The sequence below is a fragment of the Apium graveolens genome, chromosome 1 (genome assembly GCF_009905375.1).
Source record: "Apium graveolens cultivar Ventura chromosome 1, ASM990537v1, whole genome shotgun sequence".
Lineage (NCBI taxonomy): Eukaryota > Viridiplantae > Streptophyta > Magnoliopsida > Apiales > Apiaceae > Apium > Apium graveolens.
Window position 1 is genome coordinate 182,620,029 of NC_133647.1, and position 72,089 is coordinate 182,692,117.

Here is a 72,089-nt window from a genome sequence, read left to right on the forward strand (position 1 = left end):
CTCTCTAAAGATAATAGCCATGTTCCTCCTTTCAACCACATCCATGGTCTCTTTGTGCTTTATGATACTTCCACCCAAAACCTTGTCTTCATCAGGCTTTGGAAGAGGAAAATCCACTTCTTTCATCTGAGCAAGGCTTAGAGGATTCTTTGTAGAGTCCTTATTGGATCTGTTGTTGGGCTTGAGAACCATAGGTTTCATATTCTTGGAAGAAGTCTCTCCAACCTTATTCCTCCTTACTAGCTTGAGCTCCATAATAATTGGTTCCACCTTTGTGTATGCTTCACAGATTGTGATTTAGAAGTTGTAGAGCCAAAAATTTGTTGCATCTTTTCATCAATTTTCCTCCTTTGCTCTTTGACTTGCAATTCAGCTGCTGCTATCTAGATTAGATCAATTCCATCAAGCTTTCCTTTGATTTGAATAGTTGGAGAAGTGGTGATGGCAGGAACTAGCACTTGAGATATTTGAACTGTTGTTGATGGCTCTCATTCCCCTTCCCCTTTTTGTTATCATCAAGGGTAGGGGTCAAGCCTTGTGCTTTTGCCAGCTGCATTAGTAGATTTGTCTGAGTTTGTTGATTCTGAAGAATGGTGACCATAGAGTCTTCAATGATCTGAACTCTGTCTTCCAACCTGGCCAGCCTCTTGTCAGCATCAGATGCTTTCCTCAGTCTCCCCAACAAATCTTGCATAGTACCATAAGGCATGACTACATCCAACTTCTCAGCATTGTAGGATTTCAGATCAGCAATGTCCTGCTTGAGTTCATCCACACTTAGATTCTGTTTGAAATGCTGCAACTGCAAGAGATGCAGAGAGTCCAGATGAGCTTGAAGAATTGCCTTGGTACCAGCATCTGTAGTCTCCTGATGGGCCTTCTGAATAGTCATTACTTGCCTGACCAAAGTTACACCAAACTCTCCTGGTGTAGATGCCTTTGCCCATGCCCAATCAGGTAGATCTGGAACAGAACTTGGGCCTGCTTCTCCCCCTAAGTTCATGCTCTTATCCAAAGACTCTGAGAAGAGATTCTGAAGTGTGTACAATGTTTAAAGTCTGTTCTGCCTCCACATTGCCCTGAGCAGCCAATAATTGATAGGCTGGAACAGGGTGAGTAAAAGTGTCAGCATCCAAGGAAATGTTATCAATTACAGCTTTGTAATGTTGCTGAAATTGTCTTTCCTTTTCTGCATCATCCACTATCATTGACTCACTAGCAATGGCTGGATCCACCCTTATAGCTTCTGTACCTGCCTTTCTTTCATTTTCTCTATTTTCTTGCATCAGGGGCTCCCCCTGGCTCACACACACCCTCACACCCTCACCCTCACCCTCACCTTCTAAGGTGGCACTCCCCTCACTCACTTTTGCCATGCTGGAAGAAATAGCATGTATATGGTGACTCTCAACCTCTCCTTTTGCCTGGGAGCAACCCAGCCTCTCACTCAAATTATCACTCCCTTCCCTCAAACCTAAGAGTGATTGGACAGTAACCATGTCTTCTACAGTTGGAAGTGTTTCTGTTATATGTGTAGAGACCATCAACGGATAGGGAGTATCCGTTGAAGTGGAAACTGATGGTATCAACGGATAACTGCTGTGAAGCTTATCCGTCGAAGAACAACCACTTATCAACGGATGAGAGATATCCATTGAAGAAGGAAAATATGTAGATATTGAAAGTGACATAATTGTTGAATCTGTGTGAATTGATTTTAAGTGAGGTGACACAGATTCTTCAACTATATCTGAAAGAATTGGCTGATGATCCAACAAATCATCTAAAAGATGATGATCATCAGGTTTTGAGTGGGGCTCCTCCCTGAGTTTTAATGAGGGAGAATCAGGTATTGATGTGAATATCATATCCACATCCAGAGAGGGTGATGGAGAGTTTGATGATTGATGTGTTTCTATTATGAGAGAATGGGGCTGTGACTCCATATTTGCTGGAGTCACATCAAGCTGAATTTGAGAAGGCAAAGATACAGGTGGATGTATCTGTGCTGTGTGTGCCCCCTGTGTGGAAACTAGGGTCTTGGCCTTCTTCTTCCTCGAAAAGGCTTTGATTGGTGAATGTGTGGCCTCAGTGTCCCTCCCTCTTTTGTTCTGTGTCCCTGGTTGGGGACTATTTTCAATAGCTGCATCCTTTTGGGAGAATGCAACTAGGGATGTGTTTGACTCCTTTTAAACCACCACAGTCTTTTGAGAGACTGTGGCTTGGCTAGCTGGGGTACCACTCACCTCTCCCACCTTATCCTGGGGGGTTTCTTGATGTTCACCCCTCCCCTCACCACTCACACCCTGTTCACTCCCTTCAGGGTTTATGGTAGTTGTTACAACTGTTGTCTTTTGAGAGACAACAGAGGTGGTTTTCTTTGACTTGTGTTTTGAAATTTTAGTTTTGGTGGCTTTGGTAGGAACCTGTTTGGACAAAGACACAGATTCCATTGCCACACTGGAAGGCAAAGAAACAATGGGGTTGGAAACAGTAGGAGTTATAGAAGTGTTTACCTCACTTACCTGTGGTGCATTCATGATTGGCAAATATACCAATGGCACCTGGCTGTTGAGGTTGATTCTCAAAAGGTCTGCAAGGACCCTTCTCTCTTGTGCCCAGCATTTTAGTTTATTGTTCTCATTAGATATAACCAATCCTTCAGCAACATCGTTAGCCAATAACATAAAGAATCTAGCATAGTAGATGTTATGTGGTCTATTAGCTTTGTTACCTAATCTGGAACCTAATTCTAGCATGACATAGTTGCTGAAATTAAAGTACCTATTAGAAACTAGCATATAGAGTATATTAACAAGAGATGAAGTTATGGCATCAAAATTGCTAATCTTCCCAGAGAAAACCTTGATAAAGGCATCTCCAAGAAAACTCCATTCTTTCCTAAGGCCCTTCCTTCTAATACTACCTAAACTAGCAGAATCAAAAGCATAGCCTATGGAATCTAACATAGCAGATACATCTTTATCAGTGTGTGGTGTCATGGCATTATTCTCAGGCAACTTAAAGCAAGACTGTATATCATCACAGTTAATGCAATAATCCTTACCTTTGAGAGAGAAGGCAATAGTCATATCTGTGGAGTTGAACTCTGCAGTTGTCCAAATTTCCAGCATTGCATAGCTTAGTTTGCAGTTTTTGATGAAGTCCATCATCTTGTGATAATCAGAATGGGCTTCATTCTTTTCAACCAAGGCTACGAAATTATTCTTTTCATAAACAAATCCAGATTGAGACATAATTTTGACTACTGGTGCCATTGTTGTGAGTAGAGGTTGCAGAGAAAAACTTGAGAATTTTGGGAGAGAAGGAGAATAAAATTGCAAGAAAGCGTAAAGTGAAAATAAAAATTCAATGGGCTTTTATACTTTCTTGAATTAAAACGTAAATAAAATGATTAAATGATACTTTTAAGCAAATTACAGCCGTTTAAGAATAAAGAAAACTATAGAAATTCTGAAAACTGCCTTTAATACAAATACATACAACAGTGTATATCTGTATCAACGGTTAAGAAAAAAAAAATCAACGGTTGTGACTCACTTAAAGTAACTGATGTGACACTTCAACGGATAAGGTAAATAGTTATCCGTTGATGATCAACACTATTTTATCCGTTGATAAAATTACCAGAAATGTATTTGTCTTTCAACGGATAATGAACATCCGTTGATAGAACAATTTTGGCTTTCAACGGATAGGGAATATCCGTTGATAGAATAAGTCTTACTTAAAGCCAACTTTGTTCTTGCAGCAAATTCATTTCAGGCTTCAAGGCAGATTATATAGAGGACATAAATTTATGAATAATTAAGCATACCTAGCTCACTTACTAATCTTGTGAATGTTGATTCATCAAGTGGCTTGGTAAATATGTCTGCAATCTGCTTTTCACTTGGAACAAAATGAAGTTCCACTGTACCTTTCATCACATGTTCCCTAATGAAGTGGCTTGATATCAATGTGCTTGGTTCTTGAGTGCTGCACTGGATTTTCAGTAATGGCAATGGCACTTGTGTTGTCACAGAATATAGGAATTTTGTCAACAGTTAGTCCATAGTCAAATAGTTGATTCCTCATGCATAGTATCTGTGCACAGCAACAACCAGCAGTAATGTACTCAGCTTCAGCTGTTGATGTAGAAACAAAATTTTGCTTCTTGCTGAACCATGACACAAGCTTGTTCCCTAGAAATTGACAGGTGCCAGTTGTGCTTTTCCTGTCTATTTTGCAGCCTGCATAATCTGCATCTGAGTAGCCAATTAGATCAAAACCAGACTCTCTAGGGTACCAAATTCCTAGATTTGGAGTCCCTTTGAGATATCTGAAGATTCTTTTAATAGCCACTAAGTGAGATTCTTTAGGGTCAGCTTGAAATCTAGCACAGAGACATGTAGAAAACATTATATCAGGTCTGCTAGCAGTTAAATATAAAAGTGAGCCAACCATGCCTCTATAACTTGAAATGTCCACAGACTTTTCAGCCTTGTTTAATTCAAGTTTGGTGGCAGTGGTCATGGGAGTTTTTGCAGATGAACAGTCCATTAAGTCAAACTTCTTTAAAAGATCATAAATATATTTAGTTTGACTAATGAAAATTCCACCACTAACTTGTTTAACATGTAAACCAAGAAAATAAGTTAGCTCTCCCATCATGCTCATTTCATATTTACTTTGCATTAACTTAGCAAACTTTTTACAAAGCTTATCATCTGTAGATCCAAATATATTATCATCTACATAAATTTGAACAAGTATTGTAGAGCCATTAACATTTCTAAAGAAAAGATTTTTGTCAACAGTACCTCTTGTGAAGTGATTATCTAGAAGAAATTTTGACAAAGTCTCATACCAGGCTTTAGGTGCTTGCTTTAGTCCATAGAGTGCTTTCAACAGATAATACACATAGTCTGGAAAGTTTGGATCTTCAAATCCTGGAGGTTGGCTTATATAAACTTCTTCCTATAATTCCCCATTTAGAAATGCACTCTTGACATCCATTTGATAGACTTTGAAATTGGCATGGGCTGCATAGGCTAGAAAGATTCTGATGGCCTCAAGTCTGGCAACTGGAGCAAATGTTTCATCAAAATCTATTCCCTCTTGTTGAGAATAACCTTTAGCAACCAATCTGGCTTTATTCCTTATGACAATGCCATTTTCATCCATCTTGTTTCTGAATACCCATTTTGTGTCAATAGAACTCTTGTTCTTTGGCTTGGGTACCAGCTTCCATACTTTGTTCCTCTCAAATTGGTTTAGCTCCTCTTGCATTGCTAAAATCCAATCTGGATCTAATAGAGCTTCTTCTACTCTCTTAGGTTCCTCCTGTGATAGAAAGCTACTATACAGACATTCATCTTGAGTAGCCCTTCTAGTTTGCACTTTAGATGTAGCATCACCAATGATCAGTTCAAAAGGGTGATTCTTGGTCCATTTCCTTTGAGGTGGTAGATTAGCTCTAGATGAGGTTGCCTCAGTATTGTCATGATGTGAGATAGAATGTTGATTGGTTGAAACTCCCCCTGAGTTGCTGATCCTTTGAAAGATTGATTATCCGTTGACAGACTGTGATCAACGGATCCTTCATTATGAACTTCAACAGATGATGCACTTTGTCTTTCAACGGATGTTGCATTGCTTTTTTCAACGGAAGTTGAATTATGACTTTCAACGGATGCAGCATTCTGTGCATTATCCAAAGGCAGATTTTGAATTCTTCTTGAGATGCCTTCTTCATCATTCTCATCTTCACTATCATCACAATATATCTCAATATTGTCAAATTTGAGTCCTTCATGATGTCCCTCATCTGTTAGTCCATCAATCTTTTTATCATCAAACACAACATTCACAGATTCCATGACAATGTTGGTTCTTAGATTGTAGACCCTATATGATTTTCCAGTAGAATAACCAACAAATATTCCTTCATCAGCCTTTGCATCAAACTTCCCTTTGTGATCAGATTGATTCCTTAAGATGTAACATTTGCAACCAAAGACATGCAGAAAGTTTAAAGTTGGTTTTCTTCTCTTGAATAATTGATAGGGAGTCATGCCTTTTGCCTGATTGATTAGAGAAATATTCTGAGTGTAACATGCACAGTTAACAGCCTCAGCCCAAAAATAAGTTGGGAGCTTTGACTCTTCAAGCATTGTCCTTGCAGCTTCAATTAGTGATCTGTTCTTCCTTTCCACCACACCATTTTGTTGTGGAGTCCTTGGAGCTGAGAACTCATGCATGATCCCATTTTCTTCACAGAACAACTTCATGGTTGAATTTTTGAACTCAGTTCCATTGTCACTCCTAATATTCCTTACTTTGAAATCAGGATGATTGTTGACTTGCTTGATATGATTGATAATGATTTCACTAGCTTCATCCTTTGATCCAAGAAAATAAACCCATGAAAACTTTGAGAAATCATCTACAATCACTAGGCAATATCTTTTCCTTGAAATTGACAATACATTGACTGGTCCAAAAAGATCCATGTGTAGCAGTTGTAATGGTTCATCAATTGCAGATTCAAGCTTCTTACTGAATGATACATTCTTTTGCTTTCTTTTCTGACAAGCATCACACAGTCCATCCCTTGTGAAATCTACTAGAGGTATTCCTCTAACTAAGTCCTTTTTGACTAGATCATTCATTGTCTTGAAATTCAAATGGGACAGCTTCTTGTGCCATAGCCAACTTTCAACTGAGCTTGGTTTGCTGAGAAGACAAGTAATAGATTCTGCATCTGTAGAGTTGAAGTCAGCTAAGTACACATTCCCTTTTCTAACTCCAGTTAGAACCACTTTATTGTCCTTCTTACTTGTGACAATACAGGCTTCAGAATTGAAGGAAACAGTATTCCCTCTGTCACATAGTTGACTGATGCTCAATAAGTTGTGTTTGAGACCATCAACCAATGCAACTTCATCAATGATGACATTTTCTTTTGAAATCAAGCCATATCCCATAGTGAATCCTTTGCTGTCATCTCCAAAGGTTATGCTAGGGCCAGCTTTCTCCTTAAACTCTGTGAGCAGGGTGAAATCTCCTGTCATGTGTCTTAAACAGCCACTGTCCAAGTACCATAGATTCCTTCTTTTTCCCTGCACACAACAAAATCAATCAAGTTGATTTTGGTACCCAAGTTTCCTTGGGTCCAGCCTTGTTAGTCTTTTTCCTATACTTCATTCCTCCTGCATCTTTTGACTTAGGTAACTTTGGGTCAACCTTGATCTCAGATGTGGTTGGTTGAAGTGTAGGGTTAGTCACAGAATCATTTAGCACATTTGATTGAATTTGATAAGGCATAGATTGTGCAAACATGTTATTCCACATAGGCATATTGTATGGCATTTGAGGCATACTAAATGCAGTAAAATAAGGATTATTAATATATGGCATGTTTGCAAAATGTGCATGGGGATTCTGATGAGACATAACAGGCATAGCATGCAGAGGTGACATAGACATGTTAGGCATGGAGGGATTTGAAGGCATGTGAGCATTTTTAACAGATTTGCAATTATCAGATAGGTGATTAACACTTTTACAATGCACACAGCTTTTTCTAGGAGCATACCTATCAGGTGTGTAATTGTTATATTTATTAATCCCTACCTTCCCATTTCTTTTAGATTTTCTTTTAGTTTCCTTCTTATCCTCAACCAACTTAAGCCTATTTTTCAGCTGATCTAAAGTCATGTGTCCTATATTCACCTTACTGGCATCTTTGGATGTGCTAGCTCCTTCTTTGACAAAGTTCTTGAGAGTTGAATCATCCTTCTTATTGAGATTTTTATTTTTAAAATTACTTGCCTGTTTTAATTGATGAGCCTTCAACGAATGCTCTTTTTCTTCCTTCAATGGATAACTTTCATCATCCGTTGATTCCACATCCGTTGACAATCCATCAATTAATTCTAACTCCTTTTTGTTTTTCTTCCAGGCATCCTCACAGAATGATTCAATTCCCTGGACCTTGGCAATCTGAACACTAACATCCCTAGATGTTTTCCAGGCCTTGATTACCTCTTGCTCACTTTCTAACTGTTTAGAAAGAATTTCTACTTTCTTAACAGCTTCTTCTAGTTCACTCTCAACAGTCAAGCATCTAAGTTTAATCTTTTCAAGCTCAATTACCTGATCTTCTAACACAACATTCCTATCACTTAAAAACACATTATTCTCTTTGATCCTAGTGTTTTCTTTAGCTAGTGATTTAAGGGAAACACGCAAATGATATAATTCATTGGACATATCATTTATGGCTTTATTGCATTCATTTTTAGAAAGCTGAGAGAGATCAGTAGTAATTACCTGGTTGCTTGATTAACTAGTTTCATTTTCATCAGAATTAGCCATCAGGGCTAGGTTGACATATTCCATATCATCATCTTCATTGACTCCATCTGCTGCCCAATCATCTTGAGTGAGAAAATCTCTTTCCTTTTGTTTGAGCAAATCAAAATACTTCTTTTTGTAATCAACTTGCTCAAATTTCTTCTTATCAGAGGTTGGCTTCCTACACTCACTTGCAAAGTGTCCACTAATGCCACAGTTATAACATTTGAACTTGGATTTGTCCACCATGTTTTTGTTTGGCTTAGTGAATTTTGTATTTTTCCTGAACTTCATCTTTGCAAACCTCCTGGACAGAAAAGCCAGATGTTCATCAACATCATCAGAGTCATCCTGACTGGAATTGTTTACATCCTCAGCTACTTGCTATTTACCCTTGCTTGATTCTGATTTGCTTGTGCCAATTTTGAGACTTGGCATTGTCTTCTCCTCATTCCTGGCTCCAACCTTCTCACTTTCAGCTACAAGTGCAACTGATCCTCCTTTTCTCTTTCCATTTTCCAACAGCTCATCTTGCTCCATCTCAAGTTCATATGTCTTCAAAATTTCATATAATCTTTTAAGTGTGAAGTCCTTATAATCTTGAGAATTTCTTAGAGAAACAGTCATAGGTTTCCATTCCTTTGGTAGAGACCTTAGAAATTTTAAATTGGAGTCCTTGACTTGGTACATTTTGCCATACAGCTTCAATCCATTCAACAGTTTCTGAAATCTGTTGAAGGTATCATTCAATGATTCTCCTTCTTCAAAATGAAAATATTCATACTGTTGAATGAGAAGCTGCATTTTGTTTTCTCTAACTTGCTCAGTGCCTTCACAGATAAGCTGCACAGTATCCCAAATTTCCTTATCAGTTTGACTGTTAATGACATTGTCAAACATATCTTGATCTAGGCCATTAAACAGAATGTTCATGGCTTTCTTGTCCTTGTGAACCTCTTCAATATCTTCAACAGTCCATTCTGCTCTTGGCTTGGGAATAGACTGTCCAACAGCAACTGTTGCAGTAGCAGCTGTGGCCACCTTGTGAGGGATGTGAGGACCATTTTCAATGCAGTTGATGTAGCTTTCATCTTGAGAGAGAAGATGTAAATGCATCTTCACTTTCCAGTGATGATAGTTATCTCTTTCCAAGATTGGAATCTTTACACCAATATCCTTCTTACTCATGATGTTAGCAGAATAGATCTTTAAACTCTTTGTATATTAAAAGCTTGCTCTGATACCAATTGTTATTCCCATTGGACTAACAATGAGATTTACAGAAGGGGGGTTGAATGTAAATCTCAAAACTTTTTCAAGTTTTGAGTAGTTTCTAAGGCTAAGTGTTTTAGTGAGCAAATGTGTGTGAATGGCTTGAAGCTAATACAGACAGATATATATTCAAACACAAATGTAAAGAACACAAAGAACTTAAAAACTTTTCTGGTGGATTTGTTGTTCCACCAAAGATGTGTTATTTCAGAAAATCTGTGATTCAAAGAATTAAATCACAGCTGCTTCCTAGTACAAACTAGATGATTTTCTCTCTGGATTTTGCTAAACAGCTCTGGAAAATTCACATCTAATTACTAGCTGCTACTTGGTTTATATATCACCAAGTTTACAAGTGAAGACAAAACTGTAAAATACAATTAAAAAGGCTCTTCACATGTTTCTTCTTCATTTCTCTATCCAATACAATTTAGGCTTAGCTGTTAATCTTTGAATACTTCCTTGTTTGCACCAGAATGGAAATGCTGCATTTTCTTGATTCCTCCTAGAGGCTTCCACATTCCAGTTTGTCTCTGTCAACCCATGTGCCTCTGTCAGCTTATGAATTGTCACTATCAGCTGCTAATGAACTAAGCATCCGTTGAAGCTTTCATCCGTTGATGCCTTATCCGTTAAGGCTTTATCCGTTGAAGCTTTATCCGTTGATGCATTAGCAGTTGAAGTCTTTATTCGTTGAAGCACTTATCCGTTGATGTATATTATCCGTTGAAGCTTTAGAGACATCCGTTGAAGCTCTGTTTCTTATCCGTTGAAGGTCTTCAATATCAGTTGATACTTCTTCACTTATACAAAATTACAAGGCATGAAATATTTACAATTAGCCCTCCTATTTGCATATCCACTAGTAGTCAACATGACTGATAATTTCCTACAACATCTAAGAATTACAACTTGAATCCAGAGAATGAAATGTGCTACAATACTAAACTTATTGCTAAGTAAAGCTACTCCTTCAACGGATAGCCAAGATGGTCTTATCCGTTAAGGCTACAAACACTAGATTTCTACTTAAGTGTTTTGTTTAACTTATCATCAAACTAATACACATATTCCTAACAACTATAGAAATCAGTTCTCTGGATAAGAACCGATGTTAAAGGTTCAGTTCACATCGGTTTTGCTTGAAAATCGATGTTATCGGTATTAGTAACATCAGTTTAATGGGAAAAATGAAACATTTTGCTTATCTGGCATATGTTTAAATTGATAAAAATATCATATTATATTAATATATATATAATAGATGTGCATTAAAAATTTAACATCATGATATAGATATCGGTTTCATACAAAAAACCGATGTTATATGTCCTTTTTCACATCAGTTTAAAAGCGATATTGAATGGGGGGGTCTTTAACATCACCCACGAAGACATCGGATTTTTTCATTCATAGACATCGGTTTTTAGACGATGTCTATTGATGTTTTTCTAGTAGTGACCTATCATCCTAACAACCGCAATCATCCAAATTTCAGCTGGAGCGATGATCAGAATGCGGTTCAACAACATTATCAGCAATATCCAGCTAAATAGTACAACCCCCTAGTTTTTAACAACAGCAGTATGCTCCTAGACAGCAACTTCAGCTGCAGCAAGCTAATGAAAAATCTGAATTAGAGGAGTTGAAGCTTATGTGCAAGAGTCAAGTTATTTCTATCAAGACCTTGGAAAATCAAATTGGGAAAATTTCCAATGCCTTGCTAAATCATCAGCCTGGTATACTACCTAGTGATACTGAAGTGCCAGGAAAGAGGGAAGCCAAGGAGCAGGTAAAGGTAATCACTTTGAGGTCTGGAAAGGTTGCGAATCCCGAACAAACTCAAGAGTTGACTGAAAAAGCTGGGGCTGAGAAAGAAGTAGAGCAGCAGGATGAAGAAATGGAACTAAGGAAGACTACTGTTGAGCACACTCCTCCTTAGGGTAATACAGGGGAGAAACAGATCTATCCTCCACCGCCTTTTCCTAAGCGGCTGTAGAAGAAAAAGCTGGACAAGCAATTTGAGAAGTTTCTGGAGGTTTTCAAGAAACTTCATATCAACATACCTTTTGCTGAGGCTCTTGAGCAGATGCCTTGTTATGCAAAGTTTATGAAAGGAATTCTCTCTCGGAAAGTAAAACTAGATGATTTAGAGACTATCGCTCTCACGGAGGAATGCAGTGCTGTGCTGCAACAGAAATTACCTCCGAAGCTTAAAGATCCTCGTAGTTTCACTATTCCGTGTACTATTGGAAAAGTGTCTTTTGACAGATGCTTATGTGACTTGGGAGCTAGCATCAATCTGATGCCTTTGTCAATCTTCAAGCAGTTGGACTTGCCTGATCCAAAACCAACTTATATGACCTTGTAGTTGGCCGACCGTTTTATTACATATCCGCGAGGTATTGTAGAGGATGTCTTGGTCAAGGTTGATAAACTCATCTTCCCTACTGATTTTGTCATTCTTTATTTCGAGGAAGATAAGAAGATTCCCATAATTTTGGGAAGACCTTTCTTGGCAATTGGCCAAACCTTGATAAATGTGCAGAAGGGTGAGCTTACGATGCGAGTTGTGGATCATGATGTTACTTTTAATGTGTTCAATGCTATGAAATTTCCTAATGATAATAGGAGTGCTTAAAAGTAGAGTTGGTCGATTCGGTGGTCACATCGGAACTTGATCACTTGCTAAGGTCTGATATTTTAGAGAAGGCCTTATTGGGAAATTCTGATAGTGAAGATGATGAAGGTGAAGAATAATTGCAATATTTAAATGCTTCCCCTGGAAAAGGAAGATTGATATGCCTTTTGAATCTCTTGGAATGGAGGAATTGAACAAAGCTCCTAAATGTCTCAAGCCATCTATTGAGGAAGCTCTTACTCTTGAGCTTAAGCCTTTACCTGAGCATTTGAGGTATGCGTTTTTAGGTGATGCATCTACTTTTCCTGTTATTATTGCATCTGACCTTTTAGGTAGTGACGAGGAGAAGCTTCTGAGTATTCTAAGAGAGTTCAAATCAGCAATATGTTGGACTATAGCAGATATCAAGGAAATCAGCCCTTCTTACTGCATGCATAAAATTCTGCTAGAGGAAGGTAGCAAGTCTACAGTCGAGTAGCAAAGAAGGCTCAATCCGAACTTCTTTTGGTATGTGTGGTGCACCAGCCACATTTCAGAGATGTATGATGGTGATTTTTCTGATATGATTGGCCAGAATGTGGAGGTGTTCATGGACGACTTCTCAGTCTTTGGTGATTCTTTTGATAAATGCTTGCAAAATCTTGGACATGTTCTCAAGAGGTGTGTTAAGACCAATCTGGTTCTCAATTGGGAGAAATGTCACTTTATGGTGTGACAGGGCATTATTTTTGGGCATATGGTTTCTAGTAAAGGTCTTGAGGTGGATAAGGCCAAGGTGGGGGTCATCGAGAATCTTCCTCCACCCATTTTTGTTAAGGGAATTCGCAGTTTTCTTGGTCATGCGGGTTTCTACAGGCGTTTCATTAAAGACTTTTCTAAGATTTCAAAGCCATTGAGCAGTTTGCTAGAAAAAGATGTTCCTTTCAAGTTTGATAACGAGTGCCTTATAGCTTTTATGACATTGAAGAAGAGTTTAATCACGGCACCTGTCATAACTGCACCTGATTGGAGCCAACCTTTTGAGATGATGTGTGATGCAAGTGACTATGCAGTTGGAGCCGTTCTTGAGCATAGAAAGAACAACATATTTCATGTGGTCTACTATGCTAGTAAGACCCTAAATGGTGCTCAACTGAATTATACTACTACGGAGAAAGAACTTTTGGCTATTGTCTATGGTTTTGAGAAATTTCAATCTTATCTACTTGGGACTTATCTGACAGTTTTCACTGATCATGCAGCAATTCGATATCTCACCTCAAAGAAGGACTCGAAGCCTAGATTGATTAGATGGGTTCTTTTGCTCCAAGAATTTGAACTAGAGATCAAGAACAGAAAAGGGACTGAAAATCAAGTCGCTGATCATCTCACGCATTTGGAGAACCCTAATGCTACTTCATTGGATAAGACATTGATAAATGAGTCTTTTCTCGACGAGCAGCTGTTTGGAGTGCAAGAAGAAGAACCATGGTTTGCAGACATTGTGAACTACCTTTTGAGTAATATCATGCATCCTGACTTATTTTATGCTCAAAGGAAGAAGTTTCTACATGAAGTGAAGTGGTATATGTGGGATGAGCCATTTCTTTTTCGACAAGGAGCTGACCAAATCATCAGGAGATGTATTCCTTATAGCGAAACAGGGGGGGATCTTGCGAGATTTCCACTCAACAGCTTATTGAGGACATAATGGTGGAGAAAAGACAGCAGCTCGTATTCTTCAGGCAGGTTTCTTTTGGCTGACCTTGTTTAAAGATGCTCATCAGTTTGTTTTGAAATGTGATCGATGTCAACGTGTGGGTAATATGTCTAAGAGGGATGAGATGCCTCTTAATTTGCTTCTCGAGGTTGAGGTCTTCGATGTATGGGGAATTGACTTCATGGGGCCATTCGTCTCATCTTGTAACAATCAGTATATCTTGTTTGAGGTTGATTACGTGTCGAAATGGGTTGAAGTTAAGGCGTTGCCAACGAACGATGCGAAGGTGGTGCTTAATTTTCTTCACAAGCAGATATTCACAATGTTTGGAACTCCAAGAGTCATAATCAGTGATGAGGGGTCGTATTTTTGCAATCGCAAGTTCACTGCTATGATGCAAAGATATAATGTGAATCTTCACATTGCTACGGCTTATCATCCTCAGACGAATGGTCAAGTTGAGGTGTCCAACAGAGAAATCAAGTGCATTTTATAGAAAGTGGTGTGTCCATCAAGGAAAGATTGGTCTTTGAAGCTTGATGAAGCTGTTTGGGCTTATAGAACAGCTTACAAAACTCCATTGGGAATGTCGCCGTTTCAGTTGGTTTATGATAAAGGGTGTCATTTTCCTGTGAAGCTCGAGCATAAGGCATATTGGGCTTTGAATAAATTGAATCTGGACTTGGATGCAGCTGGAAAGAAGAGGATGCTTCAATTGAATAAACTCAATGAGTTTCGACTGCAAGCTTATGAGAACAACAAAATGTACAAGGAAAAAGTCAAGAGGTGGCATGATAAAGGTCTAGTGTTCAAATCATTCGTACTAATGCAACAAATTCTTTTATTCAACTCTCATCTCCGTCTTTTTCCTGGAAAGTTGAAGTCAAGATGGTCAAGGCCGTTAATTGTCAAAACTGTGTTTCCACATGGAGCGGTGGAAATTTTTGAGAATGATCCGGGCCAAGCATTCAAGGTTAATGGTCAGAGATTGAAGCATTGCTATGGTGAAATGACAATCCGTGAGGTGGTTAGCGCCGTTTTATTATCTATTTGATCAAGATTCTACGTCGAGCTAACGATGTAAAACAAGCGCTTTTTGGGAGGCAACCCAAGTATGTTGTACATTAGTAGGTAGAGGAAGCAACAAGAAAGGAGAAAAACACAAAAAAATCAGAAAAAGAAAAAATTTTAGGGCAACTACAGAAGCTGGGCGCGCCCGTGCTCAACTAGCGCGCGGCCGCGCCATTTTTCCAGTAACCAAACGCGCCCACGCTGATCTAGTGTGCGCCCGTGCTGGTTTTCCAGAGAGTGAGTGCGCCTGCGCTGTCCTAGCGCTCGGCCGCGCCGTGTCCCTGTTCGAAAAAAAAATAAAGTAGCAGTTTACAAGGTAATTTCTGGACTTTTAATCAAAAATCAATTGCAACCTGATTTTTACTCTTCCACATCCTATAATTTCCTCTTCCAATCAAAACCATTATTCCCACGATTCCCATAATTAATTCCCACTTCTATTCCTTATAGAATTCTCACCTCTCCACCTATAAATACATACACTTATACACCACTTCTCCACCAATTCACAAACTCTCAAACACAAATTCTCTCTAAACACTTAAGCTTTTATTCTCTCTTCTTCAATCCCGATGGCACCCAAGAGACAAAGAACACAAGTAAGCAGCAGCACCACCAATTCTTCATCTGCGGGAGGTGTGAGGCCCAGTTTTTCTACTCCTGAGTCTGAGGAGGAGTACACGAGGCTTCTCTCGAAGCCTATTGCTAAGGAGCGGGGTTTTCTGCCATCAGGGAACGATGGTAAGCTGTTGGAGATGATTCTTGAGATGGGTTGGGTTCATTTTTGTGAGGTTCCCGCTGCTGTGCCCATGAGTGTTGTGCGGGAGTTCTATGCCAACGCTAAGGCGGAGAAGAATGGCTTCACGTTGGTAAGGGGATGACTGTCGAGTACAGTGCTGATGCTATTAGGAGAGTGATTGAGCAGCCTGCAAGGAAGCACGGTCAGGACACTTGGAACGATAAGACTCCCGAGGACTTCAAATTGGATCTGATTATTGTAACTCTCTGTGTGCCTGAGACTCACTGGAAGTTCAAGAGGGGAATTACTAATTACTCCACGTTCCATGCGTCATGCATGAATAGGTTTGCACGAGCTTGGAACTCGTTTATTTGTGCTAACATCATGCCATCTTCGCATGTGTATGAGATTACTGTGGAGCGTGCTTTTCTGCTATGGGGTATTCTTCAGGGCGATTACATTGATTTGGGGATGGTGATTTATCAGGGGATTTTGAAATTCTTGAGGTGAGGTACTACAGGTGCTATTCCTTATGCGTCCGTGGTGACAAAGTTGTGCGTGGCAGTTGGTATTCATTGGCCCGCACATGAGCAGCTGCAGCTTCCCAGTGCTCTTATTGATAGTTCTACGCTGCACATCATGGTTGAGTGGTATGGCGGCAAGCCCGATCCTAAGGGGCTTGGGTACTCTTATGATCATCTGCCAGGTGGTAGGCCCATGGAGGCTGCTACTGCGGGAGGTTCTCAGCATGCCCGCCGAGCAGCTTAGAGAGCTCAGTATGGAGAGGAGGTCGGTTTTTCGCAGCAGAAGCAGGAGCAGGAGGGAGTAGGAGCAGGTATGGGAGCTGGTTTGAGTTCGACGCAGTATAGGCGTCTCGCGAGAAAGATAGATGTGATATACGACATCCATAGTCGGTTTGCACATGATCTCACCCAGGCACTTGGGACTGCATTCAGAGCCACTAGAGTTGACATCTAGTGGCCAGTATATGGTGATGATTCCGTATATTTGCCTCCTGAAATGCCTGACACTCCACCTGTTGAGGGTGAGCATTCTGATTCGCAGTAGGTATGCCTGAATTCCTTACTATTACCTTCACTGAGGACAGTGAATATTTTAAGTTTGGGGTAGTAGTTAAAGGAATATATGTTTTGTGTGAGTCTCATATAGTTGCATGATATAGTTGCATGTTCATGATAGTTTTTAGTTCATTTAGTTGCATATTTTGCCATGTAGTTTTTTTTTATTTTATTATTTTTGGTAGTTTTGATATTTTGTTCATATAGCTTTCATGCATTTACAATATAACATGATCCCTTAGATGATTTTTCCGATTAATTGGTGATATTGATGCTAATGTAGTGATGTTGTATTTAGTGATGTTGAGTCTTATCGAATTGATTGGCATGCTAGAGGTAATTGTATTTCACTAAGTCTTATAGGTTGCTAGAGTGCTAGATCATGATCATGGTTTGTTGGTTTGTCAAGGTTTAATCGTTTGTTTATATTAAGAATTTAGGATGTTCTCTTAATAATAAAAGACATGGATATTTAAAAAATTGGAGAAAATTGGATGTCATTGCTAGTAGTGTGGCTAGGTGTCAAATGGCTAGTAGCCGGCTCATATTTATATGAGTAGTCTAGGGTTGAGCGAGATGGAGCGAAACACACTCGTTCAGAAATTGTGAAAAAATATAAAAAAAAAGAATAAGTGTTATATATAATTGATCACGAGTGGGCTCTTTAGTACCCGAGTTATTAAGTTCTTAGGGGAGTTTGTGCTTAGTGGCCTCAGGCTTTTATAGTCTAGGATCCACTAACCTAACGTTCGCTACATGGGTACTATTGTATAAGTCTTTTGTGGACCACCCTCATTGCACAATCAAATAAGCATACTTGTGTTATTATATTGTGAATAAAAGCGTGAATCCATGTTAAAATCCGATATAAGAATTGAAGTGTTATAAGTTATTTTGAGTCTAGCTTTTATTCTATTTATAAACTTGCAATTGTCTTGGTAAGTAGTGAGTCATGATTTTTGATCTAGTTGCGATAGTATATCTGTAGGCAGTTGCACACACGCACGCCTTTGGTTTGTAGGTTGGTTTGTAAGATTTGCTTGATCTTTATGTGAGTAACTGCATTTGCTGAAGTGTTGCTTATTGATTGGTTTAGTTATTCTATGGGGATCGTTGCATTCATTTTGTTGCATTCATGCATATTTTTATTTTCTTGTTTTTTGAGTCTGTTTATGCTTGAGGACAAGCATCGATTCAAGTTTGGAGGTATGATGAGTGGAATTTATGACACTTTATAATGCTCTAATAAGCTTTGAATTGATGCGTTTGCACTCAAGTTCTTAAGTGTTTTAACGTGTTTTCGAGTGTTTTTGCATTTCAGGCATTATCTAGGTAATCAGGTGAATTAGCATTATTTTGGTGCTAATATGGTGTCAAGGTGGTGTTGGAATTAAAGCTCGTTGAAAGCCGGCTCGAAGCAACAAAGAAAAAGATGAAATCTGAGTTTTTCCTAGAAGGACGGCGCGGCCGCGCCAGGATTCCAGAAAGGCAGCGGGCCCGTGCTGTGATAGCGTGTGGCCGCACCGGTGTGAAAGTTTTGAATCCTGATTCTAATGCAATTCTAATTGGGAGACTTCCAGATTGATTAGGGCTGCTATATATATTCAAATAAGGACGTTATCAAGAGAGAGACGTACCAGAGTGCAAGGAGAGTCGTAAGAAGATCGTTTAGCACGATTCAACGAAGACGAAGAAGATCTTGTTTTTACTTGTGAATCTTTGTTTTAAGTTGTAACTTGGATGCAAGTTTTATTACTTGTGAACCTTACTCTTGTTTCGTACTTGGTTTGTTTATTCGTTATAAAGACTATGTTTGTTATATCATGCTTTCATCAGAACCCACGTTGATGATGAGTCCGATCATGGGATAATCGTTATCGTGGGGTTCCAGCGGATTTATTTATAGATTTCTTTAGTTAATTTGTTTTGATGCCTTAGTATGTGGTGATTGTATGATAGCCTAGTATTGGTTGTGCGTATTCGTCTTATGAGCGTCGCGAACTTATAAGATAGTGTGTTAATTCTTAATGAAGCGAAAGTGAATTTAAGAATTTAGAACTTGCCATGCTAGCATAGGTTCATGTGTTGTTAGGTCCCAATGTGTTTGTAGAAGGGGGGTTGAATACAAACAATACCGAATAATCAAATTTAGTGCGTAATAAAAAAATTGAAACAAAATTCAAGTTAAATAAAAATATTATTAAACTTGAAAGGTGTTACAACAATGGTATCGATTACAAGGGATTAATCTCAAATTAATTAACACAAATGTAGAATAAAATCGACATGAACTTTTTCTATTTTTGTAATAAAAAGATTCAAATGCTAAACGCAATTTGAGATTAAGTTCTAAGGATTTTGATCCGTTAGATAGTTACACAAGAACAAGAGAATGATTTCTAGTTGTTTGGATTTAACTTGGAAACTAGAAATTGTGATCTTGAATTTAGCAGATGAAAATGAAATATTGTGCAGCTGCTTTTCTTTCTGTGTTCTTGGTTGGTTGATGGATAAAGAATGACTTATGCTGCTTCTGTCTTTATAATTCAATCAACAGAATCACTTGAACTGGAATAATAATCGGTTGAACTAGCAAGATAATCTGCTGAACCAGTAGAACTTTCGGTATGACAATCAGTTTAAGCTAGTATGACTTTCGGTATGACCATATGTTGAACTAGCAAGACTATCAAACTGAACTAGCAAGACTATCTCCTTCCAGTAGAACTTTCGGTGAGACAATTGAAATGACTTGGCATGACAATCGGTATGACAATCCAGATTGTCATGCTAGTTCAATTTCAATTGTCTTGCTGAATTAAAACTGATTTTAATCCAATTAAAATTCTAAAAATTCTTAATATTAATTCAGAATTAATTAATCAATTAATTCAATTAATCAATAAATTAATCTTTGCAGATATAATTTATTTTCTTAATTAAATTATATGACTTAATTAATTAATAGAGAATTAATACTAATCTTGAGCAACAACCACTTCTGAAAATCTTCTGAAAATCACTGGGAATTATGAATCAATTCCACCACTTCAATGTTGACACTCGATGTACTGTCTGGTTCATGAGTGACTAACTTCCGTGACGTTTCTTCATGTCTTGACTTTGACACTTTGATTTTCTTCAGATTAAATCCTTGTAATTCTCTGATACCCTAACAAGATCTCTGTCACTTGATTAAATCCACAATCTTGATTTGTATCACTGAGGCTTGATCAATTTCTTGAACTTCTTCCAGTGAAGTAATTTCTCAAGTCTGTAGATGAACCTTGTTTCTGAATCCTTTGACGGATGTTCCTTTGAGAGATCTCTGTGACGGTAGATCCACTATTTACTTGTTACATTCTTATTTGAGTTGAGTTAAATCCTCGAATATACAAATAGGCTATGACATATGCCTTACAATCTCCCCCTATTTTTTTGTTAGATAATAACAACAAATACCTAAAGGATAACTCAACTAACAAATAAGAAAAAGATATAAACAGAAATGCAAAGTAAATAGCAGAAAAGTTCTGGATAACATTTAACATTTTCCAGATTCCAAATAGATGTTCCTCTAGACTGAACATATCTTCAAGTAGTTCCATCTTCTTTTGTACAACCATATTTCCTGTTGAGAAGCGCATATCTCTCTTGCTTCTTCCCCTATGAAAATCAACTGCTTAAAGAAGATCACCTTCGTTTACCACATCTCCCGTACAATAGAATCCGCAGATAAAAACCAATGGTACTCCCCTTTTGGAAAACAGCTTCTTCCCTTACTAGGAAATCACCTTGTGTTTACCACCTCTCCCGTACAATAGGATCTGTAGTTACAAACAACAATGGTGTGGTGTAGTGTACATATGCTTTACCTTTTTCTCTCCTCCCCGCTATTTCTCCCCCTTAGTTGAGGAATCCTCTAAACTATTACTTAAGCTTTTATCTCCCCCTTAGAGAAGGAATGTATGCCATTGTCTGAAGGAGTTCTCATATTTCACGTGGTTGGAAAAGAAATAACAAGTAGTTTCTCTTTCTTCCTCACTGTGAGTGTGTGATTCTGTTTAGTGTACCTCACATGTGTTTCACTCTTCTCTCAACTCGTGTTTACACTCATTCTCACAAGTGTATCACTCCTCTCATAGCTCCAACATTCAGTTGTACCTGCAAGGAAGATCACCTTAGCCATCCTTAAGGAGGTCACAGGTGGTGTAATGGGAGTTCGCGAATCCCCATCCTTGTTAAACTCGTCAGATGAATCTGAGTCATAATCTACAAGTTGCTAGTTTCCCTTTTAGGGTTCCAGATTTGAATTCTGGGAAGGTAAACAATGATCCAACGAATTTAGCATAAAGATCAAAGTTCCCTTCTAATGTCTGTGAAGACATTTCCTTATGACTCATCAGGTAATATCTGAATCATTGTCAACAAGTTGCCGATCTGGACCTATGTCAGATCCACTATCCGCAGATGCATCTAGGGGATTTAAGCCCGGGGAGGTAGACACTGACCACTGACATATGGCTTTTGGATCAGTATCCTCTCCCAACACATGTAAAGGAAATTGGTCCATTAACGAACCTTGAACGATCGAATTTGACCTTAAAATGGTCGAAACTCTTGTTTCTGTCAACTCATCCTTTGTATGTGTAACCTTTCCTTGTGCATCAAGAATTGTTTATATTTGAGGTGGTGACACTACATCGGATACCCTGGCCGACAGGCAAATTTCAATAGACACACCCTGTTGAGAGAATGAATCTAGTAACTGTTTTTGTGCCTTTTCAGCCATTACATCTTTTTGAGAAGATGTATGGGAGCTAGCAGTTGTCTCGGTTTAAATACTACTTTTTCAACGACTGGACATTTGACCTTGTAAACAGCCTTAACAATTTCTGTTTAGGCTTAGGCATAAATGTCTCCTTTCTAGCCTTAGAAGGACTAGCAGTCTTAGACCTATCATGCTTCCTATTATTCACATGCTGACGAGGAGTAGTCTTATCACTAGAAACATGCTTACCATTAAAATAAGCATACATCAATTAAAAGCACAAGACATACAATTAGCAACACCACATGTTTTATGAGAGGGATTAACAACATGCAAAATATGCATGGTAGACATGGCAGTTTTGTTATCCAACTCATGTGTGTCTGAGTTAGTCTCAGTTGCTTTCACAACTTTGACTGGAACTTTCGACACACTTGACTTGGAAACAACCTTCTCATTAGCATGATCTTTAACACGTATTTCTTCTTGAATAATAGAGGAGGTCGCATCAAATGGTTCAGCAATTGATGTTTTATAGAGGGGTTTATCAACACCCTTAAACACATGTGGTACTTCCCTACCTTTAGCACATACATGAGGAGGGGAGTTTGTGCCTAATTCTCCAATAGCAACATTGTAATCATAACCTATTCCAGATGTTTGATTAACAGTTTGCTTATTGTAGAACTCTTTAGCCTTCGAACAAGAATTGAAGTAGGCTCTAACCTTAGTCTCAAGACCGGTGATCTTGTCTTTGAGAATAGTTTCGAGTTGTCTATAACAGTTAACTCTATTCTCTAGAAAAGATACTTGTTATTCTAACTTGTCTTGATTAATGCGCACAAGTCTTAATTCATTGACCTCTTTCTCAAGTTCTTTGATCTGCTGACTTAACAGTTCATTATCACGACGAGCACAATCTAAGGAACCTCCTAGATGATAAACTAATTCAGCATCAGTAAATTTTACCGCTTTTCTTGACGATGAAGATTTTCCATCAATAGCCATAAGAGCAAGATTCTCATCTTCTTCATCTTCACTATCAGTATCATCCCAACTTCTTCCCTTTGCCAGGTAAGCCCTTTCAGAGTTACTCTTCTGATTTGAATCATAAGAGTTCTTCCTTACTTGCTTTGGCTTCCTGCATTCTGTGGCAAAGTGTCCCAACTCATTGTAGTTATAGCATCTAATGGTGCTCCGATCAACCATCCATGTTTTGTATCCACCACTACTGGTGTTAGAGGATGAAGATCCACCTGTCTGGAATCTATTGTAGTTGGACTTGTACTTGAACTTGGGATTTCTCTTGAATCTGGCATTGGAGAATCTCTTGACAATCTGGGCCATTGACTCATCTTCCAATTGCTTCAGCTCTTCCAAGGAATAAAAATCATCACTGGATTGATTTGTAGTAGGAGGATCATATTCTGCTACTAAAAAAATTTCCTCAGCCTTGGAAAACTGTACCATTCTCTCTGACTATTGAGATTGTTGTTGTTGTTGACCTTCAGCTACAAGAGCAGTAGATGTGCTGACCATTCTATCTTTCCCGTAGACTTCCTTCTTCTGAATCTGCTCCAACTCATAGGTTTTTAACACACCATAGAGTCTATCCAAAGAAATCTCACTTAGATCTCTAGTTTCTCTTATGGCAGTGATTCTATGCTCAAGATGAGTTGGCAGTGTTAAAAGGAACTTTTTTGTTGACCTCCCTGATTGAATAATATTTTCTATTTATGTTCAGGTTGTTGATCAATGCATTGTACCTCTCAAACACTTCAGTAATTCCTTCTCCTGGATTGGATTTAAAATGTTCATACTCAGAGATTAGGATCTCCAACTTGTTCTCCCTAACTTCCTCTGTACCTTCATTAATCACCTCAATAGTTTCCCAGATGTGTTTGGAATTTTTACAGTTCATCACATGTCTGTTCATCAAGGGGTCGAGGGAATCAACTAAAATTAACTGAAGGCTGGCATCCAAGGAGGCTTCTTCTTTTTCAGCAGGAGAAAAATCCTCAGGCTCTTTTGGATAGGTTCTAGCTTTGGTAATCACAACATCATCTACTATCACCTCTGGTTCAATAACCATCGGAGTTTTTGGACCCTTCTTTAACAAGTTCAGATATTTGGGATTTGCAACTTGTAAAAACAAGAGCATTTTCTTCTTCCACATGATATAATTTTCTTTTTCAAATAGTGGAATTTTAACGGTTCCAACTTTTTGTGAAGTCATTATGAATTTTTGAATAAATAAAAATTCAAGGGGTTGAAAAATCACAAAAGTCTAGGATCTTGATTTGTTCGTTAATCAGAAGGCTCTGATACCAATTGTTAGGTCCCAATGTGTTTGTAGAAGGGGGGCTTGAATACAAACAATATCGAATAATCGAATTTAGCGCGGAATAAAAAAATTGAAACAAAATTCAAGTTAAATAAAAATATTATTAAACTTGAAAGGTGTTACAACAACGGTATCGATTACAAGGGATTAATCTCAAATTAATTATCACAAATTTAGAATAAAATTGACGTGAACTTTTTCTATTTTTGCAATAAAAAGATTCAAATGCTAAACGTAATTTGAGATTAAGTTCTAGGGATTTTGATCCGCTAGATAGTTACACAAGAACAAGATAATGATTTCTAGTTGTTTGGATTTAACTTGGAAACTAGAAATTGTGATCTTGAATTTAGTAGATTAAAATGAAATATTGTGCGGCTGCTTTTCTTTCTGTGTTCTTGGTTGGTTGATGGATAAAGAATGACTTCTGATGCTTCTGTCTTTATAATTCAATCAACAGAATCACTTGAACTGGAATGACAATCGGTTGAACTAGCAAGACAATCGGCTGAACCAGTAGAACTTTCGGTATGATAATCAGTTTAAGCTAGTTAGACTTTCGGTATGACTATCTGTTGAACTAGCAAGACTATCAAACTGAACTAGCAAGACTATCTTCTTCCAGTAGAACTTTCGGTGAGACAATTGAAATGACTTGGCATGACAATCGGTATGACAATCCAGATTGTCATGCTAGTTCAATTTCAATTGTCTTGCTGAATTAAAACTGATTTTAATCCAATTAAAATTCTGAAAATTCTTAATATTAATTCAGAATTAATTAATCAATTAATTCAATTAATCAATAAATTAATCTTTGCAGATATAATTTATTTTCTTAATTAAATTATATGACTTAATTAATTAATAGAGAATTAATACTAATCTTGAGCAACAACCACTTCTGAAAATCTTCTGAAAATCACTGGGAATTATGAATCAATTCAACCACTTCAATGTTGACACTCGATGTACTGTCTGGTTCATGAGTGACTAACTTCCGTGACGTTTCTTCATGTCTTGACTTTGACACTTTAATTTTCTTCAGATTAAATCCTTGTAATTCTCTGATACCCTAACAAGATCTCTGTCACTTGATTAAATCCACAATCTTGATTTGTATCACTGAGGCTTGATCAATTTCTTGAACTTCTTCCAGTGAAGTAATTTCTCAAGTCTGTAGATGAACCTTGTTTCTGAATCCTTTGACGGATGTTACTTTGAGAGATCTCTTTGACGGTAGATCCACTATTTACTTGTTATATTCTTATTTGAGTTGAGTTAAATCCTCGAATATACAAATAGGCTATGACATATGCCTTACATGTATTGTTATGCATGATTCGTAGGTAATTTTAACCATCTTACTTGCCCTATGTAATCAAGATAGATAACTCGTGCTTAAACCGTTATATTTTCAAATTCGATAGACATATAGGGTCTCAATATAATCGGTGTCTATTCAGCTTCTATCTCTTTTGTGGATGTTTGGTAGTATGGTATTCGTACAATGAAAGTTGGCGGTTATCAGTTTCGTGTTATCTGATTAGTATCGTCACCATTGCATGCTAAGTTTAAGAACAATAAGGCTATTGAATGAAGTATTTAATGAAGTTAGAATCCCATGTTTGTCATATATATTAATTCAGTCAATCTTATTCTCGTAGTTATAATTGTTAGTTTAATTCTTAGTTATAAACAACCTCAATTTGTTATCGTCTTAATATTGAATAATAACCATACATTGTTGCTTAAGTGCATAAATTAATTAGTTAACCAAAGCCAGTCTCTGTGGGAACGAACTAGAAAGAATTTTATATTACTTGCGAACATGTATACTTGCGTGTATTATTAGCACATGATTAGCGACTAACTGTGTTAGGCTCAAAGCATGCGCTAAATAATTCACGCAAGTATACGCGTTCATAAGTAATATAGAATGATTTCTAGTTTGTTCCCACAGAGACTCTGATTAATTAAATTTAATTTACACTTATTCACCAATGTATGATTATTCTTCAATGTCAAGACAATAACAATTAAGGTTGATTAACTAATATTAACTATGAGAATTAAATACTTGAATTGACAATATTAAACACACATGAGATCCTAACTTCATTAATACTTCATTCAATAGTTATTGTTATTAACCTTAGCATGTAATGGTGATGATATTAATCGAATAACATGAAACTAATAAACGCCAACTTTTGTTGTACGAATACCATTCTACCAAGCATCCACAATTAAGATAGAAGTTGAATAGGCATCAATTATGTTGAGACCCTATATGTCTACAGAATTTGACAACATAATGATTTAAGCGCAAGTTATTTATGATGATTACACAGGGCAATTAAAATGGTTAGAGTTACCCACTAATCATGCATACAATACATAAACCTATGCTAGCATGGCAAGTTCTGAATCTCAAGATTCACTGTCGCTTCACAAGAGATTAACAGGCTATCTTACATGTTCGCGATGCACATAAGACGAATAAGCACAACATATGTTAGATATCATACAATCACCATATACCCAGGTATTAAACAATTAACTAAAGAAATCCATAGTAAATCCGCTAGAATCCCATGATCACAATTAGCCCATAATAGAACTCATCGTCACCATGGGTTCATATGAAAGTATGATAATAACACAACGATATAAACTAATAAAAATACTTAATAAATAATGAAGTACATCACAAGAGTATTAAGGTTCAAAGTATAAAGAAAACTAGCATCCACTGTTACAACGAATTTAAAAGAATCATAAGATAAACATATGCTTTCTCTTCTTCATTGTTGCGTGCTAAAACGGTCTTCTCAATCTTCTCACCTTCGCTCTCGATCTGGTTCTGGTTGTCTTTGAAAACGTCTCCCCATAAGGTTTATATAAGAGTCCAGAAGAACCAGCGCCAACAGAAGCCCAATCGTACTCGATTTAATAAAGTCCAGAATCTGAATTTCTGCACCCAGGCGGGCCGCCTGTATCTTCCACGCGGGCGCCTGCTACCAGGAGGTCACCTGCTCATTCTAGGCGGGCGATTGCAACCTTTCTGGAAAAATCCTTGGTTTGCTTCTGCTTTTGCTGATTTCTTCACCCATCTCCTCGAGACTGATCCCAAGCACTTCCTTTAGCTTATTTTGATGAAATCCTCCTATCTAAGCAAGTTATACCCTGAAATGAAAAAACACTCAAAAACGCGTCATGTACACAAAATACTCGAGTTTAAGACACCAATTCAAGCCATTATGAGACGCTCTAAGTGGTATAAAATGCCACTTATCAAACAACGTCCATTGTGACAAAGCTGTGTGTGGCAGTTGGTGTTCATTGGCCCGCACATGAGCAGTTGCAGCTTCCCAGTGCTCCTATCGACAGTTCTACACTATTGAGCATGGTTGAGTGGTATGGCAGCAAGCCCGATCCTAAGGGGCTTGGTTATTCTTATGATCATCTGCTGGGAAGACGTCCAGCTCCTCAGTCATATGCTGGTGGTAGGCAGCAGGCTAGCAAGGCGGCTTGGAGAGCTGAGTTGGGTGCAGAAGCTGGTCCATCACAGCAGCAGGAGCCGGAAGAAGCATGAGCAGATGTTGGAGCTGGTTTGAGTTTGATACAGTATAGGCGTCTAGCGAGGAGGATGGATGCTATGAATGACATCCATGGCAGGTTTGCACGTGATCTCACCCAGTGTAATAACTCAAATTTTTGAGATTTTGTAAAAACATTTAATGAATAGTTACCCTGACATACGGGGAAAACTTTTTAGCCCACACTATGTTGTGCATGAGAAAATGAGTTTCATATTTGATAACATGATTATACATACCAAATGAGTGTATGTAAACGCTATTAGTTTTCGAAGAAAACGAACTTTGAAAAATGACCGTATTTACAAACCATCGAGGATTACGGGAATCACAATATAATTATGAATTTAGAATCCTATTGATTTATATCCAAGAATGATACTTCAAAACATAAAGAATAAATACGAAAGGATTTACGCCGCGAACCGTTTACGAGAAATCATTACGAAAACGATTAAGCGACCGAACAAACGCGTAAAAAAATAAATAAATGTATCACGCTAACAAACCATGGTAGAAAAGTAACCATGGTTACTTTATCAAATAGTAAGCTAAACTTATAGGAATGATCACCTAAGGCTAAAGAATAGTAAGCTAAAGTCTAAATCAACTAGCTTAGCTTGTAACCTAGGAATGATAGTAAGATTTGTTCCAATATTTGCAAACGTAACTCTAGTTTAGGTGATATACTAGAGAGTGTACAAAAATATAACACAAGTCTTATTCAAGAAGCAACCAAGAAGCAACACAAAAGATCTTTCTCTCTCCCAAGAACTTCTTCATTCGGCCCTTGCAAGAAATAAGAAGAATTTAAATTCAAAACTTCAAGCTCTAGTCATGGAAAAATTCCCCCATTAATTCTCAAGCTTCATACATCCTAAACTAAGGTAAAAAAAAATTTTAAGCTCATTTTATCGAGGTTTGATGGGTGAAATAAATTCAAGAAAGATGATAGTGAATAGTAACTCTTCTTTGGTTTCTTGATTTTAATGGTTGATTTAGGTTCCAAAACCCTACCAAGCACTCCCAAGACTTCACCATCATCAATAACACATCTCAAGCTTTCAATAAAGGTATAAATCTATGACTCATCTTTATTTAAGGTTTAAGTTCAAGAATCTTTTGGAACATAGTTGTAAACCTAGTTTTAGTGAATGTATTGTTGTAATCTTGATGTTTAGTTAAATAGATTTAATGTTTGTTAGTTCCCAATGTGTTTGTAGAAGGGGGGTTGAATACAAACAGTACCAAATAATCGAATAAATGCGGAATAAAAAATGTGAAACAAAATTCAAGTTAAATAAAAATATTATTAAACTTGAAAGGTGTTACAACAACTGTATCGATTACAAGGAATTAATCTCAAATCAATTATCACAAATCTAGAATAAATTCGACATGAACTTTTTCTATTTTTGCAATAATTAGAATCAAATGCTAAACGCTATTTGAGATTAAGTTCTAGGGATTTTGATCCGCTAGATTGTTACATAAGAACAAGATAAATAATTCTAGTGGTTTGGATTTAACATTAACAAACTAGAATTTTGATCTTGATGTAAGCAGAGAAGAAAATAAAATGTTTCAAGGCGGCTGCTGTGTTCTTGTTCTTGACTTGTGTATTGGATTGATAAAATGAACTGCTGCTTGTCTGCTTCTTTTTAATCAACAGAATAGAATTGAACTGGCAAGACAATCCTGAGCTCAGCAAGACAATCGGTAGGACAATGGATTGAACTAGCAAGACAATCTGAATGAACTAGCAAGACAATCAGAATGAACTAGCAAGACAATCCTCCTCCTAGTGTAACTTTCGGTGAGACTATTGAAAATAGCCTAGCATGACAATCGGTATGACAATCCTGTTTGTCATGCTAGTTCATTTTCAATTGTCTTGCTGATTTAATGCAGATTTTAATCCAATTAAAATTCTGAAAATTCCTAAAATTAATTCTGAATTAATTAATCAATTAATTTAATTAATCAATAAATTAATCCTTGCAGATATAATTTATTTACTTAATTAAATTATATGACTTAATTAATTAATAGAGAATTAATACTAACCCTGAGCAGCATCCATTCTTCTGAATATCTTCTGAAAATCACTGAGAATTATGAATCAATTCCGCCACTTCAACGTTGACACTCGATGTACTGTCTGGTTCATGAGTGACTAACTTCCGTGACGTTCTTCATGTCTTGACTTTGACGCTTTGATTTTCTTCAGATTAAATCCTTGTAATTAATGATACTCTGACGAGATCTCTGTCACTTGATTAAATCCACGATCTTGATTTATATCACTGAGGCATGATCAACTTCTTAAACTTCTTCCAGTGAATTACCTCCTCAAGTCTGTAGATGAACCTTGTTTCTGAATCCTTTGACAGATATTACTTTGCGAGATCTCTCTGACGGTCGATCCACTATTTACTTATTACATTCTTATTTGAGTTGAGTTGAATCCTCGAATATACAAATAGGCCTATGACATATGACTTACAATCTCTCCCTATTTGTTTGTTAGACAATAGCACACAAATACCTAGAGGATAACTCAACTAACAAATAAGAAAAAGATATAAACATACATGCAAAGTAAATAGTAGAAAAGTTCTGGACTAGATTTAACATTTTCCAGATTCCAAGTAGATGTTCCTCTAGACTGAACATATCTTCAAGTAGTTCCATCTTCACATGTACAACCACATTTCCTGTTGAGAAGCCCATATCTCTTGCTTCTCCCCCTATGAGAATCAACTGATTAAAGAAGATCACCTTCGTTTTACCACCTCTCCCGTACAATAGGATCCGCAGATAAAAACCAATGGTACTCCCCTAACAGCTTCTTCCCTTACTAGGAAATCACCTTGTGTTTACCACCTCTCCCGTACAATAGGATCCGTAGTTAGAAACAACAATGGTGTGGTGTAGTGTACATTTTTAGGATCTTTTTCTTCCTCCCTGCTATTTCTCCCCCTTAGTTGAGGAATCCTCCAAACTATTACTTAAGCTTTTATCTCCCCCTTAAAGAAGGAATGTATGCCGTCGTCTGAAGGAGTTCTCATATATCACTTGGTTGGAAAAGAATTAACAAGAAGTTTCTCTTTCTTCCTCACTGTGAGTGTGTGATTCTGTTTTAGTGTACCTTACATGTGTTTCACTCTTCTCTCCACTCGTGTTTACACTCATTCTCAAAAGTGTATCACTCTTCTCTCATAGCTCCATAATCCAGCTGTACCTGCAAGGAAAATCACCTTAGCCATCCTTAAGGAGGTCACAGGTGGTGCAATGGAAGTTCACAAATCCCCATCCTTGTTAAACTCGTCAGATGAATCTGAGTCATAATCTACAAGTTGCTAGTTTCCCTTTTAGGGTTCCAGATTTGAATTCTGGGAAGGTAAACAATGATCCAACGAATTTAGCATAAAGATCAAAGTTCCCTTCTAATGTCTGTGAAGACATTTCCTTGTGACTCATCAGGTAATATCTGAATCATTGTCAACAAGTTGCCGATCTGCACCTATGTCAGATCCACTATCCGCAGATGCATCCAGGGGATTTAAGCCTGGGGAGGTAGACACTGACCACTGACATATGGCTTTTGGATCAGTATCCTCTCCTAACACCTGTAAAGGCAATTGGTCCATTAACGAACCTTGAACAATCGAATCTGACCTTAAAATGGTCGAAACTCTTGTTTCCGTCAACTTATCCTTTGTGTGTGTAAGCTCTCCTTGTGCATCAAGAATTGTTTATGTTTGAAGTGGTGACACTACATCGGATACCTTGGCCGACAGGCAAAATTCAATAGACTCACCCTGTTGAGAGAATGAATCTAGTAACTGTTTTTGTGCCTTTTCATCCATTACATCTTTTTGAGAAGATGTATGGGGGCTAGCAGTTGTCTCGGTTTAAATACTACTCATCTATGTAGGAGACATAGCTACTGGGTTGACTACAGAACCTTCCTTATGTGGTGCACTAGGCACTATCTCCCTCACGCTCATTCATACTACTTTTAGTGGTAAAAGAGTGTTGGTTGGTTCTGTTTTTGTGTTTGTCTTTACAGTCTGGGATAGACGTTGTGGGTTTTCAACCTCATGACTGTCAATGAAAGAAAGTCATTGGAGACTGAACCTGTAACACAGAACATATGGTAATAGAGAGAAAATGATTTACAATAGTGATTTCAAAAGATTTTACATGAAATAAGAAATCACTAATGTAGAAAGAAGTTTGATTTTGTTTTTCAATATGAATGAGTTTTTGATAAAACATTGATCACTTAGGGTAAAGTCTAAGTAATTCTCATTCATGTCAAAAGTTTACAAATATCTGCAACATAATGTTAACAACATATCATTGACCGATACTTGTCAAGTACTTTAGATACTAATTGTTATGTTGCATAATCAATATACCACTGCACATATAAAACAATATGATTGTGCTTAGTGATAAGATAATTATTAATATGACGACTCTACTTATTCATATAAAATTATAACTTCTGTTAGAGTGCCATACCATGTCCTTGACGATTGCTTGAGCAGTATACTAGTTCATACCAACCTGAAGTGAGATTGTGAAGAAGAAATTGCATAGTCCAATAGATCTGCAGCTGCAAAGTCCATGAACTGTGGTGCATTGACTTCCTCTTTTGACTTACCAACCAGGAGTACACTTGTACACATCTTACTAGAGTACAATTCTAAGTGTAATGTGCAGCAGGTGTCTGATATGTCGTAATATTCTCAAGTCTCGTCACTGGTGCTATATGTTAGATACTGCTTCCTGATAATAACCTAGCACAATATACAAAATTACAATGATAACATTCCCAGCTTGTAAACAACCATATCCCTCAGATAAACCTTTGCTGTTATCTCCAAAGGTAACCAGGGGGCCAGCTTTCTCAATCCACATTTGATAGCAGGGCTCTATCTCCGGTCATATGTCTTGATGATCCACTGTCAAGAATCCACACTACCGGTTACACCTGTTTAATGCCCTGCACTATAAATGGATTAGACCTTCTTCGGAACCCAAACTTGGTTGGGCCCGGCATACTTGTAGAACTGTCCTTTGTCAGGCAAAACAACATTTTTAATTTTAATTGTCTCAACTTTCTCAATGACTGAACATTTGACCTTGTAAACAGCCTTAACAAATTTCTGTTTAAGCTTAGGCACAAATGTCTCCTTTCTAGCCTTAGAAGGACTGGCAGTCTTAGACCTATCATGCTTCTTGTTATTCACATGCTGACGAGGAGTAGTCTTATCATTAGACACATGCTTACCATTAAAATAAGCATACATCATATTAAAAGCACAAGACATACAATTAGCAACACCACATGCTTTATGAGAGTGATTAACAGCAGGTAATTTATGCATGGTAGACATGGCATTATTGTTATCCAACTCATGTGTGTCTGAGTTAGTCTCAGTTGCTTTCACAACTTTGACTGGAACTTTCGACTCACTTGACTTGGAAACAATCTTCTCATAAGCATGATCCTCAGCACGTATTTCTTCTTGAATAACAGAAGAGGTCGCATCAAATGGTTCAACAATTGATGCTTTATAGAGGGGTTCATCAACACCCTTAAGCACATGTGGTACTTCCCTCCCTTTAGCACATACATGAGGAGGGGAGTTTATGCCTAATTCTCCAATAGCAGCATTGTAATCATAACCTATTCCAGATGTTTGATTAACAGCTTGCTTACTATAGAACTCTTTAGCCTTCGAACAAGAATTGAAGTAGGCTCTAACCTTAGTCTCAAGACCGGTGATCTTGTCTTTGAGAATAGTTTCGAGTTTTCTATAACAGTCAACTCTATTCTCTAGAAAAGATACATGTTCTTTTAATTTGTCTTGATTAATGTGCACAAGTCTTAATTCATTGACCTCTTTCTCAAGGTCTGTGATCTGTAAACTTAACAGTTCATTATCACGACGTGCACAATCTAAGTTACCTCTTAGATGATAAACCATTTCAGCATCAGAAAGTTTTACCTCTATTCTTGACGATGAAGCTTTTCCATCAATAGCCATAAGAGCAAGATTTCCTTCATCTTCATCTTCACTGTCAGTATCATCCCAGCTTCTTCCCTTTGCCAGATAAGCCCTTTCAGAGTTCTTTCTTACTTGCTTTGGCTTCCTACATTCTGTGGCAAAGTGTCCCAACTCATTGCAGTTATAGCATCTAATTGTGCTTCGATCAACCATCCCTGTTTTGTACCCACCACTGCTGGTGTTAGAGGATGAAGATCCACCTTTCTGGAATTTGTTGTAGTTGGACTTGTACTTAAGCTTGGGATTCCTCCTGAATCTGACATGGGAGAATCTCTTGACAATTTGGGCCATTGATTCATCTTCCAATTGCTCCAGCTCTTCCAAGGAATAAAAATCATCACTTGATTGATTTGTAGTAGGAGGATCATATTCTGCTACTAACTCATTTTCCTCACCCTTGGAAAACTGTACCATTCTTTCTAACTGTTGAGATTGTTGTTGTTGTTGACCTTCAGCTACAAGTGCAGTAGATGTGCTGACCATTCTATCCTTCCCGTAGACTTCCTTCTGTTGAATCTGCTCCAACTCATAGGTTTTTAACACTCCATAGAGCCTGTCCAAAGAAATCTCACTCAGATCTCTAGCTTCTCTAATGGAAGTGATTCTATGTTCAAGATGAGCTGGCAGTGTTAAAAGGAACTTTTTGTTGACCTCCCTGATTGAATAAAAGTTTCCATTGATGTTCAGGTTGTTGATCAACGCATTGTACCTCTCAAACACTTCAGTAATTCCTTCTCCTGGATTTGATTTGAAATGTTCATATTCAGAGGTTAGGATTTCCAACTTGTTCTCCCTAACTTCCTCTGTGCCTTCATTAATCACCTCAATAGTTTCCCACATGTGTTTGGAATTTTTACAGTTCATCACATGTCTGTTCATCAAGGGATCAAGGGAATCAATTAATATTAATTGAAGGCTGGCATCCAAGGAGGCTTCTTCCTTCTCAGCAGGAGTAAAATCTTCGGGCTCTTTTGGATAGGTTCTAGCTTTAGTAGTCACCACACCATCTATTATTACCTCCGGTTCAATAACCATCGGAGTTTTTATACCCTTCTTTAACAAGTTTGAATATTTGGGATTTGCAACTTGTAAAAATAATAGCATCTTCTTCTTCCACATGATATAATTCTCTTTATCAAATTGTGGAATTTTAACGGTTCCAACTTTATGTGAAGTCATTATGAATTTTTGAATAAATAAAAATTCAAGGAGTTGAAAAATCACAAAAGTCTAGGATCTTGATTTGTTCGTTAATCAGAAGGCTCTGATACCAATTGTTAGTTCCCAATGTGTTTGTAGAAGGGGGGTTGAATACAAACAGTACCAAATAATCGAATAAATGCGGAATAAAAAATGTGAAACAAAATTCAAGTTAAATAAAAATATTATTAAACTTGAAAGGTGTTACAACAACTGTATCGATTACAAGGAATTAATCTCAAATCAATTATCACAAATCTAGAATAAATTCGACATGAACTTTTTCTATTTTTGCAATAATTAGAATCAAATGCTAAACGCGATTTGAGATTAAGTTCTAGGGATTTTGATCCGCTAGATTGTTACACAAGAACAAGATAAATAATTCTAGTGGTTTGGATTTAACATTAACAAACTAGAATTTTGATCTTGATGTAAGCAGAGAAGAAAATAAAATGTTTCAAGGCGGCTGCTGTGTTCTTGTTCTTGACTTGTGTATTGGATTGATAAAATGAACTGCTGCTTGTCTGCTTCTTTTTAATCAACAGAATAGAATTGAACTGGCAAGACAATCCTGAGCTCAGCAAGACAATCGGTAGGACAATGGATTGAACTAGCAAGACAATCTGAATGAACTAGCAAGACAATCAGAATGAACTAGCAAGACAATCCTCCTCCTAGTGTAACTTTCGGTGAGACTATTGAAAATAGCCTAGCATGACAATCGGTATGACAATCCTGATTGTCATGCTAGTTCATTTTCAATTGTCTTGCTGATTTAATGCAGATTTTAATCCAATTAAAATTCTGAAAATTCCTAAAATTAATTCTGAATTAATTAATCAATTAATTTAATTAATTAATAAATTAATCCTTGCAGATATAATTTATTTACTTAATTAAATTATATGACTTAATTAATTAATAGAGAATTAATACTAACCCTGAGCAGCATCCATTCTTCTGAATATCTTCTGAAAATCACTGAGAATTATGAATCAATTCCACCACTTCAACGTTGACACTCGATGTACTGTCTGGTTCATGAGTGACTAACTTCCGTGACGTTCTTCATGTCTTGACTTTGACGCTTTGATTTTCTTCAGATTAAATCCTTGTAATTAATGATACTCTGACGAGATCTCTGTCACTTGATTAAATCCACGATCTTGATTTATATCACTGAGGCATGATCAACTTCTTAAACTTCTTCTAGTGAATTACCTCCTCAAGTCTGTAGATGAACCTTGTTTCTGAATCCTTTGACAGATATTACTTTGCGAGATCTCTCTGACGGTCGATCCACTATTTACTTATTACATTCTTATTTGAGTTGAGTTGAATCCTTGAATATACAAATAGGCCTATGACATATGACTTACAATGTTGATGATTGTTTCCTCAAGAACATGATGTTATTGAGAGGAGTTAGTGTGGTGGTGATGATTTTATGATTGTTGGTGGTAGTATAGAGATTTAAGGCATAAACGAAACTCGGATCGTAACCGTAATCTCGCTAAAACGAACAAAACATAATATTGAGTTTCTGCATAAAGTCCCGAATATATAAACTGTAGTTTCTTGAAAACTAATACTTGATTATGATATACATTGTTATAAGGATCGTTTAGGCGCTTGAATCGCTTGATTCCAATTTACGAACAAAAGTTATGACCGTTTTACTAAAAGTGATTTACGCGACAAAAACTGCTACGAATTACGAACTTTGGAAATATAAATGATCGACTTAAAAATGTTCATAAATCAAGAAATTTTTACAGAGTATTAAATAGAGTTCCTTAACTTCTATGAAAATTTTAAGTGAAAATAATGATTTTTCAATTTTATAAAAATATCGAAGCCAAGACCGCGCGATTAGAAAGCCGTAGAACTCATAGGTGGAGCCGACGATGAAAATGTAAACGGACATAAGGTACTTCGAAAAAGGAAGCGACCGTAACATGAATAAGTACTTAAAGAAATAATAAGGGTAATATAAGTCGAGAAGGTGCATAATAAGTAACATATGAGTGCGAGTCGCTGTAAATTAGAACGGGACCTAACGAAGCGATTTGTGTTTATGGTTATAGATTTTCGAGCGGACCCTAGAGCATCCTCCACCTCGAGATACCCAGGCAAGTCTACGAACCCAACTCCATATACTGTTATGTTTTGAAAATATTATTTTATTATCACTTGCATAAATGCCATGCTTGCCATGATGCTAAGTAATTGAGTTTTCGTATAATATAGCAATGTTGTACAATGCGTATATGTCGTAAAATGTTTAATGCCGCCACGAGCGCGACGTATAATTATAAGACCGAGAGTCGGTCGGGATTTTAAAATAAAAACCCGAGAATCATTCCAGTGATATTTTAGGACGATTAAAGTCCATAGTAGTTACGTTTCAAGGGACTCGACGCCCACTTACGAAATATTAAATACCTCGAACTTTTATTAAAACGATTTCCAAAGATCGCATTCCCTCAACTATATTTTATTGTTCGAATAATGAGTATTATTTAACTATCCATTTATTATAGGAGAAGTATTCTCCAACGATTATTTATTTCAAACCCGATTAAATATTAAAGATTTCTTTAAATTACTTAAACATAAATTAGTTGAAGAATATTATTTCAAATATTCTTTTAAAGTATAATCATTCGAGGTTTAATTATTTAAAAATTAATATTTAATTACTAATTATTTATCTAATGATTTATTATTATTTAAAAATCATAAAGCCTAATTTAAAATACTTTCTGATTTTCGAAAAATCATTCGAATAATTTCAGATCGTCGGAGAATATTATCTCGACTTATTTTAAATATTTTGAATATAGTTTCAAAAGAAACTCCCCCTTATTTAATTAATCTGTTGACAACGGTCAACTCACACCTTTAGTACTTCCTCGGAAAATTTTCGGAAGTACATATATATACCTACAAATCAAAGTGTACCTATCAACAAGCAATATGCTTGGGGAACAATATAAGTTCCAGATATATGATGGGATTCTTACAAGGACAAAGAGGGGTAGACTCTAGTACTTCGTGGACTGGGGAGACTACCAATTTACTACCACATAAGAAGGTATCCTATATACTAATGAACATGTGGAGTATGCATACCTGAGAGGGATGGACGCAAAACCGTGTCTTGAGAGGGATAGAAACGAAGTGTGTACTTGAGAGGGATGGACACGGAAAAGGCCCGAATGCGTTCAGGGTGATAACCAATAATAAAAAGGGAATCGTCCTTCTACTAGTGGAAAAGGTTACTATTTCCGTAGTATGACTGATCATCGTATGCGGTGGCTCCAGTGAATTTTCTATTCTTTCAATTGGAATTGTGATGCAATGCCATAACCCAAGCCTAGGTGCGGGGTTTAATATTAAGGTATTCGCAGGATAATAAATCCACTAAAGAATTGTTTTCAAAGAAGGTGTGTATCACCAAGGAAAACTATTTTTGAATAAAACGTATTTATCATATATGACGTTTTACTTGAGTTTATCATACAGTCATTTCATACTGTACATTATTATGTTGGGCATTATAGCTCACACTTGTTTTCTTAAATTAGCACAACACAACAGTGAATCAAGATGCCTATCATGAAAATCACAGCCAGGAAATGGGTAGGAAATGGCCAGCTGTTCCGTAGGATGTTTGGTGCTATACCACAGGTAGACCGAATAAGCTGGATTGGTTTTCAGTTGTTTTTAGTCGGGCTTATTTACAAGTATGACTTATGTAAGATAATGAATAAGAAGCATATATGTGAGTCGCATATAGTTTACATATTCATGATAGTTTAGTGCATATAGTTGCATATTTGCTATTTAGTAGTTTTTTTATTGTTTTGTGTGAGTCGCATATAGTTTGCATATCCATGATAGTTTAGTGCATATAGTTGCATATTTTCCATTTAGTAGTTTTTTTTATTTTTGGTAGTTTTTATGATAGTTGTTCATGTAGTTTCATGCATTTGCATTATAACATGATCTCTTAGATATTTTTTCCGATTGATTTGTGATGTTGATGCTAGTGTAGTGATGTCGTATTTAGTGATGTTAAGTCTTGTCGAATTGATTTGTATGCTAGAGACAATTGTATTTCACTAAGTCTTATAGGTTGCTTCAGTGCTACATCATGGTCATGGTTTATTTGTTTGTCGAGGTTTAATCGCTTGTTTATATTTAGAATTTAGGATATTCTCTTAATAATAAATTAACATGGATATTTAAAAATTGGAGAAAATTTGATTAATTGGTTTAGATTATTCTATTGGGGATCGTTGCATTCATTTAGTTGCATTCATGCATTTTTATTTCTTGTTCTTCGAGTCTCTTTATGCTTGAGGACAAGCATTGATTCAAGTTTAGCGGTATGTTGAGTGGCATTTATGACACTTTATTACGCTCCGTAAAGTTTTGAATTGGTGTATTTGTACTCAAGTTATTGGTGTTTTAATGTGTTTTCTAGTGTTTTTGCATTTTCAGGATTCTCCAGGTAATCAGGTGAATTAGCATTATTTTGGTGCTAATTTGGTGTTAGGAAGGTGTTGGAATAAAAGCTCGTGGAAGACGACCTCAAATCAGCAAGAAAAAAAGAAGAAGTCAGAATTTTAATCAGGAGGTCAGCGCGCCCGCGCTGTGATAGCGCGCGACCGCGCCCAAAGTCCAGAAGCCCAGCGCGCCCCTGTTGTTGAAGTGCGCAACCGCGCCAGGTCGAAAAAAGCAATTCTGTTTCTATTCTGATTTTGATCCTGAAGACTTCTACTTTGTATGGGGCTGCTATATATACATAATTAAAGCTTGTTTTTAAAAGAGAGACGTAACGGAGCTGAAGGAGAAGGCGGCAAGAGACCTATAGCACAATTCAACAAAGGCAAAGACGATCTAGTTTATACTTGTGAATCTTTGTTTTAAGTTGTAATCTTGGATGCTCATTCCTTTTTTTGTTGAACCTAATACTCTAGATTCCGTACTTTGTTTATTAATCATTTATAAAGACTACATTTATTATACCATGTTTTCATTGGAACCCACGTTGATGATGAGTCTGATTTATTTATCGTGGGGTTCTAGCGGATTTATTTATGGATTTCTTTAGTTGATTTGTTTCGATGCCTTAGTGTGTGGTGATTGTATGATAACCTAGTATTGGTTGTGCTTATTTGTCTTATGAGTGCCGCGAACTTACAAGATAGCGTGTTAATTTGTAATGAAGCGAAAGTGAATTTAAGGGTTTAGAACTTATCATGCTAGCATAGGAACATGTATTTGTTATGCATGATTTATAGGTAATTTTAACCATCTTACTTGCCCTCTGTAATCACGATAGATAACTTGTGCATTAAACCGTTATGTTGTAAAATTCTATAGACATATAGGGTCTCAATATAATTGGTGTCTATTCAGTTTCTATCTCTTTTGTGGATGTCTGATAGTATGGTATTTGTGCAATGAAATTTGGCATTTATCAGTTTTGTGTTATCTGATTAGTGTCATCACCATTACATGCTAAGGTTAAGAACGAAAAGACTATTGAATGAAGTATTTAATGAAGTTAGAATCCCATGTTTGTCATATATATTAATTCAACCATTCTTATTCTCGTAGTTGCAATTGTTAGCTTAAGTTTAGTTAAAACTAATCTTAATTTGTTAATCGTCTTAGCATTGGATAATAACCATACCATTGTTGTATAGATACATCGACTAAAATTACAAACCGAATTCTCTATGGGATCGAACTAGAAGATATTCTATATTACTTGCGAATGCGTATACTTGCGTGTATTTTAGCGCGTGTTTAGCGACTAATAGCAAGCCTGGGTTTGTTCGCCCTGCTAAAATAAAGGTCCCAAACCATAAGAAGAACCCCGACAAGTACTGCGATTATCACAGAGAAAAGGGGCATAACACTGACGAATGCTACCATCTCAAAAAGATAATCGAGCGAATGATCAAAGAAGGCGAACTTAATTAGTTCGTCTGAGATCTGAGAGACAGACTGGGGCCAAAGGATAATCAAGAAGAACTAGAAGCTGAAGAGCCTGAGCAAAGAGACAGGATTAGGGGTAAAGTGAAGATAATATCTGGGGGTAGTGTGCTGGACAGGGATAGTAAGACAACAAAGAAGAAATATGTGAGGCAAGTATACAACCTTTTTCAGTTCGGCTAGGCAAAATCCCACATGCCCATGACTTTCAGTATATAAGATTATGAGGACGTCATTCGCCCACATGAGGACCCTCTTATCATCAACTCTCTCATTGGGAATAATAAAATTTGGAAGGTGCTGGTGGACACCGGGAGCTCGGCCAACATACTGTTCCACAAGACTTATTCGTAATATGAATCCGGCGGAAGAACAGTTAGAAACCTGTAATGAAGCACCTCTCAACGCCTTCGGAGGGTACCCAATACAGTTTAAAGGTACGATAACACTTCCCGTACTTTTGGTAAATTCCCATATACTGTTGAAAAGCTTGTAAAGTTCTATGTGGTTCAGATCGAGAGCCTTTATAGTGCTATCCTGGGAAGACCATTCATGTCAACCCTCAAAGTAGTAGAATCTATACCTCATCTCAAGTTTAAATTCCCAACTGAGAAAGGGGTAGGAGAGATGAGGGGCGATCAGAAAACCGCACGAATTATAATGTTAGAGGAATTGGAGAAAGATCAGGCCTATGAGAAGCCAGATGAAACTAGGAAAAGAAAAAGTGCTGAAGCAGAGCCCAGTGGGAACAAAGAGACGCTGAACATTGAGCTGGAAAAGTTCGGGGCAGGTCTTTTAAGTCCGATCACCGAACCAGTGGCCGAGACCGAAGAAGTAGAACTTTACGTTGGCCATTCGAGAAAAATGGTTCGGGAAAAATGGTTCGGATCGGGAGGAATATAGAGAAAGATCTGAAGGAAAAGGTAGTTGTGGTGATTCGGAAGTACCATGATATTTTCACTTGGGGGCCGGAAGATATGCCTGGTTTGGATCCCAAGATGGCTAAATATTGTCTGAATGTACAGCCTGAGGCCAAACCGGTAAAACAGAGGAAGAGGACGTTTGTAGCCTAACGACAGAAGGTAATCGAGTATTAAGTGAAGAAATTGTTGGAAGCTAAGTTCATAGAAGAGATTGAATACCCCGACTGGTTAGCAAACGTGGTGGTTGTTAAGAAATTCAATAGAAAATGGAGGATGTGCGTGGACTACACGGATCTTAATAAGGCTTGTCCGAAGGATCACTACCCCCTACCTAATATTGACCAACTGATAGATGTCGCGGCTGGATACCAGGTACTTAGTTTTCTTGACACTTTTTCAGGTTATCATCAAATTGCTATGAATGATAAGGATGTGCCCAAGACAGCATTCATAACTCTGAAGGGAACTTATGCTTATATTAAAATGCCCTTTGGACTTAAGAATACTGGAGCCACATTCCAGCGGATGATGAACAAAGTGTTCTAGGAGCAGATCGGCCAAAATATGGAGGCTTATGTGGACGACATGATTGTAAAGTTCATGTTCCAAGATCACGCCGAAGATTTGAAGAAATTATTCGAAACTCTCCAAGGGAATAATATGAGAATCAAACCGAACAAATGCACCTTCCGAGTGTCCACTGGGAAGTTCCTAGGCTACATGGTCAGTGCCCATGGGATAGAGGCGAACCCTGAGAAAATTGAAGCAGTTATCAACATGGAAGCCCCTAAATGCATCGGAGATATCCAAAAGCTAAACAGGCGACTGGCAGCCCTCCGACGATTCATTTCTAGATCAGCCGAGAAGGCACTCCCTTTCTTTGCCATGCTTAAAGGGTCAAAGAATTTTGAGTGGGGCCCGGGTGTCAAAAGGCGTTCGAAGAAGTAAAAGAATACCTCACCAAGGCACCACTCTTAATGAGGCCTGATCCGAAAGAAACACTTCAGCTTTACCTTGTCGTGTCCGACAGAACATTGAGGGCAATACTCATGAAAAATTATGAAGGCAACCAACATCATGTTTTCTATGTATCTCATATTATTAAGGATGCAGAAACGAGATACCCCAACGCTGAAAAGTTCGCATATGGGCTGGTTATGGCCTCCTGAAAATCGCAACACTACTTCCAGAGCGGAACGGTTCAAGTTATCACTGACAAGCCTCTAAAAAATAAATTTGACAAGGCCTGAGGCTTCAAGAAGGGTCGTGGCCTGGTCCTCGAATTGGGGGAATTCGACCTCAAATTGCGGGAATTCAACCTTGAATGTGTACCCAGAACGGTAATTAAAGCCCAAGACTTAGTTGATTTCATGGTCGAGTGCACGTTTTTTGGGCCGCAGGATCTTACGCCCGAAGAATAGCTCATTCAGACCCCAGGAAAATGGAAGCTGTTTGTGGATGGTTCGGTCGCCAGAAAGAAGTATGGGGCTGTCCTAATACTTTCCAGCCCCAAAGGGTTCGAGATATGTCAGGCTATAAGGTTCAATTTTCTCCTCACCAATAACGAAGCTGAGTACGAAGCACTCCTAGCAGGAATGGAGTTGACGCGAAACCTCGAGGCAAAGCACTTATGGACGTTCAGTGACTCTATGTTGGTTGTCCATCACTTCTCATGAGAGTATGAACAGAGGGACCCTCAGACAAAGGATTATGCCACTAAGGTAAGAAACGTTTCTTTATCATTTGAAACTTTTGAGCTAAGTTAAATAGGCAGGGAGAACAACAGCCGGGCGGATGCCCTCTTCGGGATAGCTTCGGCTGAGACACAGAGCATAACCGGTTTTATCTATCTCACTGAAGCCTAGACGCCTTCGATCGAGAAAAAAGAGTGTTTGGAAATTTACCAAGAAAATGATAGGATGGCTCCGATAAGGAACTTTCTGGAAAAAGGACTCCTGCCTTTAGACGGAAGGAAAGCCCTAAAAATAAAATACATGGCTTCAAGCTACACAATTATCAATGGAAGAATGTACCGCCGATCGGTCAGCCAGTCCCTCTTGAGTTGCTTGAATATCGAATGGCAACACCAAGCTCTCGAAGCAATGCACGAAGGAATTTGTGGAGAACATCTGGTCGGTCGGTCTCTCGCCTTTAAAATCATTCGGCAAGGATTCTTCTAGCCGACTTTGCGAGCAGATGCAAGTGAGTATGCGAAGAAATGCAGAAAATGTTAGCTGTTCGCCGCGGTTCCGATGCAACCTCCCGAAGAAATGACTTATGTCCTCGGCCCCATTCTATTCTCCATGTGGGCCGTAGACATAGTTAGAATTCTCCTTACTAGCACCAAACAGGCAAATTACTGCATAATTGCTATTGACTACATGACCAAGTGGGTCGAAGCCCGAACGTTGTCCGCCATAACCGAGGAAGTAGCCAAGAAATTATTTCTGGAGCGGATCATTCTTAGGTTTGGGATTCAGAAAATCTGTGTTTCCGACAATGGAGCCCAATTTGTTAGGAATAAATTTCGAAGGTTTTTGTATCACTTTGGGGTTCAACAGAAGTTCAGTTCAGTCACTCATTCGCAAGGGAACGGGGCAATCAAAGCAGTGAGCAAAATAATCTTTCAAGGAATAAAGAAGAGGCTGGGCGAAGCCAAGAGAAGATGGGTTGAAGAATTGCCCTGGGTCCTATGGGCTTACTGAACGACGCCAAGATCTTCCACCGGGGAACCCCTTTTAGGTTGGCTTATGGAAAGAAAGCCCTGGTTCCAGTCGAAGTGGGCCTAGAGTCATATAGAACTGAGTCTACAATGTGGAAAACAATGACTTTGGATTAAGGACGAACATAGACCTGTTGGAAGAAGAAAGAGAGGCTGCCCACCAAAGGAACATGAAATATTTACTGCAGGCAGCCCATCACTATGACTGTGGAATTAAAAAGAGGTCGTTCGGAATCAGGGACCTAGTCCTAAAAGAATTAGCTGCATCTATGCCAACAAGACAAGGAAAACTTCAACCGAACCGGGAAGGGCCTTATAAAGTAATAGAGGTCGTTCATCCGGGAACTTACAAGCTAGAGACACTGGATGGCGAAGCAATCAAAATCACTTGGCATGCCAGGCGACTCCGAAAATTTTATCAGTAAGGAGATTTCTTTTATTACTAATTTGTACTTCTCTCTGAGTTTTATGGGAAAAGTGTAATGATTTGGTGATCAATAAAAATGCACCTCTTTTTCACAAATTTATTACTTTAAAAATCACTACAAACTGAGTGGCCGAAGGAGTATTATCTAGGGGAGATCCCGAAGAAGATAACCTTTCGGCCGACACGTTTGATTTGCTTCAGATAAAGGGCGAATGAATAATATCAAGGGGCAATCCCGCATAGGTTAATATCCTTCACCCTATTACTATTATTTAGTTAAAAATAAACACGCGGCAAGGACAAATGGAGAATATCTAGGGGCAATCCTGAGAAAAGACTATCCCCTTCGTCCTTCCCTTATAACTCCCCAGTATCACTATTAAACGAAAAGCGATATTACCGAAGGCCGAAGAAGGTCTTGTCTAGAGGCGATCCCGAAGAAGACAGGACCCTTCGTCCTCCAATCATGCATAAAATTTTGCAAGTAAAACTAGAAAGCGAAGAAGGTCACGTCTAGGGGCGATCCCGAAGATGACTAGCCCTTCCCCTTCTAGGTTTAATATTTCTTCAAAACTTACTTAAGTTTTTAGTACTGATTTTGATCGATGGAACGAAGGAACGCTGGTCTAGGGGAACCCCAAAGACGACCATCCCCCTTATTTCTTTGTCCAAAAGAACCCTTCTTAGTGTTAACAGCCCGAGGTTCTCTTCGGACTTAAACCTTGCCCTCTAACACTTGGGGCCGGAGGACAGGAACATGAGAAACAAAAATTGTGAAAACTGCAAAGGCCAAAGTTAGGCCGAAGATGCAGAAGAGCTACATAAATATAGAAAAATTAAAAATTGCTAAGACAAAAATAAAGCCGAAGATGCAATAAATACAAACAATGCTGACAAAAGGATGAAAGATGCATTATAATTTAAAAGAAATTTTTCCCGAAGGCGAGTCAAAGTATAAAGCCCGAAGGCAGAAGTATCAATTATAGAAAATAAATTTATAAGTCAAAAACTTAAGACTGAAGATCCTCATTTGAGAGATCTTTGTCTTCAACGGAGGAGACGGGAGGGGCTTCAACCACTGGCTGACCGATGGGATCCTCCAGGCTATCGTCCAACAACTGCTTATAATCCCATCCAAGGCCATGAGCCTTCTCCAGGACTTGATCAACGCCGAATTGGAAGCAGCGTTCCTATGTCCTGTCTAGCTGCTTATTTTTCTTCCAAAGTTCCTTTCAGGGCTTCTTCAGCTGAATATTCTGATGGCCGATCCTCCTATTCGCTTTGGACAGGTCCCCCTCCAGCCGCTGCCTGTCGTTCTGCAGCACTATGGCATGGCCGACCAGCACGCTATTCTCGTTCTGTACCCTCTCTAGCTCTTCCTCAGCCTTCGTGGCCCTCCTCTCCAACTCCTTGACCTCGGCCATCCTGGCCTCCATATCTCGGACCTTGTCCTCCATGGCAGCCCAGGGAGCAGCTTGCAAAAAATACACAAGGCAAAAATGTTAAACGAAGGAAGAAGAGAAATATACAGAAAGACTAAGATAAATAAATGTAAATTTAACTACGTACCAAAGACATGAAGGACAAAAGCTCAGTGCAAGCTTCAGTTGGAAAGGCCGCCGTGAAGGCTGGCAGATCGACAGGGAGTTGAAGACCGTGGCACAGGTCAGAGGCCACCTCCTTCGTTGACTGCCTAGCCGGATAGACAGTGTGATTGGATGTCAGAATGCCCCACCCAGGGAGGTATATCTGAACGACCCCGTCTCGGCTTCGGGTCCGCTTGGAAGGAGTCCCCTCTCCCATGAACTCCGGCTCATCCCCCTCGCCGTCTTCCGAGGACAGAGGAATTTGACCAAGCGATGTCGCCCTTTCATCTTCGGGCCTCTCCCCCGTCTCCTCGAAAGGATTGAGAACCACCTTCTTTCCGACCGCCTTGGCCCTAGCAGCCTCCTCTGTCCCTCTCTTCTCGGCCACCCTGGCCTTCTTTATCTTGATAAGGGCTTCCATGGAAGACACTGAAAAGCAAGAAAGAAGGGTCAATCTAAGCAAGTACGGCAGAATGCTGAATAATGAAGAAAGAAAGAAGAAAACAAAGAACGAACAAAATAATTATGCAATTATAAAACTATGATAAAGATACAAATACAAAATAAATAGATGAAGGAAGAGTTTGTTACCCCCACCCCATAAGCTCAGAAGCCAGTCCTTGTCCCGGAACTCCTCGGGACCGAGGTTGCTCACCTTCACGTCCACTAGGGCCGCATATTTGTCCTCCTCGTCCGTCAAGTTCGGCATAATAAGCGCCGAAGCATTGACATCACGCCACACCACATCTCAACTAGCTTAGGCCCACTGATGAAGTACTAGTAAGTGTGGGTGGTTTTGTTGCTGAAATTGGTAGCCGTCCAGTCTGCTCTGCCCACCCGACGAGCAATATTGTAGAAGCCCGGGCTCTTTGGGTTCTTCTAGAAATTATAATGATACCAGAATAGCCGAGTGCATGGGCGAATCGCGGCCTGGAGACACCTATTATGGAAGTAGTTGATATCCATGAATCCGTTCGAATCCATCTGTCCCAATGCAATCCCCATCTGGCTGAAGAGATGTTTCAAAATCTTCAGCAGCGACACTTTGAAACCGCACTTGAATGACGCCTCGGAAATCCCGACGGCGTAGTCGACATATCCCATCGGCACGCCCGGGGTGTCGTAAATTTGCTCGTCCTCTTTGGCAACATACGGCCATAAGAAGCCCCGATGAATGGAGTAGTCAGAATACATCTGACCCACTCGCTCCTTCGATAGTTCCGATCGATTATTCGCTTCCGGATATGATGTCACGGAACCGTAGAGAGCTCGTCCCGTCCTCTCTGGACGAATAGACGATGTCTCAACCAAAGTATTCACCCTCGGAACGGAGGTCTCGGCAGGAGGGTTCGCTCGGTCCATGTCCCTGTATTTGAAAACATAGAGACAGATTAGTCCATGTACTAGGATTAAACTAAAAAAGAAAAAATAAAAGGACAAGGGATCTACATGTCCTAGAACTGAGCGAACATGAAAAAGCCTGGAGTCAGCTGCCAAAGGGTGTTACAACAGACTAGAAACCCTTCGCCTGCCATCTTTAAACTCCAGACAAGAAAAAACTAAACACCCTGGGTTGGCTCCAAAGATTATTCTATGATCAAGAACCCCCAAAGAGAGTTCTTGACCAAGAACAACTCACATGCCCTCTTTAAACCCAGTGGGTGCCTAAACAAACAAAAACCTATAAAATTCCTACCAACTACCCAGAAAGCATCCCATACTTAAAAAAACCCAAAAACACAACACAAAGCCCTGAAAATGACCTTTGAACTCACATGCAAAAATCACTAACTTGCATAAAAATATAAAATGCATGAAAAGGAAAAAGGGACTTACTGATTTGAAGGTGCTGTTGGATTGAGATGGGATGATCGGGAATTGTTGAGATTAAGCCATGAAACGACATGACAGACAGCTGTCACATTAATGTATCCACTAACTTGCCACGCGTACGAACAAAAATCGAGGTGAGACCGAAGTGGAAGTCCTAGGGTTTCTTCACCCCAATATGGCCCGCCCGAAGGCCCAACCGAAGGATAGGGACATGTTGGTTAGGGGCCCAATACGGCCCACCGAGTGAAGGCCCATTAGACGACCATACAACTGGGCCGAAGGCCTAACATGCCCATCAACCGAAGGCCCACAGAGAGCCACAGGCCGAGGCCCGCCTTTCCTCCAATCGTTGGGATCAGGAAATTGTAACGCCCACTTCTCCTCATTTCCATTAATGAGGTGTGACGAATGAAAATTCATGGAAAGTCCGGGAATAAAACCCCTTGGAAAGTAAGAAATAGACAATACACACTCATTCTCTCAAACACTCTCTACTTTTCTTGTTTTTCATTAACCCACTTTACATCCAGATTCTCATTCTCACACCGGAGATGATACCGGGGGACAATCCCTCGCATTCTCTTCCCTTTCAGGTGGCAGCCAATGGCAGATCCTGAGTGGGCTGAAGCATGTTCATTCATCCCGAAGAATATCTGGGCGTAAGAAAATTAAAGGAGAACAGATATTAACTAGACAAAGATGGAAATTCTGTAAGAGTTTCTTTATTCATGTACTAGATCAGAGTTTCTATAAGGGGAAAATGTTGATACTAGAGATTTTTAAGAGTCACTTCCATTTTAGGAATCTATTTCATTATGAAATAATACTACCACTCATTTTCTATTTGCTTGTGCTCCTATTTAATAAAAGTATTTAATATTAAAAAATTGCTTAATAAATATATATAAAGAGTATTGTGGGAGATTAATGTAGACTAAATTTCTAAGAGTCAATTTTTATATTATATTTAAATAATGACCAAAGAGGCCGGTAGAGATGTTCTTATAAGAGAGTTAGTTCAACAATCTCCTAAGTTAATGTTAATGAGCAACTCTACTTGATAAGAAATCAGGTCAAACAAAAATAGTCTATATGAACAAGTTGAACGTGATCAAGATTTTAATTCATACTTGATTTGTTAGTAAGACGGTACTTGAGCACAAGAGAAAACCTCGATCAGTTGACTTGTTAGGGCGAAAACACTCGCTAAATTACACGCAAGTATACGCGTTCGCAAGAAATATAGAATACTTTCTAGTTCGTTCCCACGGAGACTTGATTAGGTTAATTTTAGAATGTGCACCTATGCATCAATGTATGATTATACTTCACTATTGAGACAAGTAACACTTTGGGTTGTTGATTAAGTAAAATATTAACTAACATGCAAATAACTAAGAGATTAAAAGGTTGATTTAACTATATGAGACAAACATGGGATTCTAACTTCATTAAATACTTCATTTAAAGTCATTGTTCTTAACCTTAGCATGCAGTGGTGATGACAACTAATCAGATAACACAAAACTAGTAAATGCCAACTTTTGTTGTACGAATACCCTACTACCAGACATCCACAAAAGAGATAGAAACTGAACAGACACCAATTGTGTTGAGACCCTATATGTCTATAGAATTTGACAATATAAAGGTTTAATGAACAAGTTATCTATCGTGATTACATAGGGCAAGTAAGATGGTTAAAATTACCTACGAATCATGCATAATAAATACATGAACCAATGCTAGCATGGCAAGTTCCAAATCTCTATATTCAATATCGCTTCAATAGAGATAAACAAACTATCTTATATGTTCGTGACACACATAAGACGAATACGCACAACCAATACTAGGATATCATACAATCACCACACACATAGGTATCAAAACAATTAACTATAGAAATCCATAAGTAAATTCGTTAGAACCCCATGACAACGATTAGTTCATAACCGAACTCATCGTCACCACGGGTTCCAATGAAAGCATGGTAAATAACTAAGATTAACTAGGTATAAAATAACTGAATAATAATAACAAAGTATGTTAACAAGAGTATTAGGTTCAAACAACAAAGAAAACAAGCATCCAAGATTACAACTTAAGCAAAGAATCACAAGTAAAAATAAGATCTTCTTCTCCTTCGTTGTATTGTGCTATTAGGTCTTCTTGCTGCTATCTCCTTGCTCTTCTATATGAAAAACATCTTTTAAAAGTCTATAAATACCAGCCTAACAGATCAAGATTCCAACAAATCAATCTTATAATAGAATCAGGATTCCTAAAATTCGACATAGCGCGATCGCCCTCAAATCCAGCGCGGCTGCCTCGAGTTTCTGACAAATGGGCGCAGCCGCTCCCAATACTAGCGCGGCCGCCTTGACCTTTTGGAATATCTGAATTTTTCTGCTTTCTTGACCTTCTCGTGCTGCTTCCTTGTGCGTAATCGACCGAGGTTCCATCCTAACACTCTTTTAAGCATAAAACATGCAATATCCATTCCTTCTTTCGAATATGCCTTGAAATGCAAAACACTACGAAAACACATCAAACACGCAAACATCTTGAGTACAAAACACCAATTGAAGCCTTTACGAAGCATTCTAAGTGGATATAAATGCCACTTATCACACCCCCAAACTTGAATCGATGCTTGTCCTTAAGCATAACAGACTCGAAAATAAGAAATAATAATGCATGAATGCAACTAACATGAATGCAATGATCCCCTCAGAATAACTAAACCAATCAATACGCAACATCTCAATGAATACAATTATTCGCACAAAGCACAATCAAATCTCACAAATCAACTCACAAGCCAGAAACGTGTGTGTGTGCAATTGCTTAATAGATATACTTTCGAAACTAGATCAATAACCATAACTTATCTATCACCAAGACAATCACAAGTTCATAAGCAGAATAAACGATAAACACAAAATGATTGACAACACTTCATTTTTATCAGATTCATACTAAGATTCATGCTTTTATTGCTAACACATAACAAAACACATATATGCTTATTTGATCGTGCAATGAGCGAGGTCCACAAAAGATTATGCAATAATACCCATGTAGCGAGCGTTAGGTTAGCGGATCCTAGACTATAAAAGCCTTAGTCACTAGGCACAAAGTCCCCTAGAACTTAATAACTCGAGTATTAAAGATCCCACTCGTGATCAATTATACATAACACATATTTTTTTTTCTTTTTTTTTTCTTTCTTTTTTTCTATTTTTTTCATGTTCTGAACGAGTGCATTTCGCTCCATCTCGCTCAAACCTAGACTACTCATATAAATATGAGCCGGCTACTAGCCATTCGACGCCTAGCCACAACTAGCATTGATATCCAATGTTTTTCTCCAATTTTAAAATCCATGTTATTTCGTCACTAAAAGAATAACATAAATTCTAGACATAAACAAGTGATTAAACCTTGACAAACAAACAAGTCATGATCATGATCTAGCACTCAAGCAACCTATAAGACTTAGTGAAAATTTTCTTATTTCTAGCATGCAAATCAATTCATTAGGAATTAAGATTCCTCTATACAACATCACTACACTCGAATCAACATCACAAATTAATCGGAAAAGTAACCTAAGAGATCATAATATAACGCCAATGCAACTATATGCAACATACTAACATGTTAACAAATACGCAAAATAAAAATAAAAACAAATAACTACATGACAAATATGCAAACTATATGAACTACACACAAATATTCCTTAACTATCACCCCAAACTTAAAAATTTCACTGTCCTCAGTGAAGGTAATCGAAAGGAATCAAGGCATACTTACTCGGAAGAATAAGGATCATCACCCTCCACAGGTGGAGTGTCAGGAGGCGGGTACACAGAATCCTCTCCAAAAACTGGCCATTGTATGTCAGCCCTCGTGGCTCGAAAAGCTGTACCCATTGCCTGAGTAAGATCCTGTGCAAACCTGCTATGCGACTCAAACATCGCATCCATCTGCCTCGTCAAACGCCTATACTGCGTCGAGCCTAAACTAGCACTATCCTCTGTCTCCTGCGGCTATTGCTGCTGCGAAGAACTAATCTCACCAATCTGATTTCTCCATAATGCTCTGCGTGCCTGAGTCGAACCGCCAGCATACATCTGATCAGTTGGCTGGCCACCCGGCAAATGATCATAGTTGTACCCAAGTCCTTTCTCATTAGCCTTCCCACCATACCACTCCTGCATGCTTAAGATCATAGAACTATCGATGGGGGTGCTCGGTAACTGAAGTTGCTCGTGTGCAGACCAATGAACATCCCCCCTAACACAAAGCTTGGTCACAATCGAGGCATTCACAATCTAGGCATAAGGGATAGACTCCGTAGTGCCTCCACGCAAAAATCGCAAAATACCCTGATGAATAACAGTAAAGCTTTAATCTCCTCTTCACTGCCATTTCTCCCCAGATAACCTAATTGTAATTATTTTTTATGTTTTTTTCTTTTTCTGTGCTTCCTCCTGTGACTTGCTGTTTTGGATGAAAAATATAGGGTTGGGCCAAATTTTGTCATGGGCTGACTTCAAAAAATACCCACATCATAAAACTGATAATTTTTTTTTTCACGGGACTGCAGTTTACCACAGTGTTGGTTGTGGCTCCGCCCTAAGCGTAGGAAAATAATGACCAAATGACTAGTTTATATACATAAATATAACGTAATGTTTTGGTATGGTTATTGAGCATAAGAAAGCTGAGTCTGACTCCATTTCATTTTATACGGTTGGCAAAGATTGTGGCTGATAGTTATTGACAGAAAGATACAGTTGTATAGTTAGTTAGTTAGACTTTGTCATTTTTACTATAATAGAATTTGTACCTAAACCTGAATGTATGATTCATTTTTACATTTTACTCTAAACATTCCATATTACTTTCTCTCTCCAAGGCATACGTTTATTATCTACAATTCATCTTCTTCATTGTTGGATTTACATTACTTAATAGAGAAGAAAGCTTGGTTTAACATGGTATCAGAGCTTCAATGACGATCATTCTGCATCTACAAACACATCTATTTCTCATACATTCAGGTTTATTCTAATTGATTATATCATGAATCTATGCTCGTTTAATCCTGTTCGTTGTCGTTCTATTGTTTTCATTAAAGTCGAAATCACCGAATATTCGATTTCTCGGTGTTAATTCATCATCAACGGAAATTTTTTGTTAATTTCTTCTTGAGATTCATTCTTAAATCTCTTTAATCAAAAAATTTCAATTTCAGTTGACTGTTAATCTCATCTAAAGTTGAGTAAATCAAGTCGTTTCTTAACTCTAAATCGATTGATTCAATGACGTCGAGTAGTGTTAATCCATGGACTAGACCTCTTGTGTCATCTCCAGGTCCTGATCCGTCTAGTGCTTTGTATATTCATCCTTCTGATGCAAACACTACACAACTTGTATCTGTCAAATTTAATGGAATAGGCTATAGTAATTGGAAACGTTCTATCATGATGAGCTTATCTGCTAAAAACAAGCTTAGTTTTATTGATAAAACAATCATAAAACATAATGTTGGAACTACTGAGTTTAAAGCCTGTGAACGCTGCAACGATTTGGTATATTCATGGTTATTAAATAATTTAGATGAATCTATATCTCGTAGTGTTCTATTTCTTAAGACAGCTCGAGAGATTTGGCTTGACTTGGAAGATATGTTTGGTTATGCGTCGATGGCACAAATTTACTCTATTGAGCAATAACTTGTTGATCTCAGTCAAGGATCTAAAAGTATCTCAGATTTTTCACAGAAATCAAGGCTTTATGGGATGCTATGAATGACATTTCTCCTATACCTTGTTGTACTTGTAATAAATGCACCTGTAATGTGTCACAAAGAATGTTACAAATGCAACATGATCAGAGGTTATTATAATTTATGATGAAAGTTACTGATATATTTGCCACTATAAGAGGCAATATTTTGATGCAACAACCATTGTCGAGTCTTGCAAATGCTTTTAGGCTGTTTTCTCAAGAAGAAAGACATCAAGAATTATCTACTCTAAGCGCACAAACTGAATCTTTGGATTTTTTTGCTGACAATAGGAAGAGTTATAGGCCAGGAGTACCTTATTCTCAATGAACAGCTAGTGCAGGCAAAGGATATGCTAACTCTGCTGGTTCAACTAGCAATGATTTTGTTTCTTGTTTTAAGAAAGGAAATAACTATTTTTGCACTCATTGCAATATCTCTGGACACAGTGTTGAAAGGTGTTTTAAGCTACATGGATTTCCTCCAAACTTCAAGCATTTAAGGATAAAATATTTGATGTAGTTTCTCACAATTCTTCTAGTGCTGACACAATAAGTGCATCTCTATCTTCTCCTGATAATCATGTTATCAATGTGGCTCAATACCAACAGATGATGGAACTGCTTAATAAGTAGAATAATTCCACAGATTCACAAGATCATTCTCATCAAGCTATGTTAGTTGGTAAGGTTTCCTTGTTAGCTGACAATATCTTTAATACTGAATGGCGGGTTGATAGTGGTGTAACTAACCAAATATGCTCTAATTTGAGTATGTTTCTTACTTACAAACTAGTTAGTGGTCCTTCTGAATTCATTATAGTTCCAGATAGAAGAAAGATCCCCATAATGCATATTGGATCTGTCAAAATACAGGATATGGTCCTGCACAATATTTTGCACATACCCTTATGTTAGGTCACACACACTGTAGAGGGGGTGAATACAGTGTAAAATACAATCAAATCGAACTTTAATATCTTAAGTAACAGAAAACAAACTTTATTGAAACAATAAACTCTGTTACAGTATGGAACTGTTACCTCTCAGTGATGAACAAATATCACGAGAGCTGCTAGGGTTACAATGAATAATCTTCTCGAATATGATAACACTTATAGTGTAAACCCTATGTCTGTGTTTATATACTACACAGTTACAAGATAATCGCTAATTGATATGGAATATAATTCTGCTTCCTAAAATATATCAATCAGATATCTTTTCTTCCAAGTATTCTATTCTTCATAGAATTCCTTCTTCATGCATATCTCTTCTTATGTTTATCTCAATCTTCTTTCCTTTAATCAGCTATTGTCCTTATCTGAACGTCCTTCAACACTTAAGTTCTGATATCCATCTTCTGATGATTATCTCCTGATAATATAAGTACTGATATCCTTAAGTCCTGACTTCCAGTATATGTACTGATTCCTAGTTAAGTACTGATTTGTCCTATTTAAGTAAGATCTGAAAACTAAACATAAATCATATTAGCCATGACATTATCAAATATATCTAACAATCTCCCCCAACTTGTAAATTAGCATAATATACAAGTTTAACAGATATTTGATGATGTCAAAAACATTAAGTATAAATGCATGAGAATTAGACTAGATAACTACAACTTACAGTCCTTAAAGCTTTAACAACATTTAACTTCTGATAACAGCTTTAGTCTGTACAAATATCAGAATTTAATCAGTTGTAGATCTTGACTTGGCTTCATCTTCTGATCTCTCTGATGTCAGGAGTTGTTCTGAGATAGTTCTTCAACAAACATCTCTCAGCATATCTAAGTTCATTAATCATTCTCCTTTTAGCATCTTTAAGCTCTGCAGTATCTTCACCAATTTGAAAAATTGCAGCCCTGAGATCATTAATCTTTGCTTTTCTTATATCCTGATCCAGTCTGATCAAATAAGCTTTATCAGACTCAAGATTGAATTCCACAGCCCTGTAACCTAGAAAGGTAGTTATAATTTGAGCAGAATTAGGCTTCATTTCAACTATATCACCCTTGTGATCTCTGTACTTTGGAACATATGTGCTGTCAGACTTAACAGAATAAAGCCTTTTCTGTCTCTGAATCTGATCCTTCAAATAGTTTGCAGCACTTCCTGTCAATCTGTCATCCACTTGAAGTAAGAATAGTACATGCTCTAATTCTTCAAAATACTTCAATGGAATGGCATTTTGCCTTATATGATAAACCCTACCATCTGTCATGAAGTACAACAAGATGTGTTCTTTCAAGTAGGCATGGTAAACCATTTGTATAGATTCTAGCTGATTCAATCTCTCAGGAGTTGCTCCAATACCTGGTTCACTCAAGGAAGTTGGATGATTAGTAGTGTTCTGTATTCTTCTTTCATCAGCACTTCCCAATCCAGTTTTATCTCTTGCTTCCTTTCCAGTAACTACTCTTGCTTCAAAACCACTTGCAGCAGTCTTGAAAGGTTGAGTCTGTTTTGCTTTAGTGAAACCTGGTAGGAGTGTCTTTGGTCTATCTTCTGATATCAAGTTAACTTGAGCTGTGTTAGAGGTTACTTGCTTCTTTTGAATATCAGAACTTACAGTTTCTTGACTCTAAACAACTTGAGCCATGTCAGAGGTTGTTTTAAGAACTTTTCTTGAAGTCAGAGCAAGATCATCCTTTTAATCAGTGATTTCTTCATTCTCAGGAGGCACATAAACCTTGATAGGTTCACCAACCTTTTCTTTACCCTTGAATCTTGGATCTATCTGTGGTTGTGATTTAGCCAATGTTGCTTCAGCATTTGTCCTTTCTTTTATCACAATGCCTTTGAGTTTTGGAAGTGGCTTTTTACCAGAAGCTTCAGATTTAGATGTGACTTTCTCTGATTTAAGTCTGGCTTCTTCTTCCATTAAACTCTCCAAGTCCATTCCTCGATTTTCCTGAAGAAATAACTGTCTTGACATTTCTTCATCAAGATCTAAAAGTTCATCAGAACTTATCCTTTTACCAGTAGCAGAACTAATTCCTTTTCCAGCATCAGAACTTGTCCTGTGACTTGTGATTTCAGCTTTTCTTGATGTGAAACCTCTACCTTGACTATGACCTCTACCCATTCCAGAGTTTCCTTGATCATCCTTTTCATCATCCTTCCCTTTCAGTGTCTTGTCAGTCTTGCATTTGGACTTAATTACTTTCTCCCCCTTTTTAGCATCAGCAGGTAGTAGAAGAGAGACAAGCAATTCCACTGAGGCTTGGATTTCATTAAGTTGTGATTGCTGAGAAGCTTGATTTTTCAGAATATCATCAATCTGAGCTTGTTGAGTATCTTGAGTCTTCTCAATATAAGCAATCCTGTCAAAGGTAGGTTGGAAGAACTTTTTCTTATCAATCTTTTGAACTTGTTCCTGTTTGATAAATTCTTCCTGAATCTTGTATAGCTCTGCATGAGTAGTTGAATGAAGACCTTGTAGATGTTTAGTACTCAATGCTGTGACTCTAAGCTGGGTTTTGAAATCATCAGAATTTAACATTTCATCAGCTTTTGTCAAGTGCTCAGCAAGATGCTTTGCAGTTGGAACACAGGAAACTGAGTTCCATTCCCTAGTCCACTCCTCTCCTGCATGAGTTTCACTCCAAGGCACTGGTGCTTCTCTGATAACAAACTTCTTAACAAGTTCAGACTTAAGAATAGTTTGTTGAGGAGCATGTCCTGAAGGACCTGCTGCATCAGCATCTGCATTTGTAGCAGCATCACCAGTATCTCCAGCATTTGCAGCATCAGAACTTATAGAATCAGTATCTTCTGATAAAACAACAGTGTGAGTAGCAATGGAGGCTTCAGCATCCTCTAATTGCTGATCTGGTTCTAAGTTCTGATCAACAGCCATATCCTGATGCTCACCTAAATTCAGATCATCAGCATCTAGATGCAGAGAAGGTGTAGTAGATAACTCTGGAGTTGGAACAGCATCAGTAACAGGTGTTGTTGATGGATAAATTGATGTTGGAGCTTCTAAGAGAGTTACTTCAGGCAAAACCAAGTTTGAACATCAATATCAGCACTTGTGCCTGGATCAATAGGAGATACAGATGGTGTGTTCACCTTTTCAGAAACAGCTTCCTGAGATGGAGTGGATGAAGAAGAAGTGACTTTAGCAAATTCCTTTTCTTGTGAGATCAGAGATTCCTGATCCCCTTCCTGAGTTGCTGCTTCTTCATCATCTGAAACAGGTCTTTTAGCCCTCTGTTTCTTGTATCTCTTTGTAGATTTGGATTCCTTGGGAGTTTCAGGAACTGTCATTCTTCTAAGCCTTTTGAGAAGCCTAGATCCCCCAATTCCAGAATCCTTCTGAGAAGTCACTTTCTCAGCTTCTTTAATAACATGTTCTGAAGAAGAAACCTGTTCCTCAGTATCAGATTCATCTCTCAAGGCAATCCTCCTTCTCTTTTGAGGTGTTTGAGGAACAGTCTTTGTCCTCTTAGGTTTGGAAGATGAAGGCTTCACAGTAGGTGCTGAGGGATGAGGTTCTGATGGTTGAACATCAGGATAAAGTGCAGTGTACTTAACAGGGTCATAGGTGATTAAGGCTTGTTTGACAGATAAAGGTATTAAGAGGGGTCTTAACACAGCCTTCTTATTATCAGTAGATAATAAATCAGTGAAAGCTCTTTTAGCTATTCTGAAGGATGGAATTAAATCACCAAAACTTTGGGGCTGATTACAATAGAACCTATGAATAAGCTGACAAAATCTGGCAAAATATACAGTATTTCGATCTTCTGTCATCCTATCCCCAATAAAACCTAAGACAGCACTTGCATAATCAAAATCAATTTGATTTATAAGAGCATACCCGATTTTTGGCTGAATATGGGAATTGCATCGAAATTTGAGCATTTGTTGGCAAAAGCCTTGGTAATGCAGTCAAAGAAGAAACTCCATTCCCTCCTTATGAAAGATCTCTTCAACTTGCCAAGCTTTGCCAATGTTCCTTCATATCCTAGACTGGCCATCATGTTCTGAAGAACTGGTTCGTCAACAGTAGAATAAACACAGTTCTCAGGTAGCTGCAGTGCTTGTCGAACCGTAGACAAGGTCACAACATACTCATTTTCCCCTGATGAAAAGATAATACTCGGGGACCCTTGAGCACTACCGTCATCATATACTCCACTCCTCCAGAACTCCAGTAATTGAACTCCAGAGACTGATTCAGGCTCAGTTAGAGCGTACCCAATATCAGAACTAGTGAGAAAATCCTAAATGAAATGAAGTTCAGAGGGTGCCTCTGATGTGTTAAGTATAGCAGAGAAGTTATTAGGAACAAACTTTGCTCCATGGAAGATTATGTCCTTGGGTGCCATTAAAAGTTGAGAGAAATGCGGTTGCCTGTATTGTGTTTGATAAAATGTCTATATGAAAAATCGTCAGTAGATGAGAAAGGAGAAAAGTAAAGAGAGAGAGAGATAAAAGAGAAAAGTAAATAAAAGATTTGACAATCTTTTCTCTCTGTTACTTATACACAAAAAGTAACCGTTGGGACACCTGGCAGACATGCATTTAAAAGTAGTGGAGCATACCTTGACAACTGTCATACATAGATAAGGCAAGAAGTAATGGGCACGGTAAATAAGCAATAATTACCACCCACTTGCAGTTTTTCAAGGAAAAACCGTTCCACTTACCCAGATATTCCATTAATCAAGGTGAATCAGTTTTAATGCAAAATTGAAACTGTTCCCACTTATTCAAATTATTTTTCACTGCAACAATAATATTCTGAAAATAAATCAAGTGAAAATGACCAAGATAAATCAGATGAGTAAGTACTGATAAAGGAAAATCATAACTTAAATTAACACAGTATTTATATGGTCATCAGAATATGAATATGTAACAGGATTTAACAAAGCATTAAAATATCTCAGAGACAAAATCTTGAAACAAAAACAAATTTCATTAATATATCAAGATAATACATTCATAAAATTGAAATTACATCAGAACTTATACAAGATTTCCCTAAGCTGCTAAACCTAACGTCAACAGCCTTTGTCCTAGCTCAAGAAGCAGGGCAAGGCTGATGATGCAGAAAAACAGGAAGAAGAAAATAAATCATTTCTACTTCCTACTCTCGACAAACAGAATGACGAGTCGAATGATTCGCTCTTGCTGGCGGAGAGCTTCCATCCTTTCCTCCTCCAATCGCTCCAGATGGCGATGGTAATCCATATAGAAGAACAGGAGGTGGGTGAGTACCTCCTGGGGAACAGAGTCCCAGATCTCATCAGGAATGGCAGTAACGTGCCATTCCTGCTGCCAATCGGCACAGCTTAGCTCCATATTGAAGGTTTCGTAGTTCAAAAACATGTTGTATCTGACCATGGTGTTTTTGATAGAAAAAGTATGAAGGTAAGGTGAGTTTGTGAGAAAAGATTTGATGGGAAGGCAGATGTGAAGTGGTTGCTTATATAGGCAAGAGAATGCCAGGAGACGTAAAGAAATTTAAAGCTGACAGGTAGAATTAATTCTACCTCGTCTCCCCAGACTTGGAAAAAGAAAAACATTCATTGGAAAGAGAAAACATGATTTAATGCGCACAAGAAGCAAGTAAAAGTTGACTGTTCAAGTACGAGTACCACTAACCCTAACCATAGTGACTATTAATCTTCCACTTCAACATACTCAGGTTTAAACTGAGACTGTTTCCAAATTTTATCCACAAATAAGTCAAGTAAGGAATCATACGTTAATATCAGAACTTAGACTTATATCAGAACTTAACAGTCATCAGAACATAATTTCTTAACTCGAAAAAGAAATGCCTATCTTAGTAAGTCCTCTCACAAATTCTGATTTATATTCTTCAGAACTTAATCATCAGAATATGTAATCAGAACTTGTCCTCAGAATTTGTGCAATATGACACAATGACTGTTTATCTAAAAACAATATAGATCACCACAGTAATTTTCATCATTCATATGGAGTGATTAGTGTGTGCATTAAGCTAAATGTCAGACAAAGAGTAAAGTCTGATTCACTTCAGTACATCTTAGAAATAAGGCCTAACTAAAACTTTGCTAAAGAGCTGTCATTATTCTGAAACTTACTGTTGAATGAGATCATGCATGAGTCCACCTCAACTATTGTGTGCTAATTTTATGCATCTTTTTGAATTCCATTTTACAGTGGCTTCTCAGTGTAAGTGAGTCACGACTGCTTATCAGAATTTATGCTATTATCAGAGTATTTCTCCAGTAATCATAGAGTGTGAAAAGTCACCAAGAAAATATTTTATTTGCTTTTCTGATGCATATTACTTAATACCAGCAATGCACTTGGGTCTTCCCTTCCACATTTTTACTCTAGATCTCAAAGGAGTACCTGATTTTTAATCCTTGATTCTTTTGCTTTTTCTTTTGATAAGTAAGGTTTATCAGCACTTAGTACATTTAACAGATTTACTAGCATCAGAACTTAACAGATGAGTAGCATTATTCTAGTTTGTGACTTAGTAATAAGATAGACAAAGTAAACTCAACTAAGCTCAATTATCAGAATTTGCTTGTGTCAATAGATTTCCACAGAAATAACTACTTCTTACATGGGATCCCTTGTTTGTTGAAGACTACTAGTTCAGCATCTAGCACAGTTATCCTCATTGGATTGAATAGTTACTTAAACAGACATATCACTATCAGAGTTTAGAAACATATATCAGACAACAGTCAATACTTAAACACATTTTTTCAATTAAGCACAGAATACACAAAGAGATTAAATTCTGTAAATACTGATCATAAAGTCTGATGCAACAGAACAAAACTAAGCAGATTTAGAAAAAGAACCTGAAACCATTCCAAGTTCATTTACCAATCTTGTAAAGGTAGCTTCACACAATGGTTTTGTGAAGATATCTTCTAGTTGTTGATCTGTAGGAACAAAGTGCAACTCTACTGTACCTTCATCTACATGTTCCCTGATGAAGTGGTACCTGATGCTAATGTGCTTTGTCATAGAGTGTTGAACTGGATTACCTGTCATAGCAATAGCACTTTGATTATCACATTAAATAGGGATTTTGAAATATGTTAACCCATAATCCAGTAACTGATTCTTCATCCAAAGAATCTGTGCACAACAGCTTCCTGCAGCAATATACTCTGCTTCTGCAGTTGATGTGGAGATTGACTTTTGTTTCTTGCTAAACCAAGAAACCAATCTGCCTCCAAGAAATTGGCAGCTTTCACTTGTGCTTTTCCTGTCAATTTTGCAACCTGCAAAATCTGCATTTGAGTAAACTATTAGTTTAAAATCTGATTCTCTGGGATACCACAATCCCAGATCAGCTGTTCCCTTAAGATACTTGAAAATTCTTTTCACAGCTGTTAAATGAGGTTCTCTTGGATCTGCTTGAAATCTTGCACAAAGACAGGTAGCATATATGATATCAGGTCTACTAGCAGTTAGATAGAGTAGAGAGCCAATCATACCTCTGTAATCAGTAATATCTACCGATTTACCAGTATCCTTATCCAATTTTGTTGCAGTGGCCATGGGAGTGGGTGCATTTGAACAATCTTGCATTCCAAATTTCTTCAGCAAGTTTCTGGTGTACTTGGTTTGACAAATAAAAGTGCCTTCTTCATTCTGCTTGACTTGAAGGCCCAGACAATAGCTAAGTTCCCCCATCATACTCATCTGATACCTTGACTGCATCAGTTTGGCAAACTTCTTGCAAAGTCTGTCATTTGTAGACCCGAAAATGATATCATCAACATAAATCTGGACCAGAAGTAAGTCCTTTCCTTGGTTGAGGTAGAACAGTGTTTTGTCTATTGTTCCTCTGTTGAATCCACTTTCCAGAAGAAACTGAGCTAAAGTCTCATACCATGCTCTAGGAGCTTGCTTAAGTCCATAAAGTGCTTTATCAAGCCTGTAGACATAATCTGGATGTTTGGAATCTACAAAGCCTGGAGGTTGTTCAACATATACTTCCTCCTTCAATTCTCCATTGAGAAAAGCACTTTTCACATCCATTTGAAAGACAGTAAACTTTTTGTGAGCAGCATAAGCCAAAAATATCCTTATGGCTTCTAACCTAGCAACTGGTGCAAATGTTTCATCATAATCAATTCCCTCATGTTGAGAATATCCTTTTACAACCAGCCTTGCCCTATTCCTTGTAATTATGCCATCACTGTCAGTTTTGCATCTGAATACCCACTTTGTACCAACAACAGATCTATTCTTTGGTCTTGGCATTAGGGTCCAGACTTTGTTTCTTTCAAATTCATTTAACTCTTCCTGCATTGCTTGCACCCAATCAGCATCTTGAAGAGCTTCTTCCACTTTCTTTGGCTCAGTCTGAGAGAGAAAAGAATTGTAAAGACATTCATTTGAAGTACCTGTTCTAGTTCTGACACCTGCATCAGGATTTCCAATTATCAAATCAGGTGTATGTGATTTAGTCCACTTCCTTGCAGATGGAAGGTTTTCTCTAGAACTGGATGCTCCCCCATGATCCATGCTTCAATTTCATTTTCTGATGCTCCCCCTGAAATTATGCTCTCTGAGTTGGATTCTTCAGAATTTAGATTTTCAGCACTATCAGAACTTGGCTTATCAGAACTTGACGAATCAGAACTTGAAGAGCCAGATGTATGTTCTGATGCTTCTTGAGATGTGGTAAGATCTTGAGTATGCTCCCCCTGCATAGGTGCATCTTCCTTTGGCATAGTTACCACAGTTTCAATAACATCAGAGTTTAATCCATCAGAGTTTACAGTATCAGGACTTAGACTGTCAGGATTTTCAGTATCAGAATTTGAGTCTTCATTTTCAAATCTCAGCTGATCATGGTCAATAAAATCTTCAAGACCAGTAATTTTCTTGTCATCAAAAGAGACATTGATAGATTCCATGACCACTCTTGTTCTCAAATTATAGACTCTGAAGGCTTTTGTGGAAAGTGGATATCCAACAAAGATTCCTTCATCAGCTTTTAGATCAAATTTAGATAGCTGTTCAGGATGAGTCTTGAGAACAAAACACTTGCATCCAAATACATGAAAGTACTTCAGATTTGGCTTCTTTTTCTTCACCATCTCATATGGTGTTTTTCTTGCTTGTTAATGAGTGTTACATTTTGAGTAAAACAAGCAGTCTACACAGCTTCAGCCCAGAAATAGGTTGGAAGCTTTGCTTCTTCAAGCATTGTACGTGCAGCTTCAATGAGAGTTCTATTCTTCCTTTCAACAACTCCATTTTGCTGTGGAGTTCCTAGGTTCAGAAAATTCCTGCTTAATTCCATGGTTTTTGCAGAACTCTTCCATTATCAAATTCTTGAACTCAGTGCCATTATCACTCCTTATGGTTTTCACAGAATCTTTGACCAATTTATCCAGATGTTTGACATGATCAATCAAGATAGATGCTGTTTCACTTTTTGTGTGCAAGAAATACACCCATGTGTATCTGGTGAACTCATCCACTATGACCAACGCATATTTCTTCTTTGCAATAGACATGACATTTACTGTACCAAATCGATCAACATGTAGTAGATGATAAGGCTAAAGAATTGATGATTCAGTCTTGCTCTTGAATGAATATTTTCTTTGTTTGGCCTTCTGACAAGAATCACAAAGGCCATCAGGAGCAAATACTGACTTTGGCAGTCCTCTCACAAGATCTTTCTTGACTAGATCATTTATATTGTTGAAATTTAAATGAGAGAGTTTCTTGTGCCAATTCCAGCTTTCTTCAATTGATGCTCTACTCATCAGACAGATTATAGAACCATCAGTACTTGTTGAAAGCTTAGCTTCATAAATGTTACCACGCCTGTATCCTTTTAGAACAACTTTGCCTTTGGATTTACTCACAACTTCACAGTGTTCTTCAAAGAAATCAACATGATAACCTCTGTCACATATTTGACTTATACTCAGCAGATTATGTTTAAGTCCTGAGACCAGAGCTACATCTTTAATGATAACATTCCCTAGATTGATATTGCCATATCCCAATGTTTTTCCAATATTGCCATCTCCATAAGAAACACTTGGGCCCGCTTTTTCCACAAAGTCTGATAGCAGGGCTTTATTTCCAGTCATATGTCCTGAACATCCACTGTCCAGAACTAGAATATTTTTCCTGTTGCCCTGCAATCACAAAGACCACTAATGATTAGTTTTAAGGACCCAGACTTGCTTGGATCCTTTGGCCTTATCAAGTTTGTTAACATTTGCAGCGGATTTAGCATCAGAGTTTATGTTAACATTTTTCTTATCAGAACTTACACTATCAGACTTTGAATCAGAATTTACACTAGAAGGAACAATGGAAACTTTCTTCAAAGAAGGTTTTAATTGATAATAATCATAGTACAAACTATGATATTCCTTACAAGTATAAATGGAATGCCATAAACTACCATAATGAAAACAAGGATTTTGTGGTTTATATCTAACAGACTGACTCTTAACTCCTGATTTTGAAGGTAAGGAGTTAATGTTCTTATTCTTCCTACAAAAAGAAGCCAGATGGTTAGAACTTCCACAGTTATGACATGTTTTCCTAGGAGCATCAGGAACAGGTTTATAATCATTGCCTTTATTCACTCCTTCCTTTCCATTCCTATTTTTCCTAGGTGATTTAACCTTGTTTGCATTCTTAACATTTTTCAGCTTATGCTTAAGCTGCTTCTTAGTCATTAAGCCTATGTTTACTTCAGCTGTCTTTTCCTGTTTTAGTTTGTCAGAAGTTAATCCCTTTCTAACTTCTGATTTATCATTATCAGACTTTACAGTTACAAACTTAACAGGTTTTAACTTTGGCTTTTGCTTAACAACAGGCTTAATTTCTACAGTTCCTTTATCATTCTTATCCTCTCCATAACCTAATCCCTCTTTCCAATTTTCACTACTTAGCAAATTTTGAGTTGTTCTGCCAGAGTTAGTCCAAGTCCTGATAATTTCTCTTTCCTTTTCTAACTCAGTTTTTAGAGATTCATTCATTTTTAGCACTTCATCCCTAACATAAAAAGCATCATCTCTATCCTTCTGAGTTTGATGGAACATAACTAACTCTTTTTCTAAGAAATCATTTCTTTTCTTAAAAGCAAGATTTTCAGAAGTTAATCTTTCATATGTTAAAGTTTGATCTCTATAACTAACAAACATGGTTTTAAGATATCTTCTCAACTCATTAATATCATCAGTATGAAGAGCATAAGTAGTCTGAGGTACCTTTGTTTCAGCAGCTTCAGAACTGCTCTCAGCACTTTCTTTATCAGCATTTGCCATCAACGCATAGTTCTCCTCACTTTCAGAGTCTGAGGTGTCTGTCCAGCTTTTCTGCTTTGTGACAAGAGCCTTGCCTTTGTCACCCTTTACCTTCTTGCAATCAGGAGATATATGGCATTTCTCACCACAGTTATAGCATTTGATATTGGTATAATCTCCTCTATCAGACTTTCCTCCTCCGCCTTCAGATCTTCTGAAATTCTTCTTATCAGAACTTATGCCTTTCCTGGAAAACTTCTTTCCCTTCCTGAACTTCCTGTATGCAATCTTTGTGATCCCTTTCACCATAAGAGCACACAGCTTCATCATCTCCTCATCAGCATCAGTCTCAGGCAAGCTTTCAGAATCTGAGTCATCATCACTTTCAGAACTTGATGACTCAGTATCAGACTTTGTGAAAAGAGTTTTACCCTTGTCTTTCCTTGAGGTAGCTGCCTTGGGGGATTCTTCTTCAGCCTTAAGAGCAACTGTCCTTGACTTTCCTCCTTTCCTCTTGCTTCTTTGTTCCATCTCAAGTTCATGAGTCTTGAGCATTCCATAAATTTCATCAAGAGTTGTTTCATCAAGATTGTAATTGTCTCTTATTGTTGTTGCCTTCAAATCCCAACATTCAGGAAGAGCTAACAGGAATTTAAGGTTTGAATCTTCAAGATCATACTCCTTATTAACCAGTGACAGATCATTCAAGAGTTTGACAATTCTATCATATAAATCAGTCAATGATTCATTAGCCTTTGAGTCAAAGTGTTCATACTCTTGAGTGAGTATTGTCTTCCTGTTCTTCTTAATTGTATCAGTTCCCTGACACCTTGTTTCCAGAGCATCCCATATCTGCTTAGCAGTCTTGCAGTTAATTACCCTATTTGACATTACATTATCGATGGCACTATGCAGTAAGTGTCGTACCTTAGCATCCTTAGCAATTGATGCGATATCTTCAGCAGTATAATCACTCTTTTCCTTTGGTACGGTCTTTGCTGCTTCACCTGCAACTGCAACAGCGAGCTTGGTTGGTTTGTGAGGCCCTTCCTTGATTCTATCAAGATATTCTGGATCTGTAGCTTCCAGAAACATGGTCATCCTCACCTTCCATATGGCATATTCAGATGGTCTCAGTATGAGAACTCTGATGGTTTCATACCGACTTTAAATTTGTGTCTTTGGAGGTTCTTCAGTTTTGGTAGGCTTAGTTGGAGTTTCTGTGTCAGACATGATTGTGTTTGGATCTTTAACTGTATGTGTGTTAACAGATCTGCTCTGATACCACTTGTTAGGTCACACACACTGTAGAGGGGGTGAATATAGTGTAAAATACAATCAAATCGAACTTTAATATCTTAAGTAACAGAAAACAAACTATATTGAAATAATAAACTTTGTTACAGTATGGAACTGTTACCTCTCAGTGATGAACAAATATCACGAGAGCTGCTAGGGTTACAATGAATAATCTTCTCGAATATGATAACACTTATAGTGTAAACCCTATGTCTGTGTTTATATACTACACAGTTACAAGATAATCGCTAATTGATATGGAATATAATTCTGCTTCCTAAAATATATCAATCAGATATCTTTTCTTCCAAATATTCTATTCTTCATAGAATTCCTTCTTCATGCATATCTCTTCATATGTTTATCTCGATCTTCTTTCCTTTAATCAGCTACTGTCCTTATCTGAACGTCCTTCAGCACTTAAGTTCTGATATCCATCTTCTGATGATTATCTCCTGATAATATAAGTACTGATATCCTTAAGTCCTGACTTCCAGTATAAGTACTGATTCCCAGTTAAGTACTGATTTGTCCTGTTTAAGTAAGATCTGAAAACTAAACATAAATCATATCAGCCATGACATTATCAAATTATATCTAACATCTTATTTCAGTACAATTTGATTTCAGTCCACAAATTATGTGTTGATATGAAATATTCAGTCACTTTTACTGGTACTGATTGTTTACTATAGGGCCCTTTGCAGAAAAGGAATCCAGTTCTTTTTGGTAAGTATCAGAATGGACTTTATAGAACTTATTTCACCCAAGCTCCAGTTATCAAGCCAAGCTTTCTCAGTGTTAAGGAGGATGCTAGCATTTGGCATCTCAGATTAGGCCATGTTCCTTTTTATAGACTCAAATTTATACCAGCTTTATCTAGTCTCAAGACTTCATGTCCAGACCTCATCTGTCAAGTGTGTCCTCTAGCTAAGCAAACTAGATTAGTTTTTTTCTCATATCAGTATTCAAACTAAATCCCCATTTGAGTTTATACATATTGATGTATGGGGTCCCTACAGAGTTAAATCTCATAATTGATGTAATCAGTTTCTTACTATAGTGGATGTCTTCAGTCGCTTTACTTGGGTTCATATGCTTAAATTCAAAACTGATCTGTCAATATTATGGCTGATTTTTTTCGATTATGTTGAAACTCAATATTAGACAAAGGTTTAGCAAGTCAGGTATGTCAAGGTTTAATGCACAAACTGTTCTTGAGCAAAAGTATTTTCCATCAGACAAGCTGTAGTCACACTCCTCAACAAAATGGAGTGGTGGAACGCAAGAATAGGCACCTTCTTGAGACTGCAAGGGTGCTGTTCTTCCAGTCAAAACTTCCACAACATTATTGAAATGAGAGTGTACTAGGTGCTACTTACTTGATCAACAGACTCCCTCTCCAAAGCATTCAAAATGCAACACCCTTCGATAAACTAACTGGTAAATAACCTTCTCTTGATCATTTAAGAGTATTTGGCGGTCTTTATTTTGTTTCCACAATAGCTGATCATATAAGTAAATTTGATCAAAGATCTACTGCTTCTGTTTTTGTTTGTTATTCTGTTTCTCAAAAAGGTTATAAAGTTTTGAACCTTAGCACTCATCAAATTTCCATTTCAAGAGATGTCATTTTTCATGAATCTCATTTTCCATTTCATACACATGATGTTCCTACTTGCTTTCCAACTTATATATATCTTCTCTTTGTCACTTTTTCTTGCTTTGATGAATCTTTTGATTCCACTCCTGTTTTTGATCATTCTACCTTGTCATCTAATGGTGAACCTCACGTGAACCTTGATGAACCTGATATAACACCTACTTGTGCACCTGATACTGATCCTTTGATTTCTTCTGGTTCTGATTTGCTTGATCTTAGTACTTCTTCTCATATTACTCCTAGCATTTTTGTTCTTTTGAGAAGGTCTACTCATTTACGGAGGCCTCCTACTATCTTGATTCAAATTATTGTGACACTGCACATACACCAAAACATTGGTGCAATCTGGTCCAAATTGCACCTCCTATCCCTTCTTTATCATCTTCTGATAGTACTGAACCTCAAAATTATAAAGAAGCGGCCTTACAGCCTGTTTGAGTTCAAGCAGTGCAGGCTGAACTTCAAGCTTTACATGCTAATCATACATGGGATTTAGTCCCACTGCCTTCTCACAAGAAAGCCATCGGTTCTAAATGGGTTTTTGAGATCAAACTTAAATCTGATGGAATGTTAGAATGGTGCAAAGCCCATTTGGCTGCTAAAGGTTATAATCAGCGATTTGGTATTGATTATGCTGAAACATTTTCACTTGTTGTTAAAATGAGCACGGTTCATACTCTCTTGGCATTAGTAGCTTCCAAACAATGAGATTTACATCAATTAAATGTGAACAATGCATTTCTCCATGGCAATTTAAAGGAGGAGGTGTATATGCAAGTACCAGAGGGCGTTCCTAATCCTCATAATTTTGTTTGTCTACTTCGTAAATCTTTGTATGGTTTAAAGTAGGCCTCTCGGGAGTGGCATGATAAATTGGTAGAAGAACTTATTTGTCAGAGTTTTACTCAATCTCGCAATGATTATAGTATGTTTGTCAAGAAACAACTTGGTCTTATTTGTGTCATTGCTGTGTATATTGATGACGTGATCTTAACTGGAGATGATGTTCAGTCCATTACCCATCTTAAATCTCATTTAGACGCCTTGTTTGGAATTAAAGATCTTGAACGTCTTCATTATTTTTTGGAGATTGAAGTGTCTCATTCACCCAATGGAATTGCTTTGTGTCAAAGAAAATTTGCTACCGAATTGTTGTCTGAAGCTGCTATTGATCTTACACATCCTGACATCATGTTTGTACTCCTTTACCAGTCCATCTCAAGTTATCCAACACTGAAGGGGTTTTACTTTCCAATCCTGAGGTGTATCGTTCCCTTGCTGGTAAGCTCAACTATCTTACCAATACTCGACCAGATCTCTCATACATTGTCTAGACTCTGAGTCAGTATATGCATGCTCCTCGTAACACTCATTTGTCTTCTCTACATCATACATTACGCTACCTAGCTGGTACTATTCATCAAGGAATCATGTTGAAAGCTAAAGATCAGCTTAAGTTGCAGGCTTTTTCCGATGGTGATTGGGGTTCTTGTCTTAATTCTCGTCGTTCTATCACATGATATATTTTGTTGTTGGGAGATTCCCTGTTTCTTGGAAATCCAAGAAACAACACACGATTTCAAAATATTCTGCAGAAGCAGAATACCGTGATATGGCTTCTGTAGCTGCTGAGGTCATATGGCTTGTAAGATTGCTGGATGAGCTTGGTATGTCTAATCTTAAACACGTGATGCTTCATTGTGATAACTAATCAGCTTTACATATTGCTAAAAACCCCGTATTTCATGAACACACCAAATATATCGATCTTGATTGCCATTTCACTCGTGACAAGGTTTTGGAGGGGCTTCTGCAACTTAGTTATTTGCCTACCAAATCTCAGCTGGTTGATGTGCTTACCAAGGTGTCTCCTTCACTTCAGTTCAATAATTTACTTACCAATTTGGGCATGCTTACATGGTTACTCTTCCCAACTTGCGGGGGGATATTGAGCATAAGAAGGCTGAGTTTGACTCCACTTCATTTTATACAGTTGGCAAAGCTTGTGGGTGATAGTTATTGATAGAAAGATACAGCTGTATAGTTAGTTAGTTAGAATTTGTCATTTATACTATAAATAGACTTTGTACCCAAACCTGAATGTATGATTCATTTTTACATTTTACAATAAACATTCCATATTACTTTCTCTCTCCAAAGCATACGTTTGTTATCTGCAATTCATCTTCTTAATTGTTGGATTTACATTACTTAATAGAGAAGAAAACTTGGTTTAACAATGGTATTTAATTACGAAGATCAGTTTCAACTTTTTAAATTTGGTACTTATTATGAAGGTTACAAAACTTATTTAGTTAAATAACATTCTCTTTAATAAAGATGTTATGATATTGTTTTATTTCCTTGCTCTAATCTATGTTTACAAATGAATATACATTTTTCCATACGACGCAGATGTGGAATATATCTATAGTATACAATATAAAAGAAATTGAAATAAAGCAAATGTTCGAATAAAAATCTTTTAACCCTCTATTAGCACTTTCAGCTTCATATTATGAGGCATACGTTGGTTTTCTTTTATTTTTTTTTGATCCGACGAGAATTTTTTTGCAAAAAGTATCATTTCACTGGTATCATAGGTAGATGAAATTTCCTTTTTTTTAGTTCGGATAGGAGTGAGTTATAAAGACATAAATGTGTGAGTATTTAATTAAAT

At 37.6% G+C, this 72,089-nt stretch overlaps 2 protein-coding genes across 2 annotated transcripts; both read left to right on the top strand.

Moving 5' to 3' along the window:
- The first annotated feature begins 44,073 nt into the window (after positions 1 to 44,073).
- LOC141712923 (uncharacterized) lies at positions 44,074 to 44,508 on the top strand. Its single transcript, XM_074516055.1, has one exon. The coding sequence runs from the start codon at positions 44,074 to 44,076 to the stop codon at positions 44,506 to 44,508; it is 435 nt and encodes a 144-aa protein (XP_074372156.1).
- Positions 44,509 to 53,707: 9,199 nt separating this feature from the next.
- On the top strand, positions 53,708 to 54,121 carry LOC141712932 (uncharacterized). Its single transcript, XM_074516067.1, has one exon. It carries the CDS (start codon positions 53,708 to 53,710, stop codon positions 54,119 to 54,121), a length of 414 nt encoding a protein of 137 aa, XP_074372168.1.
- Positions 54,122 to 72,089: the final 17,968 nt, after the last annotated feature.

Bases quoted from the DNA above. Each gene is read 5' to 3' on its own strand.
- LOC141712932 (XM_074516067.1), top strand. From the start codon at position 53,708: ATGACGTCGAGTAGTGTTAATCCATGGACTAGACCTCTTGTGTCATCT.
- LOC141712923 (XM_074516055.1), top strand. From the start codon at position 44,074: ATGACTTATGTCCTCGGCCCCATTCTATTCTCCATGTGGGCCGTAGAC.